The sequence below is a fragment of the Saccopteryx bilineata genome, chromosome X (assembly GCF_036850765.1).
Source record: "Saccopteryx bilineata isolate mSacBil1 chromosome X, mSacBil1_pri_phased_curated, whole genome shotgun sequence".
In the NCBI taxonomy this organism is placed as follows: domain Eukaryota; kingdom Metazoa; phylum Chordata; class Mammalia; order Chiroptera; family Emballonuridae; genus Saccopteryx; species Saccopteryx bilineata.
This window is the reverse complement of record NC_089502.1, coordinates 108,882,749-108,951,721: the sequence shown is the minus strand read 5'-3', so window position 1 is coordinate 108,951,721 and position 68,973 is coordinate 108,882,749. Positions and strand designations below refer to the sequence as shown.

The 68,973-nt window shown below is 52.9% G+C and overlaps 2 protein-coding genes and 1 pseudogene across 4 annotated transcripts; 1 reads left to right on the top strand and 2 right to left on the bottom strand.

Moving 5' to 3' along the window:
* Positions 1–102: 102 nt before the first annotated feature.
* On the top strand, positions 103–20,866 carry TKTL1 (transketolase like 1). Its single transcript, XM_066249080.1, has 11 exons — positions 103–162; positions 1,764–1,955; positions 2,036–2,163; positions 3,408–3,601; positions 7,871–8,035; positions 10,737–10,893; positions 12,669–12,799; positions 14,776–14,859; positions 18,400–18,496; positions 18,627–18,746; positions 20,055–20,866. The coding sequence occupies exons 1-11, from the start codon at positions 128–130 to the stop codon at positions 20,225–20,227; spliced, it is 1,476 nt and encodes a 491-aa protein (XP_066105177.1). The 5' UTR covers positions 103–127; the 3' UTR covers positions 20,228–20,866.
* Positions 4,952–5,107, bottom strand: LOC136317480 (guanine nucleotide-binding protein G(I)/G(S)/G(O) subunit gamma-5 pseudogene; annotated as a pseudogene).
* Positions 20,867–40,051: 19,185 nt separating the features above from the next.
* FLNA (filamin A) lies at positions 40,052–66,228 on the bottom strand. 3 transcript variants are annotated; one of them, XM_066250038.1, is made up of 48 exons: positions 66,099–66,228; positions 62,551–63,038; positions 59,373–59,621; positions 59,161–59,258; positions 58,894–59,041; positions 58,282–58,400; positions 58,112–58,189; positions 57,858–58,020; positions 57,557–57,757; positions 56,877–57,014; positions 56,668–56,791; positions 56,413–56,549; positions 56,111–56,304; positions 55,869–55,982; positions 55,641–55,784; positions 54,020–54,143; positions 53,772–53,932; positions 53,596–53,686; positions 53,340–53,509; positions 52,954–53,071; positions 52,593–52,855; positions 51,780–52,377; positions 51,515–51,688; positions 51,277–51,439; positions 51,038–51,198; positions 50,774–50,944; positions 50,251–50,374; positions 50,004–50,160; positions 49,150–49,339; positions 48,974–48,997; positions 46,415–46,662; positions 46,215–46,310; positions 45,933–46,035; positions 45,705–45,845; positions 45,464–45,592; positions 45,085–45,258; positions 44,827–44,988; positions 44,531–44,734; positions 44,303–44,455; positions 44,075–44,197; positions 43,702–43,968; positions 43,438–43,575; positions 43,134–43,249; positions 42,487–42,619; positions 41,558–41,734; positions 41,163–41,381; positions 40,875–41,078; positions 40,052–40,528 (listed from the first exon to the last, which is right to left on the bottom strand). In XM_066250038.1, exons 2-48 carry the CDS (start codon positions 62,921–62,923, stop codon positions 40,341–40,343), a joined length of 7,944 nt encoding a protein of 2,647 aa, XP_066106135.1. In that variant the 5' UTR covers positions 62,924–63,038; positions 66,099–66,228; the 3' UTR covers positions 40,052–40,340. The 3 variants fall into 3 exon arrangements, with proteins under 3 accessions (XP_066106135.1, XP_066106136.1, XP_066106137.1); XM_066250039.1 differs by having other exon boundaries at positions 62,551–62,959; positions 66,099–66,198; XM_066250040.1 differs by lacking the exon at positions 48,974–48,997.
* Between the last annotated feature and the right edge of the window lie 2,745 nt (positions 66,229–68,973).

The window sequence follows — 68,973 nt, the reverse complement described above, 5'->3', positions numbered from 1 at the left end:
TGAACTTCCCGATACCTGTGTTCTGCAGGCACACCTAGGTTCATTTGATCCCTTCTCTTAACAGCAACTGGCATTTGTTGATGCAGCAATTGGATGGTTCGGACAAGGACTGGGGGCTGCATGCGGGATGGCATATACTGGCAAGTACTTCGACAAGGCCAGGTAAGGTACTTACCTAGAAACCACTTAACTTAGTCCCCATCCCACACCAGGCACTTTGGCTTTATTTATGGCTTATTACTTTGGGAAGACTGATTATTTTGAAAATTCAGGTCACCAGTGTTCAAGCAGTATAGAAATTGTATTTCTGGCCCTAGCCTGTTGGCTCAGCAGTAGAGCATCAGCCCAGCATGTGGAAGTCCCAGGTTCAATTTCTGGTCAAGGCACACAGGAGAAGCGACCATCTGCTTTTCCACCCTTCCACTCCCCCTTTTTCTTCTCTCTCCTCCTCCTCCTCCTCCTCCTCCTCCAGTGGCATGGCTCAAATGGTCAATCCAGTTGGCCCCGGGTGCTGAGGATGGCTCCATGGCCTCCCCTCAGGCACTGAAATAGCTCAGTTGCTGAGCAATAGAGCAGCGGCCTCAGATGGGCAGAGCACCCCTAGTAGGCTTGCCAGGTGGATCCCAGTCAGGGTGCATGCAGGAGTCTGTCTCTCTGCCTCCCTGCCTCTCATTAATAAAAAAAAATTGTATTTCTGGAAACTGTTCTGGCATCTCTGGTTGGATTCTAAGTGCTGCCTGCAGTATAGAATCCAGTTTATTAGGACTCTAATTTTTCCTAAGAAAAACATCTTGTTTCCCATGTCTGTGAGCTTTCTTACTGGAGAGGGAACAGATGGCACATTTACCTTTGCATTGGGGACCCCTAAATATTAATATAATCAAAGGTTTCTTTTTCTGGAATGGATCTGCCTTTTTGAAGACAGGCAGATCAGTGCCCCGCTGCTGCTGAAATGGGAACAAGGTGGAGGCAGGTGGCTTGGGTGGGGGGCAGGGTTGGCGATGGTAGTGTACATGTTCTACTTCTGTGACCCCCCAGTGTGCCTGAGTCCAGAGCTACTTAGTCCCCAGTCCCAGCCCAGGTGGCCCCTCTAGAAGCACTTCATGCTTCCACGACTGCTCAGGCAGCTGCTCTGCTCCATTTCTGATAAGTCTGTTGACATTTTTCATCTCTCAGTAGTGTCTCTATTAGTCCCTATTCTGTAGATAATTGCTTTTTAAAATTTACAGCATTTTTGTGGGGTCTGGATTGTGTTTTATTAATATAAATGTTTCATATTTCTGCTGCACAGTTTACCATTTCCAACAAAAGGTATGTTCCTGAGGTAGAATGTCTTGATTGTTACGATTATTGTAAATAAATTTGTAACATTAGGAATAGAAGGTAGCAGTGCTCAAAATGGAAGTAACCAAGAAACTGTATATTGTATATAAATGTTTGGGTGTTTAAAGGAGCTGCTTTCTTCCCATCCCCGCTTGTTTGTTGAGTCCAGAGAATTGGCAGATAACCCAGAAATAGCTTTTATAACTAGAATGAGAAAATTAGCCAAAGGTGAAGCCCACCTCATAACGCCCAAGCTTTTAAAGCTGTTTCCTCGGATGTTGAGTTTGAACAGCGTGGACAAGGAAGATAGTCTTCAGAACTCGATGACCAGAAGCAGTTGCCTCAGTCTTGTTTCTTTGTTTCTCTCCATGAAATATATTTCTTTGAGTGGCCTTGAAGAGACCCGAGCAGGGTCCTAAACCTCTTTTGGCTTGCCCTAGCTACCGAGTGTTCTGCCTCGTGAAAGATGGCGAGTCTTGGGGAGGCTCTCTCTGGGAGGCATTGGCCTTCGGCTCCCGCTACAATCTGGATAATCTCATGGCCATCTTCGACGTCAACCGCCTGGGCCACAGTGGCGTCTTGCCCATTGAGAACTGCATAGAGATCTATCAGAAGCGCTGCGAAGCCTTTGGGTAACTGTCCTGTTTTTTATCACCTCTTTCTGCCCCATCTCCTCTTCACCTTGTAACTTGGGCTCCTCCTTGATTGACAGGTGGAATACTTACGTGGTGGATGGCCGTAACGTTGAGGCCCTCTGTGACGTGTTCTGGCAAGCAACTCAAGTGAAGAACAAGCCCACTGCCATAATTGCCAAGACCTTCAAGGGCCGGGGCATTCCAAGTAAACAAGTTTTTTTTGTTTGTTTGTTTTTTTCTGCTTGGAGTTATTAGAAACATTTGTATGCACAGAAGACAAGGCAAAAAATTCAGGCTGACCAGGCAGACAACTGACGTAATACACAGTGACTATATGTGTTGGAGGCTCTTGCTCTCCTTGGCTTTTATAGATAGCATGTCTAATTGGGGCGGGGGTGGGCAAGCCCAGACCCCCAACAAATGAGCAGTGATTTGGGGCCTATACACGGGAGTGGCTGTGATGATAATCTTCTTAGTTAGAGGACTGGCAGGGAACAATCTCCACAGGAGTGCAAAGTGAGAAGGTGCTGCTATGTGCATGAGCAGATATGTAAATAAGGGTGTGTACACACAAACATATGCATGCTTGCCTGCCTGTGTCCATCCTGTCAGGGAAAACACGGGCAACTAGTAAAGTGGTGCCTTCAGGAGAGAGAGCTCTGAAACTGAGGACCTGGGGAAGGAAGGGGTTTTCAAAGTCTTAAATGTGAATCCTTGCAGATTTCAAAGCTGACACCTGAAGTTACTTATCTTAAGTGTAAATAGTTGCAAAGGGTGTGATTCCTGGTGTGTTTAATATCAAATTTTTAGAATAAAGCTGTTATATGACTTCTCCCGAAAATATAGTCTTACTCTGGTATCCCCAGTTCAGGAAATGGCCATTTGACCAATTTGCTTCTTGCAGAAACCTGGGTATCATCCTTGCCTCTGCTTCTCCCTTACATGCTCCCTCCACACATACCAGTCCACCATCAATTCTGATTTCTGCCTGTGAAGTATATCTCAAAACTGTTCACTCCTTTCCATCTCTTCTGCCCAGGCCCCTGCCATCTTTCCCTAACTGCACACGCCAGTCCCCACAGGGCTCCTGTGGCGGTCTTTCTACAGTACAGTTCTGATCAGTCACCTTCCACACTCCAACACTTCAGTGGTTTCCCATCTTACTCTGGACAGAACTCAAAACTCCGTATACCCATGGTTTGTCTTGTCCATCTCTCCAGCCTCCTCTCCCTCAGTCACTCCTCCATTTACCAGCACAGGGGCCCCTCAGGAGCCTCTGGGCCTTTGTCCAGGCTGTCCTCTGGGAGTGTAGTATGATCTCAAGCAGTGCCAGGTTTTTAGTCTCATGGGTCCTTGGCTGACATCATCTCCATCAGATGTCTTTCAGATAACCTAACAGGTGCTCAGTAAATATTTATGGATGAATGTCTTTTATTCCTTTGGTTGCAGGCGTTGAGGATACAGAAAATTGGCATGTAAGGCCAATGCCAGCAGAAAGAGTAGATGCAATTATCAAACTAATTGAGAGCCAGATAGAGACCAACAGGCATCTTGAACCAAAACCCCCTGTTGAAGACGTGCCTCAAGTCAACATCACAGACATAGAGATGACCTCTCTACCTGTTTACGATATCAATAACAAGGTAAGCGAACTGCTTTTTTCTCTGCTTTTCTTCCTAAATCCACAGGGCTCTTCATTTACTCTGATCTCCATGGGTGAACCAATTACTAGAAAGTATGGCATTTAAAGGTTATAAGTAATAAAGATGGGTTTACCTTCTCTTTTACTATCTGATGTTTTATTTGCTGTCACATTTAACTTAAGTCTTAGTTTTCTTTTCAGTCACTTGATGCTAAGTAGCATCTAGTGCTGTGTAGCTGTCGCTTGCTTCCTAAATTCAGTCTGTGGTTTGGCAGTCTTCTGTGCATTAAACAATTCTATGTCTGCTCTAAGGATGGGGGCCTGGCTGAGAAAGCGAGCCAATTTATCAAAAACCAATTTCTCAAAAAGGAAACAAATTGTACATGAAACCCTGAACATAAAGCTTTTTCATAAAACTTTTTTTTTAATTTTTAGAGAGAGAGGAAAAAGGGATAGACAGGAAGGGAGAGATATGAGAAGCATCAACTCGTAGTTGTGGCACCCTAGTTGTTCATTGATTGCTTTCTCATACGTGTTTTGACCAGGGGGCTGCAGCCAAGCTAGTAACCATGGGATAGTGTTTATGATGCCACGCTCAAGCTGGTGGGCCCGTGTTCAAGCTGGTGAACTTGGGTTTTCGAACCTGGGTCCTCAGCATCCCAGGCTGACACTCTATCCACTGTGCCACTGCCTGGTGAGGCAACTTTTTCATTTTTTATCATTGTTTTTATTTTGCTTTCAATATATTGCAGCAGACCCAAAATAGATGGGGTCTTCAGGACCTAAGGAAACAATGTGTGAACCTGGAAGGAAGAAAATATTTTCTGACCTTTATTTCCCTTATTTATTTGGGGACATTCTGAGTGTTGCTTATGTTTTCTTGATATGGGTCAAAAATTAATTAACTAATCAAGAAATTAGAAAACATGAAAAAGGAAAAGTCAGTTAATAAGAAAAACATATATTAACGAAGGGTACTTTGGCAATGTGTTAACGTTTTAATTGTTCACACACTTGAAACTAGCAGTGCAACTCAGGAATTTGTCCTACAGAAATATCTGTACAAACGTGCAGATATGTCAAATCAGAATGAATGTTTTTTTAACTTTTTTAAGTATTTTATTTGCTACTGCCAGTGTATATAAAATAATTACCTTTCTGAAACAAATTCATGAAAATTCAGAGGTAGATGTTAAGGACTGACAGAGCAGAAGTGTTGTAGTATGGAACGTGTTACAGGAATTAGCTTTCTGTACAGGCTTCAAATTTCGGTCTCTGAATATCAGCAGCCATGAAAAGTTGTTTAGAACACCTTCAAAGATTTATTTTACTACAAAAAAGAACAGACTTTCTAGGGTCTGAAGGGATTTGTACTTGAAGATACTCCAGTCAGCAGGGGATCATGTTGTGCACTCTGCAGACAGAATTGTTTCAAATCTGCAGCTGCCCGGGAAACCACACAGTTGAGCCCGGCCTCCAGCCTAAGCTTTTGAACTCCTTTCTTCATAGCAATGACACTGGAGGAACAAAACAGTGCATGCGATAGTCGGGCGTATTTGTTGGTAGTGGGTCAGTTGGTAGCAAGTCTGCAAGGCTAGACTGCCAGTCAGAATGAATGTTGATTGCACCATTGGTTATGATGATAAAATTGGAAACGACCTAGCAAAAAGCTAAGGGCTCACTCAAATTAATATTATGGTTTTTTTTTTATTTTTTCAGCTTTATTGAGGTACAATTGATGAGTAAAACTGTAAGATTTCTAAGTGTAAAACATGATGATTTGATATACATAGACATTGTGAAAGAGTTCCCCCCATTGAGTTAATGAACACTTCCATTATCTCACTTAATTACCATTTTTGTGAGAACATTTAAGTTCTACTCTTAGCAAATTTCAATTATATAATAGTATTATCAACTACAGTCTCCATGTTCTACTTGTATTGAGCAATATACTTGTTACTTGTATGCTTTAGGTATGTATTTATACTTCAGTAAGTAGCTTACTTAAAAAATAATTTGCTGCTTCTTTTTTGTTATTTAATTTTAATGGGGTGACATTGATAAATCAGGGTACATATGTTCAGAGAAAACATCTCTAGGTTATTTTGACATCTGCTGCATTCTCATCACCCAAGTCCAATGTCTTCCGTCACCTTCTAACTGGTTTTCTTTATGCCCCTCCCTTCCCCTAACCCCCTCCCTCCCCTCCCCTTCCCTCCCCCCCCCCGTAACCCCCACACTCTTGTCCATGTCTCTGAGTCTCATTTTTATGTCCCACCTATGTATGGAATCATATAGTTCTTAGTTTTTTTCTGATTTACTTATTTCACTCAGTATAATGTTATCAAGGTCCATCCATGTTGTTGTAAATGATCCGATGTCATCATTTCTTATGGCTGAGTAGTATTCCATAGTATATATGTACCAAGATTTTTAATCCACTTGTCCACTGACAGATGCTTGGGCTGTTTCCAGATCTTCGCTATTATGAACAATGCTGCCATAAACATGGGGGTGCATTTCTTTTTTTCAAACATTGCTATGGTGTTCTTGGAGTATATTCCTAAAAGTGGTATAGCTGGGTCAAAAGGCAGTTTGATTTTTAATTTTTTGAGGAATCTCCATACTGTTTTCCACAGTGGCTGCACCAGTCTGCATTCCCACCAGCAGTGCAGGAGGGTTCCCTTCTCTCCACATCCTCGCCAGCACTTATTCCGTGTTGTTTTGTTGATGAACGCTATTCTGACTGGTGTGAGATGATAATCTCATTGTGGTTTTAATTTGCATTTCTCTAATGATTAGTGATGTTGAGCATTTTTTCATATGCCTATTGGCCATCTGTATATCCTCTTTGGAGAAGTGTCTATTCATTTCTTTTGCCCATTTTTTGATTGGATTGTTTGTCTTCCTGGTATTGAGTTTTACAAGTTCTTCAAATTAATATTGTAAGGTTTTTTTTGTTTGTTTTTGTTGTTGTTTTTTGTTTGTTTTTTTACAGAGACAGAGAGTCAGAGAGAGGGATAGATAGGGACAGACAGACAGGAACGGAGAGAGATGAGAAGCATCAATCATCAGTGTTTCATTGCGACACCTTAGTTGTTCATTGATTGCTTCCTCATATGTGCCCCAACTGTGGGCCTTCAGCAGACCAAGTAACCCCTTGCTCGAGCCAGCGACCTTGGGTCCAAGCTGGTGAGCTTTTTCCTCAAACCAGGTGAGCCTGCGCTCAAGCTGGCAACCTCAGGGTCTCAAACCTGGGTCTTCCGCATCCCAGTCCGATGCTCTATCCACTGCGCCACCACCTGGTCAGGCAATATTATAAGTGTTTAAAGTTGCCTAACCAGGCAGTGGTGCAGTGGATAGAGTGTCAGACTGGGACATGGAGGGCCCAGGTTCGAAACCCTGAGGTCACTGGCTTGAGTGCGACCTCATCCGGCTTGAGCACAGGCTCACCAGCTTGAATGGGGAGTCACCAACTTGAGTGCAGGATCATTGACATGATCTCAGTGTTGCTGGCTTGAGCCCAAAAGGCCACTGGCTTGGCCTGAGCCCCCTGGTCAAGGCATGTATGAGAAGCAATCAGTGAACAACTAAAGTGCTGCAACTTTGAGTTGATGCTTCTCATCTCTTCCTCCTTCTTGTCTATCGCTAAAAAAAAAAAAAAAAAAAAAAAAAAAAAAAAAAGTCCTCCCCTAAATTCATAAATTCAGTCTCAGTCCAGTCTCAAATGTATTCTAATGGAATTCCTTATTTTTGGTATCAGTGTTCTAAAGTTCTGCATTTTAATTTTTGCATTGAGTATTAACAGTTTTTTAGCTGAAAACTCACAGAGGCATTTACATTTAGGGAAATTTTAAATTTAACATTTTAAATCAGGGGTCTCAAACTCACGGCCCGCCAAATAATTTTGTGCGGCCCGCAGACTAATCCACGGGCTTACTTAATTTTATCCAAAATATTTTGAGCTTCGTGGATTAGTCTGTGGGCCGCACAAAATTGTTCGGCGGGCCGTGAGTTTGAGACCTCTGTTTTAAATCAACTATAGAAAGGGTACAGAAGAATAAGTTTATTTTTGAGAAATTGATACCCAGTGAGCCAAATATGAATTTAAGAAAAACCAGCAGCAGTCTGTTTTTATGACCCTAAAGAAGATTATTGGTAAATCACAGAATTTTTTTCTTCGTTTAGATAGATGACAATTTGTACTACACAATTTCACCTTCCTTTTACATACATTCTAAGACACTCAACTGTTTGACTCTTCTAGGTAGCCACTCGGAAAGCCTGTGGTTTGGCTCTGGCTAAGTTGGGCCATGCAAATGATAGAGTCATTGTGCTGGACAGCGACACCAAGAACTCCACCTTCTCTGAGATATTCAAGAAGGAGCATCCTGAGCGCTTCATTGAGTGTTTTATTGCCGAGCAAAACATGGTGCGTGTGCTGTCCCTCTTGGGTCTTCTCATTGATTAACATTGGCCCACTGGACACAGGAGACCCAGCCTACTTTACAGTTTTTCTTTGCATTTACAAAAGCTAAAGTACTGGGGAAGAATAAAAAAGTCTCCAGGGAAATGGGTAGAGAGTAGCTAGGCAGAGGCTGTCGGGAGGAGTGTGAGAGACTGCCCAGCTCCCTGTCGCAGTAGGCCATAGCCATCTGACCCCAGGGCTCCAGGCCCAAAGCATGCTGAGCTCCTTAATAGATCTAAGTGGCCCTGCTCTTTCTGCCCAGCTCACAATCAAGCAAGCCTACAACCACCCAGAAGCCAGTAGGTTGAGAGAACTTCAAGGGACTGTGATTTCTCTCTCTTCACTGTAGTGTAGAGACCTAATATGTCATAGATACTCAGATGTTGTGCTGATTACAGCCTCAAGAATGCAAGTAGGGCTGTGGGTTTGGGTAAAGCTGTTTTGCTTATCTGTGCTTCCTCTCTCCCTAGCGTGATATTAATGCAGGGAGGTTTTTTTACATGTGCATACACCCCCACAGCCTCTTCTCAAAGAGAGAAAGGAGTTAACGCTGGTAAACACCTTGACTTCTAACGCATGGTGCCAGTACGTAGGACAGTGCCCATCTATCTTTATATTGTAGAGGCAAAAAAACAGCACTGGCTGGAAAGCTATGGGGCCAGCAGGTTGCACATGACCACTAGAAATATTTTATTTGGAACAAGTAGTAATTAGAAATTTTTTTAATTAGTTGCCAGCTTTTAAACATCAGATGTTATATGGAATCTGAATTTCTGATTCTCTGAAGGGAAAATCTGGCAACACTAGGATGGCAACTCTTCTGCCACCAGTCAGCTAGAGCCATTTAGATGGCCGTGTCCCTGCCTCCCAGCAGCCTATTCATTCACTCGCAGTGCTTCCCTGGCTCTGTCAATGTTGGAATTTAAGGTCCCCTGTTCAGTAAAGTAGGTCATCACAATTGTAAGACTGTCTACATTTTTCTGTCCCATTAAGCTATTTTCATTTTGAATGGGAAAAAATACAATCCATAATTTTCTGAATTGAGCCTCCTATCAAAAAGCTTGCTCTCCAACTCACTGATGATTCCTTCAATCACCAGTTATATACTCTGCCTACTGACGTGTTCTTAGAGTTAGAAGAAAACTAGTAAAGCAGTAGCTAAACAGGTAGTATCCAGTGCCATGGTGAAACTGGAGGCTAGTGAGAGTGTGACTAGTGCCGGTCAGGGACAGCCTCTCATAAGAAGTGACATTTAAGCTGAGACTTAAGAGACAAGGAGTCAATGCCCTGACCAGATGGCTCAGTGGATAGAGCATAGTCCTAGCACAGTGAGGTCGCAGGTTTGATCGCTGGTCAGGGCACGTACAAGAAGCAACCAATGAATGCACAACTAAAATTGGAACAGCTAAGTGCAACAATGAATTGGTATTTCTCTCTCCCCCTTCCCCTTCTCTCTTACCTTCCCCCTCCTTTTCCCCTTCCCCTTCCCCTTCCCCTCCCTTTTCCTCTTCCCTTTCTCCTCCCTCTTCCTCTACCCCTTTCCCTTTTTCTCCCCCCCCTCAAATCCATGGAAAAAAATTAAAAAGAGACAAGGAGTCAGTCATACACAGAACTGGGAGATGGCATTTCCAGCAGACGGCACAGCTATCTCTGTGGCAGGCCCAAATTTGAAATGTTTGTGGAACAGAAAAAGGGGCAAAGTGGCAGAAGCATTGTGAATACAAAATGAAATTGGTTCAGAAAGGTCACCAAGGGCCAAATTATATGGGGCTTTTGCCGGCCACAACTTCATGTGAGTCCCGTGAAGGAAGGAAATGAGGAAGGGTGTGACCAAGCCCCAGGACTCATCCCAGCACAGTGGCCTAGGGGATGAGATGTGCACCATCAGGCAGGGGCAGGGGCGTCAGCAGCATCCAGTGGGGGAAGGGAGTTGTCCTGCGGAATGCTGCTGAGGGTCAAAGTCAAGGCAGAAAGAGGCCAGGCAGGCAGTGAGGACCATGTGAGTTGTGAAGGAGACATCGCTGAAGGGCTGTCTCTGAGGGGAGGCAGAACAAGGTGGAGATTGGAGGGGAAAGATGGAAGATGGCACAGATTCAAATGGTGAGCAAACCCAAGAGAAAGGGAGAAACTGATTGAATACAGGAGGGGAGGGCATAATTGTATAGTCAGAGGTGCCCTTGAAAAAGGAAGAGGATGAGATTCAGCATGGCGAGGGGGCCTGACGTAGGTGCAGGGCCGCCATGTCTCCTGGCAGCACAGTGGTCAGGAGGCAGAGGGGAGAGCCTCCATTGTTCAGCTCTCAGTCCCAGGAGGTGTGAGGTGAGACTTTCACATAGGGGGCAGGGAGAAAGCTGTACCAGTTTGGGAAGGGGACAACAGAAAGACCCCTGAGGAGTGGGGGTTGGCCATGAGTGTCCCAAGTTTTATTTTCTAGGATTTGAGAAGCCAGGTCAGCACCACAATTCCTCTGGTTTCTGGCAGTTTTCAGGGGACACTGGGTTTGCCAGGTTTGGGCTTTCCCTGGTTATGTGCCTGGGGTGGAGTAAGCCAGGAGGGGTCTTATCCTGGGAACCATGCACTCTAGGCTGTGCAAGGGGAAACGGGGCAGTGAGGGTAAGGGGGGGCATGTCCAGGAGTGTTCTGATCTACATTCTTGGTGTTACAGGTGAACGTGGCACTAGGATGTGCCTTCCGTGATCGGACCATCGCTTTTGTTAGCACTTTTGCTGCATTTCTTACCCGAGCATTTGATCAGATCCGGATGGGAGCCATCTCTCACACCAACATCAACCTTATTGGGTCCCACTGCGGGGTATCCATTGGTATGAGTTCTTAATGCTATCAACTTGATAGCCTTTCTACTTTACAGAGAAAGATCAGTATGTGAACTGTTAAACTGCCAAGATACATAGAGTTTCATAACATTTGACTATTTGTAACTACTTTTCAAAGAGGCTATATTGTACTTTTAAAGTTCCAGATACTCTGGGTAACTTTTCAGGGGATCTCTTGATATTACTGTAAAAATGCCCACTCTTGGAGACATTGAGAAGTAATCATCTGTCCTGAGTTCCTCTTAATGTGTCAAGCCACACACTGGGTGTGAAGAGACCACCCAGCATTACAGAATCCCTTTCTGCCCTTGGTGTGGTTCTGGGCACAGGGGAATGAGGAGCACAGCCTGCCAGGGCTTTTCCTGGGTGGAGCATCTGGTGTGATGGAACGGGAAGCTTTGACAATCCTGATGCTGGGGAGTAAGGCTGAGGGAGACATCACTGTCAGGGCATTAACCTGGTAGGACCAGCTAGATGGAAACGATAGGAAATAGAGAATTTGGGAAGAGGGTTGAATTACAGAGTGCATTAGCAGTGGACAGAAAATAAGGGTGAATCTGAAAAAATCTGAAGGAAGAAGTCACATTGCTGATAGATGGAGAAATCTAGAAATTGCATGGGAAATGTCAGGGAATAATGGTCATGGCTGACAGAAATGAGGACTTGAAAAGGATGGAGGCACTTGAAGTACCTGTGATGGGGCCGGACCCATAGGTAGATGTGACAGCTTATATTTGCTGCTAGAATGCGGGAGATGGGAGGGGAGGGGAGGGGAGGGTTAGAAGTACACATCTGGGAGTGATCTCTGGGACTCCCTGGGAGAACTAGACTGCTAAGAAGTCTTTGGATGAGCCATACACAGGGGAAGAGAGCAGAAAGAGAAGATAGGAGAGCCAACAGCATTTCAGTGCTGACCTGTACAGAGGACCTAGGTAGGTATTTGAGGGTCTTTCCCTAGGGCTGGGTACAGTGAAAGTTTCCAGATGAGTCAGCTAAGTGGACAAGTATCTCAAGGTCCAACGCAGAAGAACTGGGAGTTCTGAGGTTAGACAGTTATCCCAGCAAGGCATTGTGCACAGTCATGGCCCCCTTCCTAGCTAGAAGAGGAAGGTCATTCTCATATACATTGGGCTTTCCCTTTCCACAGAGTTTCTGGCCATAAACTGTTCCCAAACAAACCCTAAGGCCTCCTTAGTTACAATAGCACCCCAAGGGTGCCCCCAGGTATGTTATGCTCAGCTACCTTGAAAGCCTTAAGAAGTAAGACCACTTCAGTCTAAAAATCCTAGTCTCTTCACAGAAAAGAGCAGAGAAGGAAGGATAGGGCCCAAGAGGATCCTCATAAGGAGAAGGGGGCAGGGACAGAGACTTGATGGGGCCGACTTGGCTACCTGTGTTCAAGGAGAAGAGCATCGAGTCACCTCGGACAGTAGTAGCAGTGCCTAGTGATCGAGCGCCAGAGGTTGGTGAGGCTTGGGGCCAAGAAGAGACTGCTGGTTTGTTGATCTGGAATGGAAGGTCAATTAGCCAGATCTGGAGTGTCACAGTGATGTTATGAGGGAGATAGATGTGTGACAGACAGCTCATTATAATTATAAGACACTGTATTGATGTAAGAATTGGACAGTTTTGCAGGGCTCTGCTACGGTTGTGCTGCCCGCCACCAACTGGCAATAGGGGCTGTTGCTTATCCAGCAGAGGACAGGGTCCTAGCTTCTTGGTCTTGCTCATGTTTTTGTTGGGTTGTGGCTTTGTTTTCTCAGGTGAAGATGGCCCCTCCCAAATGGCCCTGGAGGATTTGGCCATGTTCCGAGCCATTCCAGACTGCACCATTTTCTATCCAAGTGACGCAGTCGCAACAGAGTATGCTGTGTTCCTGGCAGCCAGTACCAAGGTAGTTTTAGGGGACACTGGGTCAAATGGAAAAGGCTTCTGAGCTCTGCTACTAGTTTATTACTGATGATTGCATTTTTCCCATTTTTTTCTCAGTGTAAAGGTAATAGATGTTCATTATAGGAAATTTGCTTGTAGGACTCCTTTTAAAAATAGAACCATTACCCAATGAAGGAGATTAAGCACATAAAACATGAACACTTTCAAACACAGACAGTGCAGAGGGATGCTGAACACTACCTGATGGCCTAGACGAGGCAAGGCTCAGTGAGGAGGGGAGCCCGGGGCTGTTTGGCAGGGCGCTGTTGGCAGGGCAGGGCTGAAGGAGTGGGCTCCAGCAGGGAGTTATCAGGTGCTGTCCTTAGACACACTCCATGCCACCATTTTTGACATCAAGAAAGCTGGAGAGTGGCTGGTGGGACTCCACTGCAGACAAACCCCAGGGTCCTCAGCCTGGCTCCACCCTCAGAAATAGTGCAGAAGGGCAAGAGTATGGCTTCTGCCACATTTGTCCCAACTATGTGTCACCAGACTCTTCTCACCACCCAGCCCTGCGCCCACCCATACCCCTGCACAGGTGAATATGAACATGGAGTGGATTGTGAAAGTTCTGTTCTAAGCAATTGCAACATATTAGAGACATTTTTTTAACTTAAGTGTGCTCACATTGTATGTATTGTTCTATACTTGCTTTTTTACTTATATGTCCTGGAAATGGCTTTGTGCCTGTGCATACACAGAGTGATCTCATATGTGCTGGAGGATTCCATTTCTAGGAAGTTCAGAAGAGGCAAAACAAAGCTGTAGTGACAAAAACCAGAACAGAGATTGCTGCTTGGGTTGGCAGAGTGACAGGAAAGAGGCACAAGGGAACTTTCTGAGCAGATTAATGCAATCAGGACTCAGGTGATGGTTATGTGTATACCTTTGTCAAAATTTGTAGAGCGCTCCACTGAGGTACATTTTATCTCAATAAAAACTCTGAATAGAACTGATTTATAACACGGGAGTGAATGAACAAAAGCTGTGTTTTTTAATTAATATATTAGTTTTGTCTGACCAGTGAGGTCCCCAGTTCGAAATCCCGAGGTTCAAAACCCTGAGGTCACTGGCTTGAGTGTGGGCTCGTCAGTTTGAGTGCAGGGTGACTGGATTGAGCACGGGATCATTGACATGATTCCAAGGTCACTGGCTTGAACCCCAAGGTCACTGGCTTGAGCAAGGGTTCACTGGCTCAGCTGGAGCCCCCTAGTCAAGGCATATATGAGAAAGCAGTGAACAATTAAAGTAACTGTGTTGATGCCTCTCATCTCTCTTCTCCTCTCTCTCTTCCTTCCTGTCCTATTCCTCCCTCTCTATAATAAATAAATAAAGTTAAATTAATATATTAGCTTAAAATGTATGACCTAAATACACACATAAATTAAATACTTCAGGAATTTGGGTATAGTTCTGTTTATATGTTCAAGTTGATAAAAATGTATTTATATCTTCTCACTGGGAAAATATTGAACCATTTTATATTACAGTGTTTACGATATTTCTAAGATAGGAGTATTATAAGTTATTGTGGGAAAAATTAACTGTTTAACATTGTGTTCTGATCTTTATATTCAACATGAGCCAGTGCTCCTGCCGTAAATTTAAGTTCTGTGGGGACAGAACAGGTTGGTATATGTTTGAGAAAGCTTTTTTTTTAAGTCAGTGAAAAGTAACAGCATGGAAAGCTTGTCACTGAGGGCACCTACCAGGGTCCTGCATATGCTTTTGCCTGGCTTAGTAGTAACCTGACCAGGTGATACCTGACCTGTCTGCCAGTGGTTGTAGGTTTTCATACTTTGCTCCAAAGTATGTGCTTTGTTTTAGTAAAAGGAACTGTTCAGTCCTCCTACTCCCCCTCCCCACTTTTTTTAAAGGTTCATTAGTTGGAAATTAAGTTTAACTTTCTAGTAGTTCTAGTTTTCTCTTATACCCTAGGGGATGTGCTACATTCGGACCAACCGACCAGAAACTGACATTATTTACAACCCACTAGAAAGTTTTAAGATTGGACAGGCCAAGGTAAGACCTTAAGTTCTCCCGTGTCTTCTAGTATCATTTCACATGCTAGCACCAGGTATCCTCACAGTCAGGGTTTCATCCTTTCTTTGTTCTAGTTGTTTTAAAAAATCAAAAATCAATTATGACCTTTGCCAGCTTTTCCTCCAGAAGGAACATCCTACCAATGTCAGCCAGAACTGAATTTTCCTGCTTTTAGAATGGAGCCTCTGTTGAATTTTTAAAGATAAAGCAATGCGCCTGACCAAGCAGTGGCACAGTGAATAGAGTGTCGGACTCTGAACAGGTTCAAAACCCTGAGGTCACCAGCTTGAGAATGGGGTCACTGGCTGGAGTGTGGGATCATAGACATGACCCCATGGTCGCTGGCTTGAGCCCAAAGGTCGCTGGCTTGAAGCCCAAGGTTGCTGGCTTGAGCAAGGGGTCACTCACTCTGCTGTAGCCCCCCAGTCAAGGCACATGTGAGAAAGCAATCACTGAACAACTAAGGTACCGAATGAAGCATTGATGCTTCTCATCTCTCTTCCTTCCTGCCTCTCTGTCCCTCTCTCTCTCTCTCTGTCACATACACAAAAAAAGATAAAGGAATGCAACTTAAAGGCATTTCAGTTCAGCTATAACTTATCTCGCAGCCTCTAGCCAAACAAAATAATAGAACCCATTTCAAAGGAGTAACAAATCTGTGAGGTTCTGGGTTTGCATGTTCAAGGCCAGGAACAGAAGGGAACATGAACTGTCTTGATACTGGCCATTATTTGGCCCTGAGATGGTTTTTGCTCATTGGATGTGGCCTCACCTGCAGGCCTGTTGATAAAGGCCAGAGCATCCTGGGCACTTTCTATCTCCTGTGTTCTCACAAGAGCCCTAGAAGCACAAATTGTTAGCAGCCCTGTTTTGTAGATGAGGACCAGAGAAGTGAGCAGCTTGCTCAAGGTTCACAGTGAGCAGCAAGAGATCGTACTGCATAGGAAAATGTTATACCCTGTTCTTATCTTATAAGCCTTTTAGAAAGTCATTAATATTCTTAAATATGTGAAAGACCAAGTAGCCACTCTTGAAGGAGCAACAAGTGACATCTACTTGATTGCTAAGGGCTAGGCTGCTCCAGAATTTATAGTTGCTAGTGCTCAGAATGACTGTCTGAGCGCTGAGTGGCTTTAGTACTGTAATAAAACAGGTGTATTCATATACATTTAACCTAAAAAAAAAACCCACATACACATTTAACCTAAAAAAATACAAAGAAACAAACAAAAAAACCACATACACATTTAACCTAAAAAAAAACACACAAAAAAACCAGGTGTATTCAGAACAGTCCATGGCCTGCCACTAGGAAGCTGGCCAACAGTGAATGGAAAGGCTGCAGTTTCACCTTCAGTGTTAACTTACAGGTTCTCTTGTTCTTTCTACTCCCACATTTAACTCAAGGCCATATGTTTGCCTCTGGAGTATGTGTGTGTAGGGTTACAATGATAGTCATATTGTCTGCAGAACTTTCTCCCCTCTCTCCCACCTTTCCCTCCCCTGATAGTTTCCCTGCTCTGACAAAATAAGCTTCCTAATGGTAAAAGATGAGAGGTAAAATATGTATGATAATATGCAAGGAATGGCCTGACCAGACAGTAGCACAGTGGCCTGGGACCCTGAGGACCCAGGTTCAAAACCCCAAGGTCTCTGGCTTGAGCATGGGCTCATCTGGCTTGAGCACAGGATTATAGACATGACCCCATGGTTGTTGGCTTGAGCCCAAAGGTCGCTGGCTTGAGTAAGGAGTCACTGGCTCACCTGGAGCCCCTGTTAAAGGCACATTGAAGCAATCAGTGAACAACTAAGGTGCCACAACTATGAGTTGATGCTCCTCATCTCTCTCCCTTCCTGTCTGTCTCTCTCTCTCTCTTGCTTGTTTAAAAAAATAAAACACATGGTATGGATAACTCAAGGTCTGAGTTTGCAGAAGGGTTGTGTCTGTATAAAAAGGCTAGGACATTTTCAGAATGGGATGGGTTAGAAGCCCTGAATGTCTGTACTGTCAGCAGTGGTTCTAAGGCTATAGGGAAACATTACTGAAATGACTAATTCCAGAAGCCTTCGGTTGAGAAACTTTGAAGGAAACCATACTGTGGGAGAAAGGTCTGTCTTTGCTTGCAGAATAGCAAGTTGTTGAGAGCATGGGTTTGATGTCAGATGAGGCTGGTTGCTAGTCTCAGCCCTGGGAAAGTTCCTCTTGCTCTGAGGTTCACTTTCCTCAGCTGCAGAATGGACTCACTAAGACACAGACTTTACAGAGCACTCAGGGCCTGTGAGGTGCTTGGCACAGAGCATGTAGCAAATGCCCCAAACATCTCTGTTAACTAAGTTCATCGGTGAAGTTCAATCTCTGCTCACCCCAGCAAGCTGTCCGGGCAGTCCAGAGATGTTGCCTTTCCAGATCCATCAGTAGTTATGAGTCCCTGTTCTGGCCATACATGAGCCATAAAACTCACTTCTGGGCCTCTGTCTTTCAGATCCCAGTTTCATATCCCCCTTCTTTGTTAAAGGGTCGTTTTGTATGTTTATATATGAGAACTTGGTAATTTGGCACTGAAAATCATGACAAAAAGCAGGTGAATTTGTAAAACAAATATGAAAGGAGGGTTGTCAAAAAGAGTGTGTTGTTGGCCTGACCTGTGGTGGCGCAGTGGATCAAGTGTCAACCTGGAAATGCTGAGGTCGCCGGTTTGAAACCCTGGGCTTGCCTGGTCAAGGCACGTATGGGAGTTGATACTTCCGGCTCCTCCCCCTTCTCTCTCTCTGTCTCTCTCTCCTCTCTCTCCCTCTCTATCTCTCCTCTTTAAAAGTGAATAAATAAAAAAAAAAGAGTGTGTTGTTTGTCAGTGTGTTGATTTAGACTTTTATATAGTGAGTTATTAAGGGGTGAAATTGAAATTGGTAGGATCAGCCTGACCTGTGGTGGCGCAGTGGATAAAGCGTCGACCTGGAATGCTGAGGTTGCCAGCTCAAAACCCTGGGCTTGCCTGGTCAAGGCACATATGGGAATTGAAGCTTCCTGCTCCTCCCTTCTCTCTCTCTCTCTCTCCTCTCTAAAATGAATAAATAAAGTCTTTAAAAAAAAGAAATTGGGCCTGACCGGGTGGTGGCGCAGTGGATAGAGCGTCAGACTGGGATGCGGAAGGACCCAGGTTCAAGACCCTGAGGTCACCAGCTTGAGCGCGGGCTCATCTGGCTTGAGCAAGAAGCTCACCAGCTTGGACCCAAGGTCGCTGGCTCGAGCAAGGGGTTACTCGGTCTGCTGAAGGCCCGCGGTCAAGGCACATATGAGAAAGCAATCAATGAACAACTAAGAAGTCGCAACGCGCAACGGAAAAAAAAAACTAATGATTGATGCTTCTCATCTCTTTCGGTTCCTGTCTGTCTGTCCCTGTCTATCTCTGCCTCTATAAAAAAAAATAGCAGGATCAGGAAAGAGCAATGTAGCAGTGTCTTCCATTTTGAGATGCATTCTAGTAACCACAGCATTTTGTTTTGTGGGTGCAATATCAGGTCATTCGCCAAAGTAACAATGACAAGGTCACAGTTATTGGAGCTGGAGTTACTCTGCATGAAGTCTTAGCAGCTGCTGATGCTCTTGCCAGAGAAGGTCAGTTTGTTGCTAAATGTTGGAAGTTCCAGATGGGGAGAGGTAGGACTTGGGCTGCCTCATGTGCCCCAGTTGTTCTTTTTTTTCTGAGTCCACTTCATATTCCAAACTGGTTATTGCTGTTCTCCAGATATTTCTATCCGAGTCATTGACCTGTTTACCGTTAAGCCCCTGGATGCTGACACCATCATCTCCAGTGCGAAATGCACAGGTAACCGAATTATCACAGTGGAAGATCATCACCCAGAAGGTATGTCTTTTCAAAGTCTGCTTTGGCAGGATGTGTTTGTGTTTTTCTTTTGTTGTTGTTTGTTTTTTGTGTTTGTATTTTTCTTGCTTGGAAGTGCTGCAGGCATCACCTCCAGCCATCCACTTATCCAACAGCCGTTATTACTGCTCTTTGCAATGTATCAGCTTAGGGGTCACTTGCCCACCTACACTGGCTCTCTCAGGGTGAGGCCAGGCCCATACTCATTTGTGTATCGCCAGCACAAAGGAGTTTCTAACTCACATTGTGGGCAGGGAGGGTTCGTGAAGAGCTTCACAATTGCTCGAGGTTTGAATGAGTAATAGTTTGCCCCCCTGAATGGATTAGTGTCTTGTAAGCAGGGAACACACAGATGCAGAAAAAGTATGTCAGGAAAAGGGGGGTGGGAAGTGTTTGGCCTAGGAGCATTAGGTGGGGCAAATAAGAGAATGAAGAGCTTCATGTATTTGCATGTCAGGGGCCCCAAGAGCACATCCGCAATCCACAGGGAGTCTCTGGAAGCACTCCTAGTGCCCTGGAAGCTGAGATTTACTACAGGGAAAGGGCACACACCAGGACCTTCAAGGGCAGAGGCGACGGGTCAGGGTGGAGAACCCCATGCCTTAGGCTCCCTCCCTCCCAGGAGAGGCCTGCCAAGTATTTTCCCCTCTTCTGCAGCAAAAAGTGCATCACTGCAGACCCAAGGAACCCACTTGAGACCCAGCACTCTGAGTTTTATTGGAGGCTGGTCATGTGAGCCCCCTGTGCTGGGCACGGGCCAAATTTCCTGACTCCCAGAGGAAAGCGGGTGCTCCACATAAACCACGCTGTTGTGCAGACGGTCCGGGCACAGGGCCCACTGTTACCAGGAGGGAAAGTGTCCTGTCGGCCAGGGGACTTGCACCAGCCCACTGCCCAGGTGCCAGCCACCTCAGGGCCAACCTTGCCAGTGACTCTTCTGAAGCTGGCCGCCTCAGGCCTGCCTGTCACTCTTTTCTTTATAGTTCACTTGTTGGTTTTAATCATTTTGGGGTTCCTCACAGCTGAGTATCTGAGTTCCACAGTCCCCAGCATCCGGGGAACCCTGGTTGAGAGAGCCCCTACTGTAGGTGGGCCTGGGAGCAATTTGGAAACCTGCAGTTTAGAATGAGAACTTTTCTGGCCAGTCAGGGAATGACTTCTTCCATGAATCAATACTAGTGAAAAATCTTTCTCCCTGGGAACCAGCAAATTCAAAGGCCAGTATATCATGGGGCATTAAGGCTGACTAGCTGCTTCCAGAACAGAGTCTGACATTTCTTGCTTCCCCAGGTGGCATTGGGGAGGCGGTCTGTGCAGCTGTTTCCATGGAGCCTGATATCCTGGTCCGTTGTCTGGCAGTGCAAGGAGTGCCTCAGAGTGGGAATTCAAGTGAATTGCTGTGTATGTTTGGAATTAGTGCCAAACATATTATAGAGGCTGTGAAAAGTGTTGTAGCAAACTAAAATAGCTGTTTCAGTCTCTGCATTTATGTTTTCTGACAAACCATTATTTAAATCTATACTGTTTGTTCTTCTTAAAAGCAAAGCAAATTACCTTCCTGTTAAGCCATAAATACATACATAAGTGTAACCTTTAAGTAAAGTAGCTTATAAGATTTTAAGTGATGGAATAGCTAACAAAACAACCACCTAATGTCTAGTTTTATGATACTACAGCAGTCTGGGCTATGAGTCAATGTAGGATAAGTTTCTTAAGTGTGTGTATTTTCTTTTTAAGTAAAGAAAAGGTGAACTGTAGACTGCAGCCACCTGGGTTGTGCAGCACTATAGCAGCACACTGCAAACTGCTGTCCCAGGTCAAGAATTTATGTGTATGTGCTGCTGTCCTACCTGTAGCTTGCCGGGTGCTGTGTGACTGCAGATGTCCTGGAATTTCATCTCCCTCTGACAGTGTGTGGAGCAGTAGCGAAAGCTCTTAGAATGTCCTCTGCTGCTTAGTGATAGTCTGTGAAAAGATGACACAACTAGTTCCAGTCTCCACACTGCACTCTTTTGTGAGGTCTCAGAAATGTCTCATTAGCCTAGTGACTAGAGCAAACAGCTCAATTATATTCATCTACTCTACTAAGGTTACTAGTTAAAAGTTAATAAAGCATTTCAAAATCAGCTGCTTTATTCCATTTGTGCCTTGTATGTGTGATTTGGTTTCTGTTGGATAAAATCCTCAGTAAAGAAAGAGTTGAGGCCCTGGCCGGTTGGCTCAGTGGTCGAGCGTCGGCCTGGCGTGCAGAAGTCCCGGGTTCGATTCCCGGCCAGGGCACACAGGAGAAGCGCCCATCTGCTTCTCCACCCCTCCCCCTCTCCTTCCTCTCTGTCTCTCTCTTCCCCTCCCGCAGCCAAGGCTCCATTGGAGCAAAGATGGCCCAGGCGCTGGGGATGGCTCCTTGGCCTCTGCCCCAGGCGCTAGAGTGGCTCTGGTCGCAACAGAGCCACGCTCCAGAGGGGCAGAGCATCACCACCTGATGGGCAGAGTGTCGCCCCCTGGTGGGCGTGCTGGGTGGATCCCAGTCGGGCGCATGCAGGAGTCTGTCTGACTGTCTCTCCCCGTTTCTGGCTTCAGAAAAATACAGAAAAAAAAAAGAGTTGAGGCCCTGGTCGGTTGGCTCAGTGGTAGAGCGTCGGTCTGGCGTGCAGAAGTCCCGGGTTCGATTCCCGGCCAGGGCACACAGGAGAAGCGCCCATCTGCTTCTCCACCCCCCCTCCTTCCTCTGTTTCTCTCTTCCCGTCCCGCAACCAAGGCTCCACTGGAGCAAAGTTTGCCTGGGCACTGAGGATGACTCCATGGCCTCTGCCTCAGGCGCTAGAATGGCTCTGGTCACAACAGAGCCACGTTCCAGAGGGGCAGAGCATCGCCCCCTGGTGGGCGTGCCGGGTGCATCCCGGTCGGGCGCACGCAGGAGTCTGTCTGACTGCCTCCCTGTTTCCAGCTTTGGGAAAATACAAAAATACAAAAAAAAAAAAAGAAATAGAAAAGAGTTGATGTCTAAACTAGGAGAAAGAGCCATTTCCCCCAACAGTAAATCCAGGAAAGGGTACTGCTACTGGGCAGGAGATGCACCAACAGAGGACAGTGCATGGCCTGAAAAGTCAAACACACAAATATGTGGCTAGAATACAAGAAGAAAGTATCAGCCAGATAAAACTGGGTTCGAACTTCAAAATGGAATTTAAAGTTGACTGGATGTGTCTGGTATGCTATGGTCCCTCTTTTTATTGCCCTCATTAACCGGTTATCAGGGGTCTTTGTCCTAGAGGGTGGGGCAGAGACTGAAAGCACAACTAGCCTGGTATTTCACTCAGTCTTCCTCAGGGGCCTACTCATTCTGCTCCTGCGTTTTTAAACCACTGAGCTGGTTTCCTGGCCTATAAAATTAGCATATTGGCCCTGGTCGGTTTGCTCAGTGGTAGAGCGTCAGCCTGGCATACAGGAGTCCCGGGTTCGATTCCTGGCCAGGGCACACAGGAGAAGCGCCCATCTGCTTCTCCACCCCTCCTCCTTCCTCTCTGTCTCTCTCTTCCCCTCCTGCAGCCGAGGCTCCATTGGAGCAAAGATGGCCCGGGTGCTGAGGATGTCTCTGTGGCCTCTGGCTCAGGCGCTAGAATGGCTCTGGATGCAACAGAGCTACGCCCCAGAGGGGCAGAGCATCGCCCCCTGGTGGGCGTGCTGGGTGGATCTCGGTCGGGCGCATGTGGGAGTCTGTCTGACTGCCTCCCCGTTTCCAGCTTCGGAAAAGTGCAAAGAAAAAAAATTTTTTTTTAATATAAAAAATTTAAAATTAGCATATTTTATGATTTCAAAAAAGTTTTGTAAAATAAAGTTGATTAATTAATACAACAAATATCAAGCGAAAATACAAAGACCTGACATGTGGTGGCACAGTGGATAAAGTACCAACCTGAAATGCTAAGGGTGCCAGTTCGAACCCTGGGCTTGTTCACTCACGGCACATACGGGAATCAACGATGAATTGATGCTTCCCACTCCCCACCCCCACACTTTTTCACTCTCTCTCTCCTCTCTAAAAAATGGATAAATTTTTAAAAATTTAAAAATACAAAAATTAAAAATATTGCCTGGCCTGTGGTGGCACAGTGGATAAAGCATCAACCTAGAACACTGAGGTCTCCAGTTCGGAGCCCTGGGTTTCCCCAGTCAAGACATACACGAGAAGCAACAAGTTGATGCTTCCCACCCCTTTCTTCTCTCCTCTCCTCTCTATAAAATTATTAAATAAAATCTCTTAAAAAATTAAAAAGATCAAACCACTGATTTTAGTAAAAATCACAGTTGATAAAGGGTCATTGTAGAAAGTTTAGAAAATGGACGTAACCAAAAAAGATCTCACTTCATCTCATATTCTATAGTTTCACCCACTGAAAGTATGCAGTTCAGTGATTTTGGTGTATTCAGAGTTGTAGAACCATCACAATGAGTAATTTTACATTTCCATCACCTCAAAACAACCCTGCACCCCTTAGTAGTTACTCTCCATCTTCCCAGCCCCTGGCAACCACTCATGTATCTTCTGTCTCCATGGATTTGCCTATTCTGGACATTTATATGAATGTAACCTTAGTATAGGGACTTTTTGTGTGTGGCTCGTTTCACCTGCATAATGCATTTGAGGTTCATCTCCACTGTAGCAACTAAAAGAAGCTCACTTCTTTTTAAGGCCATGTAGCAGTCCATCCTCTGTATGGACCACATTTTATTCATTCATCACTTGGTGGACATTTGAGTTTTCACTTTTTGTCTATTGTGAATGTTAAGAACATTTGTATTCAGGTCTGTCTGTGGATGTATATTTTCACTTCTCGGGTGTATACAAATGTAGAATTACTGGGTCATATGGTAATTTTTTACCCTTTTTGAGCAGTGGTAGTCAACCTGGTCCCTACCACCCACTAGTAGGCATTCCAGCTTTCATGGTGGGTGGTAGTGGAGCAACCAAAGTGTAAATAAAAAGATAGATTTAACTATAGTAAGTTGTTTTATAAAGATTTATTCTGCCAAACTTAGCAAAAATCTGACATAAAGTACTTGGAAAGTAATTATTATTATATGCTTTAACTTGCTGTAACTCTACTTTATAAATCACCATTACTGTGGAATTGGTGGGCGGTTAGAAAATTTTACTACTAACAGAGATACAAAAGTGGGTGTTAGGTATAAAAAAAAGGTTGACTACCCCTGCTTTTGAGTGTGTGTGTGTGCGTGCACACATTTAAACAGTTTTTGTGAGGAGTGAATGAGACAATGCTGTGACTTCTATAAAGTACTGTATACTCTAGGTAAGCCACTATGAACACAAACCAGAATGTGTGGCCATGTACTAGCACCACATTTGATTGAATTCATATGTAAAATGCTCCCATCTGATGATACAGATGCAGTGTAGATATGACCCATGATTAAAGTACCCTTCCAGAAGCCTGATCAGACCTCCACAGGTGCTTGGAAATAAAAGTCGGACCTACTTTTAATAGGCACTGAGAGGAGCTATGATCACTCAAAAAGAGAGTAGCCCTGCGGCCAGCTTGGCCCAGGTGAAGCTCCTGAGTGCAGAGTAGGCAAGGGGGTGGCAGCACAAAGGAAACAGGCAGGTGCTGAACGTTCCTTAGCTGTTAAGGAGTTATGGACCTTGGTGCCCTTGTCTCGGAGTCTTCGGAATGCCTCCTTGCTGCTCTGATGCCTTCCCATGGAAGAGCGGCAAGCAGAGAGGGTGCCCCGCTGCTTAGCCTTCACCTGCAAGTTGGCTACTTGCTGGGGTGGTGACTAGGCAACCCATTTTGCCTACTTGTTTCATCTGTAAGGGAGGGTGCTGATGAAGGCTATGGACAAAATTTTAGAAGTGCCATTGAAATGTCCCCATTGAGAGCCGCCCTGCCTTCCTGGTCGGTTTCTCCTCCTCAGTCGCCGGCTAGGTCTTCCGCCCGCCCCAGACTCTTTTTGGCCTTATTGGGATTGTTCAGGAATCAGCAGAGAATCGGCCTTTTCCCTTCCTGACCAGCCCCCCACCTCTTCATCTGCAGCCTTGACTGCTCACACTCCCGCCAAACCGCCACTGCCCTACTGGAGCGCCCTCTACCCACCATTTGACACCGCCTCGCGCGGGCCTACGCCCGCCCGCCCCGGCAGCCGCGAGCCAGCCGCACTCGCCCCAGGCACGCCCATCAGCGTGCGGGCCGAAGCTCAGGCTACGTCATTGGGTTTTGTTCCGTCACTGTTTGGAAATCAGCCAATCAGCGACGCGGCATAAAGGGCAACTCCAAGGAGGTTACCACCTTCCTATGTGAGACTGGAGTCCCGCTGGTGGCGTGCTTCCCGGCACGCGTAAGGCAGCTTGACCCCCAGGAACGAGTCGGACAAGGGCATTGCTTCTAAACGCAGGCTGATTAGTGGTGGAGGGCAGAGGTGTGGCCAGAGACAAGCAGATGCTAGGGTGAAATGGGGTTGAGGTGTGATGGTGGTGTGGAGGAGTAGGGGTGCAAGGAACAGGAGGCTGGTGATGGGTGGGGGTGCAGGTAACAGTGGTGGTGGCGCAAGTGTGCATCCCAGCCCTCCTTGACCCCTAAGGGGGAAGGAAAGTGATGCAGAGATTCAGCACTCCCAATCAAATGGGGTCTGGCAGCTGAGTTCTCCAAGTAGAGTATGCCCACCCACAGACAAACTGCCCCATTTGTGGTCTTAGCAGCCACAAAAGAAGTAAGAAGGTATCTTCTATGTCCCCATTGTGATACCGAGCCCTGCCGTGCCATGCTTGAGAACCGAAAAGGAGGAGCCTGAAATTCAGGAATCCTGAAACGATTCCACGTGTGATTCCCTAGTTGGTGAGGAGGACAAATAGTTTCAGAACACTCAGTAGGAAAGCAGGAGGCACCAGGGGGTGTAGAGGCAAAGATGAAAAAAGCCCCTGCCCTAACTGTGCCCCTGGAGAATGCTGTGATTGGACCCTAGTTTTGAGTCTAATGGCAACAAACAGTGGTTTCACAGGATTTCACAGACAATAGATGTCCTCTTGCAAGGCGCCTGCTCAAGTGAGGTAATGACACAGTCCTCCAGCAATGGAACAACATTCCCCAGAAACAGGAAAGTAGTGTGCTTCCACCAGAGGGGTGGGCTTAGGCGGACTTGGGGATACCCCAATGGTCAGCTTCAACTGAGGCTGATACCCCAGTTCCAGGTTTCAGGATCCCACTCCTCCAACAGCTGCCCATTCTTTCACAGAGAAATATGGGAGAAGCTGGAAATTCAAATGACATAGAAATTCTGTAACCCATACAATTAAAAATTGTGTTAGATTTTTAGCACTGTCAGCCCTGCAGATTACAGGAAGGAGGGGAGTTTTTAGGGCTGCCATTGAAGTTTCTGCTCATCATATTGTGACTTGAGCAAAGAGGGGAAAAAATCGAACCTTGAGTATAAAGGATTGGTTACCCAGGTTGGAGAGCTGAACCTGTAAAAAGGGATAGCGAAGTAACAGAGATAATACAGGAAGATGCCGCCCCTAGAGCAAGGAGGTGAAGGACAGAAGCTGGTGTCATCGGAAGCCTAGAAGCCAGAATGAGGGGCATTGAAGAGACGAGCCCAATCTCTGAGGAGCGGCTGCTGCAATTTTCCAGGGGAAGAAACAGCAGCGAAGAGGGGGAACAAAGCAGGAGGTAATTTCCAGGGCACCTTGCATATCGCTAATTCTTTCTTTGCTGGTACCTCTTTGTGACTTAATCTGTTGAGATCTTTGAGATTTTTGTTTCAATGATAATGACATATTTTCACTTCTAAAGTATTTTTTCTCAAGCCTTCCTAGGCTTTTAACGTTGTTTCTATCTTTAGTGTCGACCTGGGACACTGAAGTCCCAGGTTTGAAACTGCGAGGTGGCCAGCTTGAGCGCACGCTCGCCAGCTTCAGCTCAGGGTCACCCACGTGAGTGCAGGATTATCCATTTGGTCCCCAGGTTGCTGGCTGGGGCCCACAGGTCACTGGCCTGAGCAAGGGGTCACTCGCTCAGCTGGAGCCTTTCCACCCCGTCAAGGCACACATGAGAAGCAATCAATGAACAGCTAAGTGACACAACTACAAGTTGATGCTTCTCATCTCTCTCTCTCTCCCTTCCTTTCTGTCTCTCTGCACCACCTCAAAAAATTATTTTGATTCCTTCTTTCATATCTTTATTTAGTTTTGTCACAGAGGCCACTGAAGGTTCTGGGAGTTGGAGTAGCTTTATATCACAATGATGTAAATAATTTGTAAATTTCCATAAGAACCTCTTTCTGATCTCATGAGAATTCAAAGATAATATGCCTGACCAGGAGGTGGCGCACTGAATGGAGAATTGGACTGAAATGGGGAGGACCCAGGTTCGAAACCCCGAGGTCGCTGTCTTGAACACGGGCTCACCAGAAGAATGCAGGAGAGGGGCCTGCAATGTCTGTGATGTTACTACACTCAAGCCAGTGACCTCGGGGTTTTGGGCTGAGGGAGGAAAGGCTAACTGAGAAAGTTTGAAAAGTAACAAAACAGCTGTAGCCCCTTTATCAGTTCCCTGAAATAAACTTGCAGCACTAGCAAGAAAAATGGGATATGTGAATAGTCAAGGACAAACAGGGAGATGTTGGGAGGGAGGCAAGGGAGATGTTGATAGGAATCCGGGGGAGGGGAGGATGCATTCGGAGCGACACTAGAATCTATGTAAACACAATAAATTAAATTAAAAAAAATAAAATTTAAAAAAAAGGACAAACGGTCCAAACCTCCCCACTTACTCCCTCCCATCCCAGAGACACAAAAGTCATGTAGGTCTGCAGACAAAGAAGTCGAAGAAATCAGGCACTTGGCACATGAAAATGAAAGCTGTAAAGGTATATAAGATTCAAAACAACTAATTTTGGGAGCTCAGGCTTTGGTGCTACTAAGTCCACGTGCATTGCCAGCTACTAATAAATTCTTCATCAAGTTGTCTGGACGTCTATTATCCTCCATTAGCAGACCATTTCCTGCTGTACTGGGTCCATGACTTGAAGGTGAGATCATAAACATGACCCTATAGTCACTGGCTTGAGCCCAAGGTCTCTGGCTTGAAGCCCAAGGTCGCTTGCTTGAAGCCCAAGGTTGCTGGTTTGAGCCCAAGGTGGCTGGCTTGAGCAAGGGGCCACTCGCTCTGCTGTAGCATCCCCCAACCCCATCAAGGCACATATGAGAAAGGAGTCAATGACCAATTAATCTGCTGCAGTGAAGAATTCATGCTTCTCATCTCTCTCCCTTCCTGTCTGTCCTTATCGGTCCCTCACTCTGTCAAAGAAAAAAAGAAAGAAAGAATTCAAAGGTAATAATATCAATCTGGGCTTCTAAATCCCCCTCAGTCACCAGCCTCGCTTCCTTCTGTGCTGGGGGATAGTCCCCACGGCTCTCCCCTGACACCTGGGGGCACGTACTGAGGTGCCACCTGCACCACCCGGGAACCTCTGAATGAGGGAGCAAGCTGGTCTGCAGAGCAGAGCCTGCAAAAAGGGCTCAGACTTGGAGCCCAACGTCCCTGATCCACACCCTGCCTGGGCCGCTTGCTAGCTAGTGATTCAGAACAAACTACGCAATCCTTCTTTGTCCTGTTTTCCTCATTTCCTCTTCTGGAGAATAGGGATGACACTGCTACCACCCTGCAGTGGTTGCCAAGAGGGTGGGATGGACAAGTCCAGGCACGCAGCAAACACGCACAGCCACTACCGAGAATTACATCATCTGGCCTCTGACAGTTACACTCTGGGGACACTGACAGGGCCAGTCCTCTCTTTGTCGGACCTGCTGATTCTCCACGAACGTAGGTGGTGTCTTCAATTTTAGATTGCTGACCCATCTTGAGCGGGGCCTCTGGGAGTCCTGGGTGGGGTGCTGGGTGAGGTGTCTCCTTCCAGGGAGTGTGGGTTTGCTCTGCCAGGAGCCCAGCAGTGCTACCGAAGGGGGGTTGTTCCTCTCAACCAGGGGTTCGCCAGAGGCTCTCTGCCTGCAGCCAGGTAGTCACCCCTGCACGTTGGTGCTGTGGGTGACAGTTACCTGACCTGCTTGCTCAGACGCAGGCTCGGATGGACCGACATCTTTTTCAATCCCTAGCCTTCCTTTTCTTTTTTTTTTTTTTTTTTTTTTTTTTTTTTTTTTTTTCATTTTTCTGAAGCTGGAAACAGGGAGAGACAGTCAGACAGACTCCCGCATGCGCCCGACCGGGATCCACCCGGCACGCCCCCCAGGGGCGGTGCTCTGCTCCCCAGGGGGCGATGCTCTGCCCATCCTGGGCGTCGCCATATTGCGACCAGAGCCACTCTAGCGCCTGAGGCAGAGGCCACAGAGCCATGCCCAGCGCCCGGGCCATCTTTGCTCCAATGGAGCCTTGGCTGCGGGAGGGGAAGAGAGAGACAGAGAGGAAAGCGCGGCGGAGGGGTGGAGAAGCAAATGGGCGCTTCTCTCCTATGTGCCCTGGCCGGGAATCGAACCCGGGTCCTCCGCACGCTAGGCCGACGCTCTACCGCTGAGCCAACCGGCCAGGGCCCAGCCTTCCTTTTCGTGGAGATGTTTTTCCACTGGTCTTAGGTGGTGTCTCAGTTACTTTTAATGTTTTTTAGTGATTTTAGCAAGAGAGAAAGGGGAAAGAGAGAGACAGGATCATCAATCTGTTCCTGTATGTGCCCTGACCAGGGATGGAACCAGCAACCTCTGCGCTTCGGGACGTTGCTCTAACCAACCGAGCTATCTGGCCAGGGCAGCATCTCAGTTTGACTCTCTCCCCTTCAGAGGTCCATTAAGCCTGAGTGCCTTGGAAACCCAGCTGGCAGCACCTCTCTGGGCCCCGGCCCCCACTCATCCCCTCTGTTTTCCTTTGCTGTCTCCTCAGGGATTTCCCTCCCTTACCTGCAAGTCACCACCTATGCATTTTGAACAATGTAACTAAACACTTCTCTTTGTGCATTTTCTTGTCTTTCTCCCAAAATGAACTGGTATTCCTGGAGGGCAGGGGCTGGTGTCCGAGAGTTTCAGCTACTAATCCAGGCCCAGGCAGCCCAGGTCCTATGACCAACACCCGCCTGGGTCATTGAGCTCAACAGGACTCAGAAATTCCGCTCGGAGTCTCCTTACTCTCGTCACATATAGGAGGAGGTCTCTATGCCCAAGAAATACAACCCAGAAATCATCAATTGAGAGTTTAATAAATTTTATCATATAAAATGGTACAACTTCTTTTTTAAAAGACATTGATTTTAGAGAAAGAGAAAGGTGAGGGAGCTGCAGGAAGCATCAACTCGTAGTGGTTGCTTCTGATATGTGCTTTGACTGGGCAAGCCTGGGGTTTCGAAGCAGCAAATTCAACAATCGTCCAGGTCAAAGCCTTCCACTGCGTCACCACAGGCCAGGCTGAAAAACTGGATAACGTCTTCACAGCCAAAACAATGAAGCCTAGTCTTTTAAGACAAAAGACAGACTGAGAGAAAATATTTGCAACATATGTAACGGAGGCCTAACAGCCCTAGTGGATGACAAGTAAGGTCATTTGGGGAGATACTTACATAGAGTCTATTAACATGTTAAATGCCCGTAGACCCGTAGATTGTTTTGTTTTGTTTTAATTTTTTATTTTAGAAAGGTAGAGGAGGGAAGAGAGGTAAAAAGAAACATCGACTTGTTGTTCCATTTATTTATGCATTGATTGGTTGATTCTTGTGTGAGCTCTGACCAGTGATTGAACCCACAACCTTGGCATATCGGGACAATGTTCTAACCACCTGAGATTCCTGGCCAGGGAAATAAACTATAGATTTAGACCTGGCAATTCAACTTATTTGAAATTATCCTAGAAGGAGATTGACCCTTGTTCTAAGCAGGTGGTTGCAGTATTGAAATGAATAGCAAAACAAGAAAGAAAATGTGACAGTCTATCAGGTGGGGATTCATTATGTAAACTATATACATGGTATATGTGTTCTATCAGATACCAAGCAGCCAGAGAAGAAATGAACTAGACATTGTGTACCGACATGGAAGGATCTCAAAGATATGTTATCAAGTAAAAGAAAATCACAATCAAAATGTATAAGGTGTATGTTTTTTATTATTATTATTTAGACAATTAAATTTAATAGGGTGAGCCTGACCAGGCGGTGGCGCAGTGGATGGAGCGTCGGACTGGGATGCAGAGGACCCAGGTTCGAGACCCCGAGGTTGCCAGCTTGAGCGCGGGCTCATCTGGTTTGAGTAAAGCTCACAACCTTGGACCCAAGGTTGCTGGCTCAAGCAAGGGGTTACTCGGTCTGCTGTAGCCCCACGGTCAAGGCACATATGAGAAAGCAATCGATGAACAACTAAGGTGTCACAACGTGCAACGAAAAACTAATGATTGATGCTTCTCATCTCTCCGTTCCTGTCTGTCCTCGTCTATCCCTCTCTCTGACTCTTTGTCTTTGTAAAAAAAATTAAAAAATAAAAATTTAAAAAAAAAAAAGAAAAAAATTTAATAGGGTGAGATTGTTCAACCAGAGAACATAGATTTAGAGAAAAAATCTCCACATCATTTGGACAATTATGCTGTATACCCATCACCCAAAGTCAAATCATTATCTGTTACCCTATATTTGGTTCTCTTTATGCCCCTCCCCATCCCCCACCCCAATCCTTCACCTCCCTTCTCCTCCCCCTGGTAACCACTGCACTCTTTTAAAATTGGGAATAACTATGTTGGTGATTGCATAGAAAATGTAGTTAGAAAAGAAACAAAATTGTTAACAATCTTTTTTTTTTTTTTTTTTACAGAGACAGAGAGATATATAGGGACAAACAGACAGGAACGGAGAGAGATGAGAAGCATCAATTATTAGTTTTTCATTGCGACACCTTAGTTGTTCATTGATTGCTTTTCTCAAATGTGCCTAGACCAAGGGCTACAGCAGACCAAGTAACCCCTTGCTCAAGCCAGCGACCTTGAGTCCAAGCTGGTGAGCTTTGCTCAAACCAGATGAACCCACACTCAAGCTGGTGACATCGGGGTCTTGAACCTGGGTCCTCCACATCCCAGTCCAACGCTCTATCCACTGCGCCACCGCCTGGTCAGGCAACAATCTTGCTTAAAAAATGTCTTGTAAAACTTTTCAATGATGTGCTTTTAAAGTAAGTAAGGTGGTAATGTAAAATGGAACAGCCACTTTGGAAGGCAACTCGGGTTTCTCTTAAAGCTAAACATCCGTCTCCATAGGACACCACCCTTGCACTCTTGGGCAATTCTGTTAAGAAATGAAAACTTATAATCACAAGAAATCCTGTGCATAAATGTTCATAGCGGGTTATTTGTAGAAGCCTAAGTAAGACTGAGAGCAAGCATCACATCCTTCAGTGGGTGAATTCTTGAACAAACACTGGTTGGCCCACACCAGTCATACAAAGAAAGAACGATGGATACATGAAACAGCTTAGATGGACCTCAAGGGCAACATCTGAGTGATTAAAAAACTTCACTTCTGGTTACATACTGCACAGTTCCATTTACGTAATAATCTTCATTAGACAAAATTGTAGGGATAAGAATAGAATACTGGTCACCATGGGTTGGCAGTAGGAGGGGAGAGGCGGTGGTTGTGAGAGGTCAACTGCAGGAACCCTTGTGAGGGGACAGGCTGGACATTGATGACAGTGTGATCACTTAAATCTACACGCGTGATTAAAGTGCACCAAGCTATGCATGTGCACGCGCGCACATACACACAATGAAACCCAGAGCAGTTTTCTGGGATGACGTCAATGCCATTCATTCCCTGCTGCGAGGTTGCATTAGGTGTGCAAGACGCTGTCGCTAAGGAACTGCGGGCGGGGCCCCGAGGTCGTGAGGTTTTTATGTAACTTCCTGTGAACTTAATTATTTAAAAATACAAACTCACACCACAAGTACGCAAGCAGGACTAAGCGTGTACAGACAGGACCACGATGCAGCTCTGCGTGAAAAGTTCCTGAACTCTCGCAGGTCCACAGTCGACCAGCCATAGGCCAAGATAGGAGCTCACCGAGGCGGAGCCTAAAATGGGGCTGCGCTTCTTCAGGCGGCACGGGGGCGGGGCTGCTCACGAGACCAGCTTGGCCATTGAAGAATCTGTCCGGAAGTGGGGCTCAGCGACCTATGGGGCGGAGTTTCCGGTGGGCGTGCTGACTTGACTTGAGAGGATCGCAGAGGCGATCGGGGCGGTGCCTTTCACGGCCGGGCCACGCCCCGGTCACCAGCCTCCGCCTTTCTTTCCTCCAGGTCCTGTGCTGGGTCCGAGCTCCGGTTCCCGAGACCCGAGGATCTATGACTTCCCTCAGGGAGGAGCCACCACCGAGTCCAGACCCCGGGAGATTGTGGGGGCTCCGCCGGGCGTCCCTCCCACTTCTCCTGGCAAGACTTCCCCCCACTATCCTGAGTGTGTCTGGAGCTCTAAATGGCCAGGAACAGTGTATCAGAGACCCCAGGGGCCTGGTGAGGGAAAGAGGAGGGCAGCGACCCCACCCGGATGGCAAAGGGCAGGGTCAGAAAGTCTCCGGCCCCGCCCAGTCCTGGCTATGAGAGTGGCCTTGCTCCGAGGTCAGGGGAGCTTGCATCTTCCCAAGGCCCAGAAGGTTACCCCACCCCCAACACACACCCACTCACGTACACACTGCTTTCTGAGCCCACTGTGTTTCAGCACAGTTTTATATAAAGCGTGCACTACACACAAAAACACGCACGCACAGAAGCGTAGTATCCAGGGAGAGGAGGACAGAGTTGAGAGCATTGTCCACAGAGGTGTGGGCGGAAGGAAGTTACAGTTTTCTCCGTGGCACTTGACAAGGGTGGTTCTCCTGAAAGAAATCCTGCGCAAGCAGGCCTGTTCTTCTCAAGGACAGCCTGTGCTTGCAGTAGTCAGATGTGCCTGCCTGCTTCTCACCTGGAGAGGTCAAGGTGAGCTCTGCAGAGAGAGCTGGTGGTGGGTTCTCTAGAACAGGGTGTGATCAGGAGACAGCCATCCTGGTAGTTCTCACGCTGCAGGGTGCAGAAGCAGGAGAGCACCTGGAGGGCTTGTTCAAACCCAGGTCACTGGGCCCTCCCCAGTCTCAGAAGTAGGAGATCTGAGGTGGGGCCTGGGAGTCTGTGACTCTCACAATCTCCCTGTGATGCTGATGCCGCCGGTCCAGGGGCCCCACTGGGAGAGGCACTTCTTTGAAGGCTTGGAGCTCCTATGTGTGTGTCCCCTGCCCTATTTGGGGCTGTCTCCTTTGCAGGGTCCCCGCAGATCTGGGAAATGCTAGGAGGGGGCTAGCGCTCGAGACATCAGGGGCTTCCTGTTTAGCAGCAGTCACTGTCCCCTGCCTGGGCACACTAAAGGGCACTGTCCACAGCCCAGGCTGGGAAAGGGGTCGGGTTTGAGCAGGTGCTCAGCAATTCCCAGCCTGTATCCGATAACATCTGGACGTGCAGCAGAGAGAGAGAGAGAGACAGAGATCAGATTTGTGCCTGGGAGTAGGGCTGGAAGGAACTCTCCGGTGAGGCAGAGGAAAGACCCAAAGCCCGAGCTCGGGGATAAGAAAGGAACATGGGCCCCAAGAGCAAGGACATGGATTTGGGGGCACACAGTTCAGAAAGTGGCTTTCTGCCTGGGAACTACCATGACAGTTGTCAGGTCTGCGGGTGTGGCCGGCCCTCGATCTGGTGGGAAGTCTCCACCTTCCCTGCTAGATGCTCCTCACCAAGAAGGTCTCCCAGCTCCCCGTTGTCACTGCCCACAAGCACCACCCTCTTTCTTTGGCCAATGTTTGCAGTGGTCAGTGTTCAGCATTTATTCAGCTTCCTGGTGGCCCATCATCTAGTTGGAGTGCATCTAGTTGGCAGGCGAAGTGCATTGGCAGTCACCAGCCACCGTTTGTCCCCGGAGCCTCTCAGCACCTGAGCATATTCTGGCTGTGGGAACAGCTTGTGGAAGAAACTTTGGCTTTTGTTTTCCACGTTTCCCCTCCTTGATCCCTTTTCCTTTGGGGTCGGCGGGCTGTTCCCTGTTCCAGCTCTCTCTATATACATTAATATTAATAAGAGCGCTGAGTCACATCTTGCCACCATTTCCCCCCACTTTGTCACTTGTCTCTTGACTTTGTGGTTTGGGGTTTGTTTGGTCAGGCAGACGAGTTTAGTTTCCATGTCCTCAGACTGTGCAGGCTTTTCCTACTTGCTTCTGGGGTTTCTTGTCAGTTTGTTTGCTCCAGACTTACTTAGAGGCCCCTTCTCCGTTTATAATTGTATATCGGTTCCCTGTTGCTGCATAGCAAATTGCCCCAAGTGTAGCGCCCTGATGCGACAAACACTTGTGATGTCCCTAAGTGTGTGAAGGACAGAATACTAGAGGGCTTGGCTGGGGAGTTGTGACTCAAGGTCTGTCACAGGCTGCAGTCAAGGCACCAGCTGGCTGCAGGCCTCTGGTCTACCTGGTGGCGGGGGCTCTGTCTTCAAGTCCACTCAGATGGCCGTGGCAGGGGTCTCAGTGCTTCCCCACAGGGCCTGTCTGTGGGGCTGTTCAGGGCAGGGCTTCCCCAGAGCCAGGAGAGAGGGGTGAGCGGCCCCAAAATGGAAGCCACAGTCCTTTTATCACTTCATCTCTAAGTGACATTCCCTTACCTCTGCCATACTTTTCCAAGTCACACAGGTCAACCCTGGAACAGTGCTGGAGGGGACGGTGACGACAGCCACTAGGGCGAAGGGTGCTCTGTTCACAGCAAGTGAGAAGGCTCTGAGGAGTGTCCTTGCTCCTAAACCTGGGTGTCCAGCAGCAAGGTCTCCCGGTTCCTCACAGAACAGCCCCTCAAGACCATTCCTTTGTCTAAAAGAAGGGTGGCGAGTTCTATCCTTGGATTAAGACAAGCAGGGCCTGTGTTTGTAAGGGCAGAGTGGCTCTTTGTCTTTAAAGGGTTGCAAACAAATTACACAAAAACAGAGAAAAAAGAACGTGTGTCAGAGTCCGAGCTGCCCCCAGTGTGTGATCTCTGCCCTCCGCAGGGGAGTTTGCAGCCCTGGTGGCAGTCCCGGCCACGTGAGCAGCGCTGGCACAGAGGCAGGAAGCTCTTTCTCATCACAGCAGCTGTTCCTGTCAGTCCCCACCCATGCAGGGCCACAGGATGTCCCTGCCCTCCAGTGTTCCCACCTGGTGGCTCAGTCTTGCCCCCACTCCTTCTCCTCTCTCTACACATAGGCAAGGTCCCTCTCCTACCCCCTGCCGTGCCCTGTCCCCTCCAGCCTTCCACCATGCAGCCTTGAAGTGGGTGGAGCGGGGAGTGGAGAGGTGCAGGCCGACAAGTCCCTTTTCTTCAGTGAGGGTGTCAGGTAGCCCAGGGCTGGGTTCAGGTTGTTGTTGGGGGGGGGTAGCCTGCAGCGTGGGCCTGCGGGGCTTCAATGTGTCCAGTTGTTCAGGAAGGAAGGAGCTCCCACTGTGGCTGAAGGAGGCCCGATGCATCTCGTTCCCCTGGAGATGTACCCGCACCATGGTTCTTGGCTGTGCTCGGAGGTGACTTCCCGATGACAGCCTTGGTGTCTCTGAATTTGTCAAGGAGGTTCTGTGGGCAGTGAGTGCTTTCCTTGTTGGCTCTCACTGCTGGCAACACTGAGGCCCTTGGTGACAGCTCCTGGCACCATCCTGGGCTGCCGTGCCTTTCCTGAACCCGAGGACTGCAGGCTTCAGGGGAGCCAGGCTCTCTGTTTCCCAGGAGCGGAAGTGGAGACCAAGGTGAGGCTTGCTGGCCTTGCCTCGGGGATCCTGGTCATGACTCCCGGGGACAGTCAGCCAGGGTATCACAACACATGGTCCCGGGGCTCCCCTGGAGATGCTCCCCAGTGCAGCCCCATGCTCCTGGGTCATCTGACCACTGACCTTACCGTTCCCCGGCCGCTGCCTGGCTGAGCCACTTTCCCGTCCTTCAGCCGTGGGCAGGAGGACCGGTGAGGAGGGCCTGCTTGCCCTGCAGTCTTTCCCCTTGGGGGCAGCCTGCCCACGAAGGTCAGGCCATGCAGGGCTGGCGGGGCACTGGATCCTCCCTCACCCAGCTGCGTGACACCCTTTCCTGCGGGAGCGCCTCCTAGTGGTGTGCTCTGAGGATGGGCACAGTCACAGCACCAGCCAGACCCTGTCTCCGCCAGCCTCCGGTGGCCTTCACCCTCTCTGCCTGAGCACTTGGGTCCTTTCCCAGTGAGCATGGGGTGTCTGTGCCCGGCCTGTCTCCAGCAGCTGTGCTGCCCCAAGGGCAACCTCTACCGCGCCCACGAATCGGTGATTTCTTCAGCCCTGCTCCCCTGGCTGCGGTCTCGCTGGGCTCAAGGGGACCTGCTGTGACACCCGTTTTGGGTCACAGGGTGGCTGAAACCAGCCTGACCTCCAACCAGCGCAGTGTCCTCCTGCCAGGGAAAGCCCTCCCTGGAGACACTCTGGGCCTGGGAGGAGTCTGTCCCTGCCCTCTCAGAGACCTGTGGCAGCTGGCATGGGGTGGGGGCCTGTAGCGGGAAGAGACGGGCCTGAGCCATGGTCGCCGTGTGCACACGAGGGCCCTGAGGCCAGCATCGGCACCCTGCACCCCGCACGCTTGCTGACCCTGACTTGGTGGCTGCCGCTCCTCTGCCCGCTGGCTCCATGGGGTTCAGAGGGGGCTGCCCTGGAGCCCCCTAACCCCATGTCTTGGAGTGGGGTGAGGCTGGCCGTGCTGGGAGGCCCTGCAGGGACCCCAAGGGTTCTCCAGACTAGTGTTCCCCGTTCCCCTTGTTACGTGCTGGGACTCCCTCAGTGTTGAGGGAAGCGGTGGTGGCAGCCCTACCCTGAGGGTCCAGCGCCCCTCTTTTGCCACCTGGATCCCTCCCAACATCCTGGGGTGGGGGTGATAGGCAGCAGGGAGGGTCAGGTGCAAACGTGTGGCTGGGGCAGGGGTGGAGGCTGGCCGTGGGGTGGGGGTCGTCACCTCGGCCCTCCCCTGCCCTGCCCTGTCTGCACTCAGGGCAGACAGGACCTGCATTGAGGGCGTGGGTCCCAATAGAATGCTCTGTTGTCTCCTCCTCCGACTTAGTAGATGAAATGGGTGCGACCAGGGCGGGGGGGGGGGCATGTGGCCGGGACCTCTCCTCTGTTCCTGGCGCCCATTGGCGAGCAGCAGCTAGGGCATGGGGACTGGGTGACAGCCCGCTGTCTCTGGGCAGGTGGCCAGGCCTCAACACCCAGTGTGCGGGCCTTGCCGATGGCCTGGGGTTGCACCTCCCTGTGTCCTCCAGCATCCAGGGTGTCCTCTGGGTGCCAGGGGCTCAGGCAGGTCCCAGGCTGTTTGCCCCCAGCAGCCTGGGGTCCCGGCAGATGCTCTCTTTGCTGGTGCTGGCTACTGGTCCTCCACTGGAGCCCCTCACATGACAGTGCTCCCGTCTCACTCCCTCCTGCCCCGTGCCTGTACCAGTCTCAGGCTCGAGCCTGCTGTCCTGTCGCCTCTGTCCAGAATGGTCCCGAGGGACCGGTTTCCCCTGGATTGACATCTTCTGTTGTTGCTGCCCCACATGTCATAGCTGCCTGAGCGTGATGTGGCTTCCAGGGACGGAACAGAGTCCTGCTTAGCTCAGCTCAGCTCTGGGGCTGTCCTTGTGGGGGTCGGGGGCCCACCAGGCAGGTATCCTCTTGTAGGGGCAGCTCTGGGTGACTCAGGGAAGGAAGGTCTGCCCCGTATATGCACTGTTGGGTGCCCAGTGTGCCGAGGGGGGTAGGGGGTGCATTGGGCGACCTCTATTCCACCCCTGGTGCTGGACCTCTCTGTACCCAGCTCTGCCTCCTCCTGTCCTTCTCCAGCTGGGCAGCTCATAGAAGCCTCCGGAGTGCACCTACATTCATCCACTCCCAGCCTTCAGTGACTGTGGGAGAAGTGGTGGGCCGGGGGTGGGGCCTGACTTTATTCAGCTGTGTCCCGTGGAGACTGGCCACCCAGAACCTAGGGCTGTAGTCCAGCCCAAGGTAATGAGGATCCAGTGCCACTCTGCTCCTGTGTCTGTGTCCACCCCATGCTATGGAGGGGCAGGATTGTGGGGGAGGAGCCCTGCCAGGGGCTTGGGGAGCCCACGTGCTCCTGGAAGGGGCACGGCCTGCACTCCTGGGACTGCCCAGTTAGGGAAGAGACTGAAAGCTGATTCTTGTCTAGTTTTAGGGCCCTTCCCCTCAAGTGGGGGAGGAGTCTACCTGCAGCCCATGGCAGAGGGCTTGGGGTGGGGCTTTGGGCAATTTGGTTTAGCTTTTCAAGTGGGAGGTGATGGATGCGGAGGCAGAGGAGGGGACAGTGAAGTGAGGGGTACTGATGGCAAGAGGGAGCCATGGCAAAGCATGCTCAGGAGGGGAGGGCAGGACAGGCAAGAACATCGGGGGTCAGGTGGGAATTGAGGCAAATTCTGCAGTAAGCTTGCAGTTCCTTGAATGCTGCCACCTAACTGCTGAGGGGCTTGTGACAGTCCCATATCTGGGGGATGGTGGCACATTCAAGATGCCTAGAAGGGCCCTGGCCGGTTGGCTCAGTGGTAGAGCGTTGGCCTGGTGTGCAGAAGTCCCGGGTTCGTTTCCCGGCCAGGGCACACAAGAGAGGCGCCCATCTGCTTCTCCACCCCTCCCCCTCTCCTTCCTCTCTGTCTCTCTCTTCCCCTCCCGCAGCCGAGGCTCCATTGGAGCAAAGATGGCCCAGGCACTGGGGATGGCTCCTTGGCCTCTGCCCCAGGCGCTAGAGTGGCTCTGGTCACAACAGAGCGATGCCCCGGAGGGGCAGAGCATCGCCCCCTGGTGGGCATGCCGGGTGGATCCCGGTCGTGCGCATGCGGGAGTCTGTCTGTCTCTCCCTGTTTCCAGCTTCAGAAAGATATAAAAAAAAAAATGCCTAGAAGGCCAGAGCCTGCTGTGGTTTCAAGTCCGGTTATCTGGCCCGCCCAGCACTCTGCATCCTGCATCCTGGCCGTGGCTTGCTCTTTCCCGAGGACAACGTCTACCCTGGTGTGGACTGGGACAAGTTCCCCAGGCCCCGTTCTGGGTGTGCTACACACCCCGTGCGCTCCTTGATCTGAAGCCAGGGAGGCAGAGGAGGCAAGTGCAGATGGGGCCTCCTGGAGTCAGGGGGTTGAGGGCTACAGCAGGAGCCCCTCGGTGCCAGGGCAGTGGGAGGGATACAGGATGGAGATTCAGTGGCCCCTGCCCTGAGCCCATGCTTTGATCTCCCATCTGCGCTCTTGCAAGAAAGCTAGAACCACTCTCAGGAGAATGGAAGCTGAACTTTATTCCTCTCGGCTGGGGAAGAGAACTAGCAGGTGGCCATGCACAGGCCCCCACCCATCACCCTTCCCAGAACCAGAGAAGACAGGCGGAGCCGCTCATGGCTCCCTCTGCTCGCCTCTCTCCTTTGCCCAAGTGGAGGCAGGTGAGCGCAGGGCAGGGGTGGCTGCAGTGACGGGATTCCGGGGCTGAGGGGGGGCTGGGAGGGGCGGGTGGGCATGGGGGCTCTTCTGGTCGTGGGAGTCGCCACCGGCACAGGTCTAGCGCTCAGGGCACCAGGACACGGTAGGGGCTGCCTGGGATGTGCTCATCGCCCCACTTGACAACCAGTGTGTACTCCCCCTTGTCCTTGAGCAGGTAGGAGACGCTGTAAAGCCGGCTGCCCACGTGCTTCACCAGGATCTCCTCACAGGGGGTCCGGGGGCCGTGCACGCCCACTAGCAGCATGTTGTTGCCTGGTAGGACAGCGGGAAAAGAGGGGAAGGGGCCTTAGTCTCAGGCTCCGAGTCCACTATTTTCAACTGTAATTACACTGACCCCCCTTCTTCTGGCCTGTGTCCAACCCCGCCCCCCTCATCTGTTCCAGGGCAACAGGCCTTTCTAAAGAACTGCCAGCACCACCCTGCCCCCTGCCCCCACCTCCCACCAGCATAGGAAACTCCAGCTCCTTCAGGGACTTTCCAGAAGGGTAGGGGAGAGGGCAAGGGAGGCCCAGATGGGAAGCGGCTCCAGAAGTGACAGCCACACCCCCAAAGGCATTCCCATCCCTTCAACCCCCATTCCTGTGTTCCAGGAACCCACCCGCTTTGCTGCAATCCACCGTGAAGCTGCTCTTCTGGCCCACGTAGGCCTTGCTCAGCCCCAGGCCCTTGGCCAGCACCTTGCTGGCGTCAGTGGGACCTGGGCCTGGGGCGCCGTGCTGCGGAACACTGGCAGTCTTGGTCAGGGAGTCCACAAAGACTGACGAGGTCTCATGGAGGCTGTGGTTGCTGACAAGACGGGGACCTGTGAGGCAGAACGAGTGGGGCTCAAGAGGCAGCAGAGTGCCAGGCATTGGGTTGGGCACTAGCAGGCGGGTGCAAGGCTCACCTGTGACTTTGGCCTTGAAGGGGCTTCCCCCAATGTGGTAGGGACCACCATATTTGATGGAGATGAGGTAGCTGCCAGGTACCATGGGGGTGTAGGTGACACGGTAGCCCTCAGGGCACTCCTGACAATCCATCTTTACCTTGGAGGGCCCATCGATGGTTACCGACAGGGCGCCAGCTCCCGCATTGCTTGTGTTCACGATAAACTCAGCTGGGCTCCCTGGGGGCACAGGTCAGGCAGAGCTGTTCTGGCCCGTTTCCTCAGCCCAGCTCCCCACTCCCCACCCGACAGCGTAAGCTTTGTCATTCCTGTATGCCTCTTGTTGTCACTGAGACCTTAGAGGAGGGGCCCTGGCAGCTGTGTCCACGCACTGGAAGCCGCACCCACTGACCTACCCGTAACGCCACCTTCCAGGCCAGCTCCATAAGCAGACACCAGGCCTGGGTCCCCTCCGTGCCCAGGCTCCCCAACTCGGATCTTGAAGGGGCTTCCCGGGATGTGGGTGCCATTGAACTTGACGTCAATCAGATAGACGCCATTCTCCCGCGGGATGAAACGCACGGCGTACTTATCTGAGGAGCAGAGGGGCACGCTGTGAACCTGGGGCGCCTCCCCCAAGCCTGAGCCAGCGGCATCTGTAAGGACCTCCCCTTGCCTTCCAGCGTGAGTCTAGCAGGTGCGCAGAGCTCACTCGGTTTCTTCCACGGACCAGGCCGGCACCCACGCCCCATAGCACAGACCTCCTAAAACCCGAGGGGTGAAGCTTTAGATGTCCAAACAGCCTATCGGGGCTAATTTGGACTGAAATCTTTTACAAGCAATACACGCACCTCACTGCTGCTCGGTTACCATGGACTCCATACGCCCTGCATGTTAACTGGGGCTCAGAGGCAGGCACGAACTTGCTCAAGGTCCCACAGCCAAGGGGGGGCAGGACTAGGCTGCGAGCCTGGTGAAATTCTGCCCAGCAGTCACTCTCACCCTCTCCCATCCTTGGGCCCCCCCAGGCCTGTCTGTCACTGCCACGCCCTGGCTAAAGGGCCGGGCAGACCCTCGTCTGGACTTGAGGCCTCTCATTCAGAAGACCGTGTCATACTGCCTGCTGAAGGCTTCTTCTTTCTAGCAGTCGTGAGTGGTGAGCCAGATTCCCAAGGGCATGGGTCAAGGGTAGTGGCAGGGTTGCCCGGCTGAGGGAGCCCAGGCGAGTGGGTCCTGTCTCAGCTGCTTACAGAATATGCACCTTCCTTTCGTACTCTCAGCCTGCTGCTCCCAGCGAGGCCAGGGCCACAGGTGGCTGGGTGGCCGGGCAGGGACAGGGCCTCACCTTGGTCGATCTCTGTGACATAGCACTCCTCCAGGGCTCCTGAGGGGCTGTGCACCTTGGCATCGATCGCCCCCTTGGCCCCATTCAGGCTGACTGCAAAAGAGGCTGGCTGGTTGACCTTTAGCCCTGACTCCTGGAAGCACAGACATGGTTAGACAGGGTGGCTGGGGGGAGGGCGGGCAGGGCCCTGGAAGCAGGAGGCCCACAGGGTTGCACTTACCCGTCTGGTATCCAACTTGGTTTAAAGAGGGAGAGCCATTGATTCTCGAGGGGCAGCAAGCCACAGGCACACGCCCCAGCCCCCAGCCCCACGCACTCTGCACACACACACCTGGGCGGCCCCACCCTGTGGGCAGCACTCAGCTCCTGCAGGCTGTCCCTCTTTAAACCTCAGCCCTGGTGCTCAAGGGGCACGGGCTTCTGTTCAAAGCCTTTAGACCTGAGACACGAGAAAAACTCCACACGGTGGGCAGGAGTGCTTCCTGCCAACCCTCAAGTGTGGGCTGCGCCCGGCCAGAGCAGACACTCGACGCCCTGAGCTGGGCTGGGCGGGACACTTGACACAGGGCCGAGGCCTGCTTTGCGCAGTGGCTCTGGTCTGGCCGGGCCCAGGAGCCCCAGGTGGGCGGTTTCTCTCAGTGCCTCACCTGAAGACTAGAAACAGTGAGGCGGCGGGCATCGCCAGATGGAGAAGCCACAGGTACCACGAAGGGGCTGTCAGGGATGTGCTCGTCGTTAAACTTGACCGAAACCTCATAGTCGCCTGGGGAGGGAGAGAGCACAGAAGGAATGACGGGAGGCCCGCCTGGCGGCATGCAGGCCTCCCCCTAAGGGCTTGGGTGGCCCCGGGCCAAGGTGGAGGGTGGGAGCTGAGCAGGACTGTACTCACAGACCCAGACCGACACCCGCACTGAGCCGCTGCCTCCCCTCACCCATCTCGGCCCTGCGTACCTGGCTCCTGGACCACATAGGCCACACCGCAGGAGCCATCTTTGCGGTCCTCAAAGGAGATCTCAGCCTTGCTGGGGCCCTCGACAGCAATGGCCAGGCCCCCAGCTCCAGCTTCCCTGGTCCAGATGCTGAATTCAGCTGTGGGAAAGCAGTGTCTTCAAGGAGGGCTGCAAGCCCTGGCCTCAGCCCCATCCAAGCTCGGCCGGTCTTCTTCCACCCCCACCCCGCCCAGCAGAGTAAGAACCTGGCGGGTCGCAGGCCTACCTGGCACTCCAGCTTCAGCCCTCTCCAGGCCAGGGCCCCCAGCACGAACCTTGTGGGCTCCCCCTTCCCCTAGGGGCCCCACAGTGAACTGGAAGGGGCTCCCAGGCACATGCTGGCCCTTGTACTTGACGCTGACCGTGTGCATGCCCATCTCGGCAGGCACAAAGCGAATGCAGTACGTGTGGTTCTCCCCTTCCACTATTTCAGCTTCATGGCTCTTGCCCGATGGGCTGGTCACCTGGGCTGTCATGTCTTGGATGCTAATTTCTGTAGGTGGGGGACAGCCTGATGAGCAGGAGCGCCAGGCCCCACCTTTCTGCTTGGGGCTACCAGGACGCCCCGGGACCCCTCCCTGGCTCCCTGTAGCACCTACCAGGGATCTTTAGGCTGAGGTCACAATGACTGCCAACATTGGCCACTGAAGGGGCCCGTCGCCTGCGTGTGATGCTCTCTTTCACCCGGCCCTCGCCTGTCACCTTCACGGAGAAGGGGCTGCCTGCAGGAGGAAAGCATAGCCCACACCCCCACAGGTTACATTCTGGCCCTGGGTGCGATAGATAAAGGTCACCTGGCCACGGGAGGAGGGGCATGCCACACTCACCAGGCACATGCTGGTCTGCAAACTTAATGTTGATGATGTAGTTTCCAGGCTCCGTGGGGCAGTAGGTGACCCTGCATGTGCCATCTTCCAGGTCCTCTGTGTTTATGTCCACCTTGCTGGGGCCCTCAATGGATAGGCTGAGCCCACCGTAGCCTGCAGGAGGGACATTCCCTGAGCCAGGGAGCCACACCGTGGTCTCATCCTGGCTGGCAGTCCACCACCACTTACCAGCATCACGGGTGTCGATGATGAACTCGGCGGGCTCAAAGGTGCGCCCTTCGTGGAGGCCCTGGCCTGAGACCCGCACGCGGCTGGCATCCCCAATCTCCGACTGACTGATCATCACTGGGATGGGGCTGCTGGCCACGTGCTGGCCGCCCTTCTTCACGTGTACTATGTGCTCCCCTGTCTCCTTGGGCACGAAGGAGATCCCTGGGCACAGAGCGGAGCTGTCAGCCAGGGAAAGGCGGGCCCCCACCCCAGCCTTCCTCCTCTCCAGAAGGCCCTGCCCCTCAGCCTCTTACCCACATGGCCATTGCGCAGCCGCTTCAGCAGACAGGGCTCCTCCCGGCCCGAGGGCGGCACCACAGTGGCCGTCAGCAGGCTGAGGTCCGTCTCCGAGATATTGATGGGGATGTCAGCAGCAGAGCCCACCTTCAGGTGGGACATGCGCATAGAGTCATCACCTGGCAGGGGATAGTCACTGAGTATCCAGGAGCAGAGAGAGACTACACCCATCCTGTCACCTGCCTTCCTCCGTCACTGTTCCCGGTGGCACCCACCTGTCACCCTGGCGGTAAAGGGGCTGCCTGGGATGTGCTGCTCATTGTACTTGACTAGGATGCTGTAGTCACCGGGCAGCACAGGCAGATAGGAGACACTACACGTCCCATCCTGATTGTCAGTGCAGCTGATTTCTGCTTTGGATGGGCCCTCGATGGCCAGGGACAAGCCCCCTGGAGAGAGTCATGGATGAGGGCGAGAACTACACCCAGGGATGCTGTACCGATGAGGAAGACGCCTCCCCCCCCCCTCCAAATAACCAGGCAAACAGGGTAGCAGGGCAGGAAGTCCTATTTGGGAGTGTCTCGCCTGTGTCCAGCTCTCCACAGGATGAGGGCATCCCCTGGCACACACGTCAAAACGAGAGCTGCCACTCACCCTCTCCTGCATCCTTGGTGTTGACGGTGAAGACAGCAGGCTTGTTCACTACTCCATGGGTGAGGCCAGGCCCGTAGGCTGTGACATGGCCACAGTTGACGTAATCTACATAGAACTGCAGGGGGCTTCCTGAGGCAGGAAGAGGGGTCATGTGGAATGGGAGCCTGTGTTGCCCCCAAGTCTGTCCTCCCCCTAGCCCCAGGCCTGTATGAGGTGATGGCAGCGTACTGTGGGGGCTCACCTGGGATGTGCATGTTGTCGTAGCGAATGTCCATCTCATGAAGGCCAGCTTCACTGGGTGCGTAGCGCACAGTCACAGTGCCATCCTTGTTGTCGGTGATAGCCGGCTGTGCCACCTTACCAGAGGGCATCCGCACCTCCCCTGAAGAGCAATGCGGCCTGGGTCAGGGCAGCCCACGGGCCCACCCTGGCCTCTGTGGCTTTCAAGCACCTTCCTGTTCCCACTCACCAGTGATCTCGCCCTTCTTGATGGTGAAGGGGATGACAAGGTCGAAGGGCCTCAGGCTGGTCACATCTAGCCCATTGACGCCCACCATGGGTCTCTCTGGGGCCTGCAGAGGAGGCAGAGAGCCCAAGCGAAGGGCTGTAGAAGCCGAGGGAGTCTTAAGCAGGAGGATTTGGGGTCCCTCCTCACATGTGCCAGAACGGTGCCTTGTGGGACACCCAGCTGAGCAGCCCCCAAACGTTCCCTCGAGCTAGCCGAGCTGGGAGGAGGCGAACCAGGCCTTACCCAGGTCTGCTGGCCACCTTGCGCGTAGGTGTATGATGGGGCCAGCTGCTGAGGTCGCAACGGAGGCTGTGCTGTGGGCTGGTCCCCAGCCAGAGCCTGCAGAGCAACATACAAGAGCTGGAGACTCTGTCATCACAGAGGAACCCCGGGGACAAAACCCCTGGTCCCGCCCAGCCCCTTCACCCCCAGCCCCTTCTGACCGTCACTTGGAAGGGGCTGTTGGGTACGTGCTCGCCGCCAAAGCGCACACAGATGACGTATTTGCCCGGCTGTGGGGCCGTGTAGAAGATGTCAAAGGTGCCATCCTCATTCTCTACCACGTCCACATCCACCTCAGAGCCATCGGGTGTGCACACAGTGCAGGTAACCTTGCCTTTGCCCGCAGCCTTGGTGTCCACGGTAATCACCGTTTCCTCCCCGATCTGGATGGTGGGGCCGATGCCAGCACCTAGTAGGGCAGGGCGGGTCCCCAAAGGGGAGCCAGTGCGTGAGCTCGATGCTTGGGCCGCTCCCATCCGCCTACTGCCTGCCCAGGCCTCTCACTGCCACCACCAAGCACAGCCAGGCCTCCCGCCCCTGCCCCCCAAGCTGGGATGGCGAGTAGTTTCTCAGAAGGCAGGAAAGGTTCCCTCGAGCCACCTCAAGCCAGGGAGTCCTGTCATGGGGGTCGCCCCCATGTGGGAAGGCCTGACAGGTGACAGCCAGGTAGGTATTTGAGAGGAAGGGCACGCCTGCAGGCCCATGAGGCTGCTGCTACTGTCAGGGCACGAGTGTTTGCTGCCACCTCCCTGCCAACTCAGCCTCAGCTGGTGCTGTGGACCACGCTGACCAATGCCAGTGCTGACTGGGCCCACAGCTGCCTTTGCCCCGTGGCCTGGCCCTGGCCCCCAGTGCCGTGTGCGGACGCAGTGAGGCGGAGTCCTGCTGCAGTGTGGGAGAATGTGATTCTTGCCTCCCACCACCCCCCAGGCCTGAAGGGGAAACCGGAGTTTCCTGACAACTGAGAATGCTTGCTCGACCGAAGGCTTAGGGTGAGGGTGGCTGGGCACAGCCCAAGCAGGCAGGGAGTTGGGAGCAGGGAAGCAGGGAGGCAGCGGGGTTAGCACCCTAGCAGCACAGCACACAGGCAGTGGCGGCACCCAGAGGGAACGGGGACAGGAGGACCAAGCCACGGCCACCGCCTCTAGGTTGCAAGGGCAGAGCAGCTGAGCAGCCTCCAGGGCCCCAGAGTGCCTGAGAAAGGGGAGGGACAGTGACGTTATGATCTGGACTTCACAGTGGAGCCTCAGGGGGCTGTGGACGGGGAGGCCTCAAAGGAAGAGGCAAGCTGGCCCCTGCCAGGGAAGCCACCGGGAGCATGGAACCCGCCCCAGGGCTACATTCAAGGGCTTCTCCAGCCATCCTGCCACTGAGCTCCCCTATGGCCAAGGGCTCCTGCTGCCCGAGGCTCCATACTGGCCTCCCACAGCTCCCCTGAGCTCTAAACCTGGCCACCTGTTGCCCACTCTGTCCTGGGAGGCCTCACCCATCCATACCTGGTCTCCCAGCTGGGAACCGGAGCCCACCATCTAGCTAGTGGTTTGGGCCCCGACCTCACAGGTACCCTCGAACCCCCACTTTCCCCCCATCCAGCTCATCAGCAGATCTTCGCTGCTCCGTCCTTCAGTACACCCCTCTTCCTGGTGTTCCCCTCAAGTCCCATTACCACAAGCCTGGTGCAAGCCACTTTTCTGGCTGGTCTAAAAGTGATTTTAGCTCCCCAACTGGGCTCTGCCTGTTTTGCACACAGTGGCCAGGCAAACGGAGACCACTCCTTCAATCAAGGCTTGACCCTGCCACCTCTAGTCCCCAAGGACCTGTCCCCCTCCCCTAAGCACACAGGCCTATTATCTCAGATCACAGGGCTTGCTCTGTACAGCAGAGGAGCCCCTGCTGCAAAACCCCAGCCATCCACCCTCTGGCACTGGCTGGTCCGCCCAAGCTCTGGGCTGGCAGCCTTCAGAAGTTCCTAAGTAGTCGTCGCCTCTTATTGGTGTCCCTGCCTGTGGCTGGCTCTCCCCTGCCACGCCAGAGTAGGAGACCCTCCATGCCTGGTTGGGGACCCTCTGAATAACGTCACTGCTGGGGGAGTAGGGGGAGGGAAGGAGGCAGGGAGGGTGGGTAGGCCACTGAGTGCACTTTGGGGCTCTGAGGCTGGGCCGGGCCCCGCCATGCTGGCCGCCCAAGCAGTTAATGCTGGTACTACTGCACTACCAGCTAGCCCCACCCACTCATGCAGGCTGCACCTCCCCCGACCCGGGACACAGAGGCCCCTGGGAGGTGGGGATGAGGGTCTGTGGATCTGGCCAGGGCTGTGGACTCCCGCCTGTCGGGGGAGACCCCTTGTCCCCTTATCCAATGCAGGAGCCCTTGACGTGGAAGGAAGGAGAAAGGCGGGCCTGCTGCCCTCCTCCAGGGCTTTCCTGGGGTGCCGAGATCCTCAGACCTCAGAGCCCCAGTGGGGTGCCTCTCAGGATGCACCTCTCCCCAAAGCTCTCAGCTGCAACCCAACTTCTTAGATGGGGAAACAGAGGCCCAGAGAGGGGAAGGGCCGGAGCGCTCATGCTCGGCTCCAGAGGCCTCCCTGGACCCTAACGCTCCAGCCCCCACCTCTATCCCTGCCAAGAGCTGCAGCTGGAACTGTCCTGGGAATCAGCATGGAAGAGGAAAGGAAGCTGCCCTCAGGGCAGAAGGGACATTGGGAGTGGCAAGCAGCTTACCTAGCCCGTGACCTCCGATTGACACTGAGGTGAGAGGGCAGAGAGCAAGGAGAAAGGTCAGGTGAGTCACTCAGGGGGCGGCCCCACTCCCACACGCTGCCCCAAGCAGCGAGCCCTTGCACACAGGCACACCCAAGCCCCGTGCTGAGCGCCGTGGCCGATGGCGGCTGGCTCACCTGTGACCGTGCACTTGCTGGCATCCCCGGTGGGCACGGCACGAACACGGTACGGGGAGAAGGGGATCTCATCACCGCCGTACTTGATGAGGATAGTGTAGCGGCCGGTCACATCCGGCACGTAGGCCACCGTGTATGTGCCGTCATGGTTGTCTTGGATATGTGTCTTCTTGGGCTTACCCTCAGGGTCCTGTGGGACAGAGCACAGGGGAGAAAGGTGGTTCGCCAAAGCCCACCTAGGCCCAGAATGACCTCAAGTTCTCTCAAAGCAGCAAGCGTCAAGCATGGCTGCTGCAGGGAAAGCCTTCAAGTCATTCACCCTCCACGACCCAAAGTAGCTGCCTGCATCCAGCTTTGTCCTTTACTTCCCCACTGGCAAGCTCCAGAACATAAGTCCCAAGATGCCCAATGCTCCCTGCCCCCACGTGCCAACAGGAAGGGCCAGGGATCTTGGTATCCGTTCGGTTTTATCCCCATGAGTACCTCTCAGCTCCCATCCTCCGCCAGGGCCAGCCCTATCACTAGGACTACCCTGGACGATCTCAAGGTCCTTGTACTTTACTTGCCCTATGAGAATGTTACAAGTAGGCAAGCAGAGGAACTAAAGGCTTTTGTAATGCGCTCCAAATCAGGAGGGAGCTAGTGCGTGGGTGGGAAGCCAGTGCCTGTCACCACCAAGATACCGGCGAGAGAACTGCCTTGGCCAGCAGGACTGCCAAGGGAGACCCGTACTGCCCCGGCTGCACGCCATATAGGGCGCACTGCTCTGGCCTCTGCTGCTCCCTTCCTTTGCCTTCCTTGTGCCCGGAGTGGCGCTCAGGCAGGGCCAGGAAGCCGTCTAGAAAACAGCTCACCGTGATCTGGACAGCCAGCAGGCCTTCCCCAGCATCCTTTGCATCAATGGTGAACTCCACAGGGAGGCTGGCGGGCACGCCGGTGGTGTTGAGCCCAGGGCCACTAGCCTTCACTTTGCTGGCGTCGTGTGTAGGCAGCACCTTGACCTTGAAGGGGCTGTTTGTTGGGCCAGGGCATTGTGAGTGGTTAGGAAGGCTCTTGATGCTCCACCTGCCACCCCCACCCTGGCAATGGACGCCCTCTTACCTGCGGGGCACCTCCTCATCCCCATAGAGCACGGAGATGCTGTAGGGCCCTTCACGGCTGGGCACGTAGTTGACCGTCTGGGTGCCATCGGCGTTGTCCACCACTTCTACTGGCTCCGCCAGGCCTGGGAGCAGTCCCAAAGACACAGCCTCAGCCAGGTCCCTGAGCCCTCGGTCCCACCACACTGAACGGACAGGGCTCAGCCATGCACCCAGCCCACACTCCAGGCTGCCACCACACTTGGCCCTCATCTACCCAGCCCAGGAATGGCCACAAGCCCTCGTGACACCAGAAACTCATCCGGGGGCCATCCTGGACCCTGGTCCTCTCTCCCTCCTGCCACATCGCTCGGTGTCCAAGCATGTCCGGTCTACCTCCTTCTGGTCCTGTCACCCGAGGCTCCTCTATCAACTGCCTGCACGCCTGCTCCAGCCTCTGCATGCCGGGCCTCTGCTCTCCTTCCCCGGCCCCTCAAAGAGCCCCGTGCCCTCCCAGCCCTGTTCCTACGCATATGGACACTCGCCTTTGGGTCCCTGCACTTTGACCTGAAGTGGTGCCACACCGGCCTTGCTCGTGTCCACCTGGAAGGACTGAGGGAGGTTGGCGCGGACCATGCCCGGGCTCAGGCCAGGCCCAGAACACTTGACCTTGGTTGCGTCTGTCACATCATGCACAGGGACCTTGAAAGGACTGCCTGGGTGGGGGGCACAGGGACGGATTCTGTGTGAGACAGAGTGCAGGGCGAGTGGGTGGTCCCAGTCCGGGCCCAGCCAGCCTGCCTCCTCACCTGGCACCTGGTGGCCGCCGTAGGTGACATTGAGGCTGTAGGTGCCAGCCTCATAGGGGATGTACTCAACCGAGCAGCTGCCGTCCTTGTTATCCATGCAGGACATCTTGGCCTCAGAGGGCCCCTCTACAGCCAGGCCGAGGCCCCCCGTGCCAGCTCCCCTGGGCCAGACAGACAGCCGGTTAGTCCCGGGCTTTCAAGGTCCCTTGCAGCCCCTGCCTCCCCAGGCGCTTGCGCACCTGGTCTCCACAGTGAACTTGTTGGGCTTGTTGGTGGTACCGCTCTGGATGCCTGGCCCATGGACACGCACTCGGGAGGGATCGCAGCCCTCGGTCACAGGCACCTGGAAGGGGCTGCTGGGCACGGGGCTGCCATCGTAGGTCACGTCCACAGAGTGGAGTCCTGCAGGACGGCAGGCCGGTAAGGAGGCCAGGCCAGCCTGCCTGCGCCCCACCTCTCTCGGGAGCCCACACGTACCCTCCTCGTAAGGCGTGTACTCCACTTTGTAGGTGCCGTCCCCGCAGTCCTGCACGTAGGTCTCGGTCAGGTTGCCCGAGGGATTAGCCACACGAGCCTTGACATGTGGCCCTCCGGTTTTCGTCAGAGCCCGGGCATCCACGCTGAACTCGGTGGTGGCCTCCCGGAAGACGCCTACAGGGGGCAACGAGGGGGAGGCATGGGCGCCAGGGGTCCGGGGGCCCTGGGCACCCTCAGTTCCCTTATTTCACAATGGGGGGCTCACCTTGGCCCTCAATGCCAGGCCCATAGCACTGGACACCTGAGGTGTCTACTGCGGGCTCCACCTGCAGCTTGCTGGGGAAGTTGGGCACAGGCTGGCCACCATATTTGATGGTGACAGTGTAGGCCCCAGGGCAAAGGGGGATGTAGGTGATGGTATGTGTGCCATCGCCGTGGTCCTGTATGTGCACCTCGGCGGGCAGCCCCGCCTCGGAGCGGATCTCAATGGTCAGCTCGGCACTGCCCGCACTGGAGCAATCCACATGGAACTGGCCGGCCTCACCAGCGGTTGCCCGCTCCAGCCCGGGGCCCGAGCACTTGACCTTGGATGCATCAAAGCAAGGAACCACATGGGCCTTGAATGGGGAGCCCGGGATGTGGGTGTCAGCGAAGAGGATATTAATGTTGTAGTCCCCTGGCTCCGTGGGCACATAGGACACAGAGCACGTGCCGTCCCCATTGTCCAGACACTCCAGCTGGGCCTCACAGGGGCCTTCCACCGTCAGGCCCAAGCCGCCTGTGCCGGCACCCTTGGTGTCGATGGTGAAGCGGGCAGGGGAGCCTGCACTGCCCCCCTGGAGCCCTGGCCCAAACGCCTTCACCTGTGGGAAGAGGGACAGGTCAGGAGCTGAAGCCGCACCACCTCCCCGATCTCTGACCCAGACCCCACTTCCACCTGCCCCTTCTTGTTCTGCCTTTCCTCCCCCGTGGACAGGGACACAAGTAGGCCAGGGAGAGCCACAGGCCATAAGGACAACAGTGATGAAGGGTGAAGGCGTGTCTGGAAAAGATGGGCCGGCCCCCGTACCTCAATTACCTTACTGGGCTTGGTAGGGGGCACCGCTTCTAGAGGAAAGGGGCTGCCAGGCACAGGCACGCCATCGTAGGTCACCTCAACCTCGTAGGACCCCTCCTCGCGGGGCACAAAGCGCACGACACTGTTGTCAGCCCCCAGGCCAGGCTCCACCTTGCAGGGCACGGACGCACCCGAGGGGCCCACGATCTTAGATGCCACTTTGCCTTGGCCACCAGCACCCTTTGACTTGACTGTGAATTCTTGGTCTTTGCCAACGTCCACCTCTGTGGGGTTGACGGAAGAAGGGAAAGACCTGTGACACTTCGCCCAGGCAGCCCCTGAGGCATCCTCAGTGACCACGACAAGGGCCCCAACTACTTACTTTCTCCTAGGCCAGACACTTTGATCTTGCTGAGGTCCAAGCTTGGAGACACCCCCAATGAGAAGGGGCTCTTAGGAATAGGGTCCCCTCCATAAGTCACACTGATGCCCACCGGGCCCTGGGAGCGGTGAGAAGGGCAGAGTCACAGGTCACGACCCCGGTCTACTTGGACTGCAGCTTCCCCACTGAGGCACGCGGGGTGGACCGAAAGGCACCGGCCCTCCCCTTTCAACCCTGGCCCTCCGTGCCCACCATCTCCCAGGTGCGAAACGAGAGGGGCTGGAAGCCTCCTGCAGCAGCCCACCCAGCCCGCTGCTCAAGGGCAGCCAGGGCTTGGTGCTGTAGTGAGCGGGTGCAGCTGTGCGGGGAGGGGCTAGGGCAGCTACCTGCTGTACAGGAGTGTACTTGACCGTGTAGGTGTTATCATGGTGGTCGATGATGTCCACGTCATGCACTGCATCCCCCTTGGCCAGCCCTGAGAACTGGACGTCCAGTTTGCCTTTGCCGGCGGCTTTGGCATTGACCGTGAAGTGGGTGGGTTTGCCAAGCTCAACGCCTGAAGAAACAAAGAGACCACGTCGGGTCACTTGGCCCCAATCCTCCTTGAGGTCCCTGACCTCCCCAGAGGGCGCTCCTCCTCACCAGTGCGGCTGAGGCCAGGGCCCTCGGCCTTCACCTTGCTGGCGTCATGGGAGGGCTCCACCTTGACGCGGATGGGGCTGGTCGGTGTGGCCTGCAGCGGGCGAGAGCAGAGGCCTGAGAGGAGAGCGGCGCCCCAACACCCAGCAGTGTGAGGGGTGGGAAGCAGCAACACCCACCTGGTCAGCAAAGAGAACCATGATGGTGTAGCTGCCAGCCCCACGGGGCGTGTACTTGACCGTAAAGGTGTCATTGTCATTGCGAATGATGTCAAAGTCGATGTCGGCCTCGGCAGGGCCAACCACGCCAGGGGCACACTTGATGCCGATGCTGACATCGCCTGTAGCAGGAAAGGGAGTGGAGTGGAGGCTGGGGCCTCACGTCGACGCCTCGCCCGCTGGTCCACCCCCCGGAGGCAGGGCCTTACCCTGGCCGGCTTCCGTGCAGTCCACAGTGAAGTAGGTGGGCTCATGAGCCTTCAGTCCTGTCTTGGCCACGCCTGGGCCGTACACCTTGACCTTGTTTGGGTGGCTGCCAGCTCCCACGTTCACCTGCACAGGACAAAGGTAAGTGCAAGGGCGTGGCCAGCCTACAGAGGCAGGGGGTTCCTTCCTCCACTGCTGGCTGACACGCAAAATGTGCAACCACTTTGGGAAGGGCTCTAGTGGCTCCTCAAATGATTAACCATAAAATGACCATATGAGATCATTGTCTGCACACTTGTACCCAAATAATCATAGTGGTACTACTCACAACAGCCAAAAGGTAAAACACACCAAAGGCCCATCAAAGAATAACTGAATAAAATGTGGTCTAATCTATACAATGGAATATCATTCAGCCATGAAAAGGTGGTAAGCGCCTGGCCTGCGGCAGTGCGGTGGATGGGCCGTCGACCTGGAATGCTGAGGTCGCTGGTTCAAATCCCCGGGCTTTCCCAGTCAAGGCACATATGCGAAGCAACTATAAGCTGATGCTTCCTGTCCCCCTCCACTTCTCTCCCTCTTTCTCTCTCTCTCTCTCTCTCTCTCTCTCTCTCTCTCTCTCTCTCTCCCTCTTTCCTCTAAAATCAGTAAATAAAATCTTAAAAGCAAAAACAAAATGGCCCTGGTTGGACAGCTCAATTAGTTAAGCAGGGGTCCCCAAACTTTTTACACAGGGGGCCAGTTCACTGTCCCTCAGACCATTGGAGGGCCGGACTATAAAAAAAACTATGAACAAATCCTTATGCACACTGCACATATCTTAAAGTAAAAAAAACAAAACAGGTACAAATACAATACTTAAAGAACAAGTAAATTTAAATCAACAAACTGACCAGTATTTCAATGGCAACTATGGGCCTGTTTTTGGCTAATGAGATGGTCAATGGGCTCCTCTCCCTGACCCAATGAAAGAGGTGCCCCTTCTGGAAGTGCGGCAGGGGTCAGATAAATGGCCTCAGGGGGCCGCATGCGGCCAGTGTGCTGTAGTTTGGGGACCCCTGGGTTAGAGCATCATCCTAAAGCACAGAGGTTGGCGGTTCGATCCTTGCTCAGGGCACATACAGGAACAGATTGATGTTCCTGTCTTTCACTCTCTCTCTTCCTCTCTTAAAAAAAAAGTCCATAAAAATTAAAAAAAAAAAACAGAAAGAAAAGGCAGGAAGTACGGATTCATGCTAATGTGTAGAAAAACCACAATGAAAACATAACGTTGAGTGAAAGCAACCGGATACAAGAGGCCAGATATTGCATGATTCGATCTCTAGCAAATGTCCAGAACAGACAAGCCCACAGTCAGGAAGCAGGTTAGTGGTTTCTCAGGGCAGGGGGAGGAAGACTTCGGGGGCAGAGGAGTGTCTGTTTGGGATGATGGAAACGATATAGCCTTCAATTGTGGTGAGGACTGCATAGCTCTGAATGGCCTCAGAACTACTGAGCTGTGTGCTTGACATGGGTGAGTTGTAGGGGACTCAGTTTATAGCGAACAGATCTAGATGAAAACCAAGCAGGGACCCTAGGGAGATGTGCTAAGGACTGTTCGAGTCCTGCGGAGAGCTGGCTCACCCGGAAGGGGCTGTTGGGGATGCTGACGCCTCCCCAGGACACCATGGCTGTGTGCTTCACGGGCTTCCTGGGCACGTAGGAGCAGCTATAGGTGCCGTTGCCATTGTCCTTGACTGATGCCTCCACGGGGCAGCCCTCGTTGTCCTGGAACGTAGGCGGTGAACTGGTCAGTGCCCAGATCTGGGGACCTGCCCGCCCCTCACTCCACGCCATGGTTGGGGGCCCCACCTGCACTTGAACCCGGAGAGGGGCCTTCCCGCCGTGCTTAGCATCCACGGTGAACTCTGCTGGTTTGTTGACAGCCACGCCTGTCTTCTCCAACCCAGGGCCACGTGCCTTTACCTGTTGGGAGGCCACCCAGATCTCAGGGGACCACATGCACAGAGTGGCAGGAACACAATGCTAGTGATAGCAGCCCAGGGTCCGGACCCAGTCAGCCCCGACCCAGGCCAGCAGTATGTGCCCGTTACCCGGTCTGGATGGAAGTCCTGCGGTGCCTCTCGGATGTCAGCCATGAAGGGACTGAGGCGGATATCCTCACTGTTGCACAGCACGTGCACAGCATACTCGCCAGCCTCCTGGGGCCAGTAGCGCACGTCACAGGAGCCATCTCCCTTGTCATCACATTCAATCTTGGCCTGTGATGGGCCTTCCACCGAGAATCCTGACAACAGCCAACAACTCTATTTGCTCCCTGGAGCCTGGCAGGAGCGGCATGCGCACCCTTGGTACTCTCAATCCCCAGGTGCCCACACTGGAGCTTTCAACTTACCGAGGGTGCCTACATCGTCCCCAATGGCCTCCACCACGAAGTCTGCTGACTTGCCAACGATACCACCCTCCAGCCCGGGACCCCAGGCCCGCACCTTCTGATTGCCACACTCAGTGCCCACCTTCACCTCGAAAGGACTGTAGAAAAGAGACACACAGGGAGGTGTGAGGGACAGCGCCCCGGAGGGGCACTACCCTGAGAGGGGTGGGCGGTGTTTGCACCACAGTGGTTTTGAGCACTCTGCTGGGGCCTTACCTGCGCCCGATGTTCTGGCCACCCCATGTGATTGTGACAGTGTATGTGCCGGGGACTGTGGGGTAATACTCGAAGCCAAAAACACCATCCCCCAGGTCCTTCTGTTTCACACGCTCCTCACCCTCTGCCAGAGACAAAGGAGGGCTTCAGTCCTGCCCGGCAGCAACCCTGCTGCTGCCATCGCCCGCCTCAGCCGCAGGCCAACTTACTTGGACCCTTCACAATGACCTTCAGCTCCCCGCTGCCTGCGCCCTTCGTGTACACCTTGAAGTCGGCAGTCTCCTTCACCCGCACACCCTTGGGCTGGAGGCCCCGGCCGACAGCACGGCAGGCACCTGGGTTACATGCTGTGGGCAAAGGGCCCACTAAGCCACTGGGAGTTGGCACTGGGCAACCCACCCCTTGCTTCCCACAGGGCTGGGCCATCAGGATGGGGGTGGGGACTTTGAGAACTTGGCCCTAGGAGATAATGAGGGACATGCAAGTAACAGCTGAAAGGGACCGTGACCCCAGGACCTGTGGCCCAGACCAGGATGCAGCAGGCCTCCTCCCACCTGCTCCACAACAGCCCCCCCCTGCCCAACCCTCCCCTCCCAGAAGAAGACAAATCCAAGTACCGTTGACCCTGTGGGCAGAGCAGAGAGCAGCAGGTTTCTAGACAGCTGGAGCAAGTTCTTCCGAAGGTGAAAGCGTGAAGTGAGAGACGGAGAGGGCAAGAGGAGCAGGAAGAAGGGCCCCAGCAGGGGACGAAAGAGAGCTCACCCAGACAGTTTGAGCACAGAGACCTAGCATGCCAGGGTGGGGAAGGCTGGGGTGGGACTCTCCAACTGACCCTCTCATGGGAGGCCCCAGCAAGGGGTGGGGAGTAGGGCAGCCAGGACCAGCCTACCTTGGCCAACAGTAACAGTGTAGGGGCTTCGAGGGATGGGCACGCCAGCGAAAGTGACATGCACCGTATGGACACCCTCCATGGTGGGCTGGTAGCTGCAGCGATATGTGCTATCGCCCCTGGCCTCCAGCTGAGTCTCCACAGTCCCCTTTTGTCCTGCTGGGTCCTGGATCGTGACCTCTACCTCACCTGAGCCAGCTCCTGCCACAAAGTACCAGGTTAGCTCCTGGAGCCCCGAGGCTGTTCCTGGGCCCCATCGACTCTCCTCCCCAGACGGCCTGCCGCAGCAGCCTCCCTTCACCTGCTGTAAAGATCTCAAAGTACGTGGTCTTGTTGGCGATGTTGCCACTGGGCTCCAGGCCGGGGCCCTGGGCCGTCACTTTGCTGGCATCACCCTGGGACTTGTCCACATACACCTCAAAGGGGCTCTTGGCGATATGTTGGCCAGCAAAGAGCACAGTGACCTGTTTCCAGGAGGGGCAGGCTGTGAGAGTGGGGTCGGGGCCCTGTAGCCACTGTCACTGCTGCAAGCCTCCCCATGGGCTGAGGGCTCACCTTGTGAGTCCCCGTCACCTCGGGGACATACCAGACAGAGAAGGTACGGTTCTTGTCGTTATTGGCAGTCACTTTTGCCTATGGTAGGAAGAAGCCCATGAGACTTTGCTAAGAGCGTCCCCTTCAAATGGAGGCACCACTATGGCCTGCCTGCCTGCAGGTGGCCTTACCTCCTCCTGGTGTCCAGCTGGGTCCTCCACATACACTAGCACCTCTCCCTGGCCAGCACTTCTGGTCTCCACAGTGAACTCTGCCCGCTTCTTCACCATATTGCCTGTGGGCTCGATGCCTGCCAAGGGAGAATGAGGCCTGGATTAGCTGTTAGAGCCACTGTCTTCCCTCCATCCGGTCACCCTCAGTAGCATCTCCTTCCACAGGTTCACACCCCCTCCCTACCATACCGGTCAGAACTGCTCAGAACTGGGTGAATCAGTTCAGCGTGAACTCCTGTGCATGGAGCCTGGCCTTGGGCCCCAGCTGTACTTTTGCTGTGACAGGCCTGGGCCTGTTTTCTGGAATGCTCGCTTGGGTTTGCCTGGGCCCTTGCTCCTACGTGATACCCTAGCTGGGTTTTGCCTCCATCTACAGTAAAGTGGCTGGGTCCTCCCTCCCCCCAAACATGCTCTACCTTGGGCTGATGGCTAATCACAAGTGGCTATTTGTGACTCTCAGGAGGCATTTGATAACATAGGTGCCATGTGCCTGAGGAGTCCCGGGGACTTTCAAATTGAGAAAGGACACTGTCCCACACGGAGGGCAGTGCACAGGCCTGGCTCCCTCACCTGGCCCATAGGCTCGGGCTTTCTTTGGGTTCAGTTTGGGCCTCAGGGGAGCCCCTGGCTTCAGCTTAGCCTTAGGAAACTGGGATAGGTAGGTCATGACGGAGTGTTCATCCACATTGGGGTCCACAATCTCCTCGGGGGTGATCACCTGTCACAGGCAGAAGACAGGAACCATTTGGCCTCCAGGCCTCAGGTTCCTGGAATGTGAACCCTCCCCCTGCTGGAGCTGTGTCCCCTGGACAGCCCTAGCCAAGCGGGCAGGTGTACCTGAGGGATGCCCAGCCAGTCATCGGCCTGCTGCATGGCTTCCCGCGCATTGTTCACAGGCTTGCTGGCATCCCAGGAGTCCCAGTCAGGACACAGGCCTGCGGTACAAAGTAGACTGAGTCTAGAAACCACTGGACCCCCTTGTAGGCCATACCCACTGTCCTACTCATAGACAGCTCCATCCCCTTGCTCCCTATTCCCACACTCCTCACCTGGGGCACAGCTATCAACAAGGGCGCCCAGGGCTCTGCCACTCTGCCAGTCCCGACTAAAGTTGGTGATGGGCAGCTGTGGCAGCTTATTCTGGATCCAGCCCAGGAGCCTCTGCTTAGGTGTTTGTTTCTTGGCTTCTTCATCCTCCTCCTCATCCCACATGGGCATGGAGATGGAGTAGTGCAGAATCAGGGTCCAGATGAGGCCCAAGATCAGCTTCAGGTTCCCATCCACAATGGCCTTGCTGTCTGGGAGGAAAATGTGTGGCGGTGTTAGGCAGCAGGCCAATCTGAGTGTCCCTGTGCATGTACCATGTGCATACATGGGCTTCTGTGTGTCTGTGGGGTGTACACACAGGGTATCAGGTGGCTCCCAAGCAGTGGGGAGTGTGGCAGCACAGGGAACCCCAGGGAGGAAGAGGCCCCCTGTGGGACAGGGTGAGCCTTTTCTGCCCAGGACCCCTAAGGGGGTACAGGTGGTTTCAGAGGTGAAGGGGACTTCTGAGAAGAGACGAGACACCTATAGACATAAGATAACAATACAACACAATGAGACAGTGTTGCCGGAAGCCCTGAGAGACCAGGGGAAGGACTGATGACAGCCACAGACTGTAGATGGGGCCAGGGGAGCCTCTGCAGTAAGCAGGGTAAGTGCTTTGCAGCAACCCAAGCAGGAGCCTATCACCCATTTCCAAGGGTGTCTAGGGAACTGGCAGGAAGAACAGCTCAGCCCCCGTGGGCCTGGATGCCAGGATCCCTGACCTGCTGCTGGCAGGGGAGGGAGAACTGAGGCCGAGGAAGAGGAAGTCTGGTGGTTTGGGTGGTTGGGAAATACAACTGCTGCCCCAGGGTGGGTAACATGAGGCAAGGGAAGTGGAGGTATTGGGCAAGGAACCTTTGGGTGGAGGGTACAAGCCCCACCTACCGCAGAGCCAAGCTGGGAGTCAGGCAGCAGTCAGAAGCACCAGTTGGGTTGCACAGCACTGATTCGCTAGGGCTCAGCAGGGATGATGGGCAGGACACATTCTAGGGGGCCTTGCTTTCCCACCCCAAGAAGGTGGGCAGAGCCACTGAGGCTGGGTTGGGCGCCCAGGGCCCAGCTTGGGAACTAGGGTGGCAGAGGCCATGGGTGGGGTCCTTGAGTCCTGCTGCCTCAGCAGAGCCCAACCAGCTGCTGCCTGCCCTCCTTGCCACCTAACGGGCTGCTGGGCTGTGGGCGGGCAGCCACCAAACTAACCACAAGGGAAGTGGTTAGGGCGGGCACCCTATACCCTGTCACCATGGAAACCCCTTTGGGCTCTGGGCCCCACCCAAGGCTCTTCTGGGTCTTAGTCTCAAGGGGTGGGGGTATGGGAATAGGGCTCAGAGAAGGGTCAAACTTTCTAAGAGCTCATCTTTGAAATCCTCGCTGTGTCCTCACCCCACTCCCAACCCCCAATCAAGAGAAAAATACTTTTCTAGTGCGTCAACCTGAGGCTGGGGAGAAGGGAATGGACACCTCCACAAGGGCAATCAATGGCAGGTGTCCTCTGAATCCAGTGGGCAGCACCTTGGGGATCAGCTGAGCCACTCAAAGTAGAGTATTCCCGGACTGGGGTTGGCCAGAGTCCCGCACCACTGCCTCATACTGTCCGCAAATGGTGGGAAGGTGAAGAAAGAACTTTAAGCTAGGGGTGACAAGAAGTTTCAAAGACCATGGACACAGGACCATCCAGGGCTTCCTACCAGACCCCCAGCCCCAAAGTTCTGAGGCTTTCTGCGACCCACTATGGGACACATAGGCCAAGTTCATCAGCCCCATTAGGTCAGGTTGGGCCAGCCCCCTTATCCATAGGATGCAGGCCTAGGTCCTCCCTAACCCCTTAACAAAAGAGAGAGGGAAGGGCCAGGCTGGGTTGGGAGACTGCCTGGTTGGATGGCCCCGCCCCATCCCACCCCCTTTCCCCAGCCCCTGGGCCAGCCTCCCCCCTCCTTCCCCTAATCACTGCGGCTTTCCAACATTTTTTTGCCTTATATGGCAAAGCTCTGGGAACTAGGCCTGCTCCAGCCAGCTCAAAAGAGAAGGGAGGAGGAGACCCCCCCCACACACAGAGACAGCTGGGGTGTGGCCCGCCTCCCCACATCCGGTTGCCCCCCCACTCAAAGATCCGAGATGACTCAGCTTGGCTAGGCTGGGGCTGGGGGGTGGGCCTCAGCCTCCACAGGCATTCCCAAGAAAGAGGTGAGGCCTCGAGACTTGGAGGCACCTGAATTTTGGTCTCTCACTTTCTCAGGCTCCACATGGACCATGCCAGGCCAGGGGGACAACTCAAAGGCCCCTTTCAATTCTAGAGAAAGCTCATGCCTCTTCTCTCTCTGCTGTACGCCCCCCCCCCCAAGCCACCAGTTCTTGTGCTTGTCCCTGAATGGGTTCCATATTGAGAAGAGTCAGGGATGCTGCAGTAGCAGGCAATGCCAACATCACCAACCCAGTGACATGGGACACTGGGCTGGCAGTGAGCCCAGCACATGCTAGAGTACCTCCCAACCAACTCTGGCATTCTAGATGCAGAAAAGCGAGTCCTACATGGAAGCAAGAGTTTGGACCAAATTCACCCGTAACTTAAGTGTCTCAGTAGACTACAAACTAGCTCCCTTCACTGGCTGACACCAAGACTCATCTCAGGTGCTGGGGGCTGGAGCGATCTCTAGTGGGGAGACATCTTCAAGGGCCAGAAAAAGCTCAGAGCCTTTAAACAATGGAAACCACAAGCTCCAATTCCCTTGTTTAGGAACCACAGAGGTAACTGAAAGCCAGAAGGCCTTCTCCAAACTGATGTAGGGAGTGGAGAACCCCGGCCTCCCCCTGCACAGGGATGGGGCGCTGGGCGCAAAGCCAGAGCCTGGACAGTGCCCACCCTCCAGGCCTTCTCCCACAGCAAGAGAAGCGGCAGGGGCGCGGCCTGCAGAGGATGTGAGCTCAGCCTGGGCGCGGCGGGCGGGGGCGCATAGCGGTCTGCAAAGCAGCCCGGCCCGCCTGCCAGCGCGCCTTTGTTCTCGAGACCCGCGTGGAGCTGGGCGGCCGGGGGCCCCGGGAAAGCATCGCTACTCAGGGGGGTGGCTGGAAAGGGTCTACCCGGGGGAGATGGGAGCCCCTGCCCTCGCCCTCCCGGCACCACGGGGCGGCACGCGCCCTCACCGATGGACACGAGTTTGATGCTCTCGCGGTCCAGGAACTCGAGCGCCACCGACACGTTCTCGAGCTGCATCTGGCGGAAAGTGGGCCTCTGGTTGTGCTTGCGATGCATCTTCTTCTGGCTGAGCACCTCGAGCAGCGCGATAAGCCGCAGCCCGTCACTCAGGTCCGTCTGCAGGTTGGCGATGCGCTTGCTCACGCATTTGAGATGCTCATTGCACCAACGCGTGAACGTATTCTGCTGGATCTTTTTCCACGGTGCGTCCTCTGCCAGGTCTTTCTCGGTGGCCGGCATCTCGGCGTCTCGCGTGTCGGTACCGCCACCAGGAGCCGCGCCCGCCGCGCTCTGGCCCGCTCGGGAGTGGGAGCTACTCATTTTGAGGCGCGAGGAGCCGAGGGGCGGTGCTGCAGCCTAGGCGAGGGGACGGCCCTTTAATTAAAGTCGCAGGCACTCCGGAACGCAAGGGACGATGCGGGCAGCGGAGGTTGCGCTGTGGAGACAGCGAGCCCTTTAAATGCAGCCTGGGGGCGGGGTCACGACTGGGCGTGATCGAGGGTGGGGCTTCTGGACCCGCCCGCCCCTCCTCGCCTTTTGGAATGTTCTCCCAAACCGCCCCCCCCGCCCGGCAGTTTTGAGCCGACCCCCCAGACTCGGAGGAGGTTTCCACGGACCCCATATGGGCAAGGATGTACTCAAGCTCCACGGCCTCACGCCAGCGCTGCAGGAAACGCTGCAGCGAGGAAAGGCTGAGCAGCGTCTATCCTGGACCACTTAGTAATCTCCAGCGAGCGTGCCATACAAGGGACTTTCCTTCCCCGTGGGCCCTGCAGGGGGTAGCTGGGGCTAGCTCTTCCTGAGTCACGTGAACTCCGCCGCGTCCCCGAAGCCCGGCCCTGACCCCACCCCCCGGGGCTCCAGCATCTGGGGTTTCCCCAGCCACACCCTGTCCGGTGCCCGGCAGCAGCGGGAAGGGGCCGTGTCCTAAGGGTGAGAGGTTGGAGAGCTTGGGTCCCGGGCCAGGCGCTGCACCAAGCGCTTTGAGCGCGTGCGCCAAACCAGGGAAGTGGCCTCCGGCGGAGCCCGGACTTCAGATTGCGTCCCAGGCTGCCCCCCAAAACCCTCTGCCCCAAGCCAGCCATTCCGCTCTGCATAGCTCTGGTCTGTGCACCTGCGCCCCCAGATCCTCACTGCTTCCCTCCCCCCTGCTCCACCCGGGAGGAAACAGGGCACTGGGCCAGGAGGCTGCCAACACTCCAGGAGCAAGCAGTCTTGGAAGGGACCCATCATGCCAATGGGCACTGGCAGAGGGTACCGTGTGATATGTGCACAGGCAGCGAGTGTGTGCCTGGGGTTGCTGTCCATCTGGGGCACTGGGGGTTTCCTCTCCTGTCTGAATGGGTCCTGAACCCAGTGTGACCCAGGAGGCCACCAGGAAGAGGGCCACAGGGACCCTTCCATACCCAGAGTGGCCTGCTCAGGGCTTCCAATAAGGCGTGGCAGGCTCTGAGCACCTGGGTCTGGATGTACTGTGGCAGTGCACAGGGCCCCCCTCCAAGAACAGGGGGGGCCCCAGAGAACTGAGGGGGGCAAACCACAGAAGGCTGCCGAGGAGCCTGCTGAGGAGCTGTACTGTGTCCCTAGGACAATGGGGAATTATTTACTCAAAATTGATTTTCTAGTAGATAACTCTGGAGACAGTGAGGAGGCTGCTGCGGGGAGAGGCAGACCAGCAAGAGGCCTGTCAGAGACACTCACTGCCACCCTCTTCAGTCAAGAGAAGCCACCCTAGTCATAGCTTCATCCCAGAGTGGGCTTATTCTTCCCAGTCCCATGTACCCCCCCCCCTCTCCAGGAAGTTCCCTTCTTTAGGTCTCTGTCCCTCCTGCTCAGTTCTTAGGTTGAGCTGCAGACTAGTCATAATAAAGTTATCTGCTAAAGACCAGTGAGTGGGACAGGAGTTCCTGGGTCAGCCAGCATGTCATGTCCAAATATGGTTAACTCTTGCATGACTAAGTGTCTGGGACTATGGTCCCAGCCAGCATCTTCCCTGCCCTTTAGCATGCTCACTTCGGGGCTACCTGTCACCCCACTGGTTTTCCTCACAAATGGTGGTGGTAGGGACTTCAAATGGCATTTTACAATCTAGGACCCACCACTTATGCACTCTCCCCTCTCTTGACCACTTTCAACCACACTTGCACAAAACTCCATACCAGTGTCTTGGTAACTGGAGTGGAAGTGGGAAGAATTGTGAAGGGGAAACCCAGATGGACCCCTCCCTGCCAGAACCCGTTCAAGACAAGCTAAGTTGTCCTTCTGCGCCCCCTGCCCCACCAGAAATCAAGTTCCCAAGGACAGGATTACTTCAGAATTGATTTTCTTTTCACTAAATATCATTCACTGGGTCATCTGTGTTCATTCCTTAATCTTCAGAGAGTAGGGAAATTGTGTCAGAGTAACTGACCAGTAATCAATTCCAACAGAAGGGTGGACAGAAGCTAAGTGTCCTGGCTTCCAGCCCTAGGCTTTCCCTATGGGGGGGGCAGGAATGGGGGTGTAGAGGGTTCTTGTCCCTAGGGGACATACTATTACCACCAGATGGCGCCCCATCCCAAAACCCCCAGATCAGGCAGTCTTTGGAAGCCTAAATCCAGTTCTTTCATATTTTCCCTTATTTGGAGTAGATTCTTGGATGTTAGACATACTCTGCCCCCACCCCACCACCCGCCCTCAGACCCCAGGCCAGGACCTTCCACAGGGGCACTTCAGCTGGTGAAGAAAGCCTCAGAATGGCACGGTGAGCAGAGACCTGGTGCTGCAAGTGAGGGCACTCGTTTACTGAGCTCCTACCTTGACCATGCAGCCTGGAACATGTGCACGTGTGGGCCTGCCAGTGGACTGCACCTACCTTCCCTGGCCCTGGGAATCTGAGCACACTGCTGCTCACATCCTGGCTAGCAGTGAACATCCAGCTCAGAGCCAACCTGGGACAGGGCCCAGGGCCCAGGGCCCAGGGCCCAGGGCCCTGCCCAGGAACCTGGCCTGTCTGAGGAGATCCTGCTTCTCATACCTGGCTGAAGCCCTGCCTTGGCCCCCATGGGCTACCCACTGTTGCCCTCCCAGGGGCACATTGGCTGCAAAGTGTCCTTCCAGGTAGCCACTCCTCTTCACCCCACGCTATTTCCTGCTTTTGGGACTGTCCTTCCCAGTTATGCAGTGGCCAGTTCATGGACACCCACACCAGCCCATATCCTGCCAGATGCTCAGATACCCTCTCTCTCAGGGACCCCATGGCCTTGGGCTCCCACACTCCTGGGTACAGACACAGCTTCTCGGGTACACTAAGGAAGGCAGCCTCTGGGCACCGCTCTCCCAGGAGCAGAGGGCGCCTCCACAGTGCTCACGCACCCCAGCTGCACTTGGCTTGGTTTTGAGTGCACGCCAGCGCCTGCATTCTCAGGGCTTATCTGTTAGCCTTCGCCACCCCCGCCCCGAGTCCGCGAGCAGCGCGGTGACCATCCCGCACGGAGCCCCGCCGCGGAGGCCTCACCTGCTGTCCCTGAGGACGGCCCACAACCGCAGGGTGGCGCCCGGCTCGCCTTCGGGCCTGCGCCCGGCGCCTTGGGGCTCCGCTGGCGTTCTCTGAGCGCCGCGCGCCTCTACGCGAATGGGTCGCTGCCGCACGCCTTCTTGTTGGCCGCACCCCCGCCCGCGCCCGCCCCGCGCCCGGCCCGGCCAGGCCTGGCGAAAAAGCCTTAATTGGTAAAATCGCCCAGAAGCGGGGGAGGGGGACTGGCGGGGCCGCACTGCGAGCTCAAGCACCCGGGCCTCCTGGAGACGTTGCCCCCCCACCCCGTTCGATGAGCTCAGAGTCCGTCGAGGGCCGCCGGGGTGATGGGGAGGAGGTTTGTCTCAAGAGCCGGCGGGGTCTACAGGGCCCACGTCTCAACACACCGGAAAGGCCACCTCCTCCAGGGAGCCACCCACAGTCAAGGACCCCTGCCTTTACCCCAAGCCTGGGCTGGCCAGGCAAGTCGGATTCTGCCTCCTGGGGTGGAGGGGAACAACAGGCTTTTGCATGTATCCACTGGACGCTTACCACCCACAAGGCCCCAGTGAGGAGCAAGCAGCCCATCTGCCACTGATTTGACCCCTGCTGGGTGCCAGGCCTACCCACAGCAGCAGAACCGTACTGAATTCTGAGGAGCACAATCAGATGTAGCCCCGAAGCCTGGGAGTGTACAGTGAGGTGCAGCCAAAGAGCCAAGTGTCTGTGAGCTGGGTGGGCACAGCCATGCCCTGGCACTGCCAGGCTCTTTCTCTTCTATGCATCCATTTTCTGGTAGCTTCAGATTCAGTTCAAATGTCATTTCTGAGGAAAGCTACATACAGCAGTGTCGTTTTAACATTTTGCCCACAATAAGGACTTTCTATATCCTGAGCCAGTATGTGTGTGCACACAAACAGGCTGACACAAATAACTGAAATGAACATTTCAGAAAACTACCTTCCCTTTGTACCTGCAAAGCACTTTGATGTTTTCTATTCTACTCTACTTCATTAAAAGATAGGAACAAAGGAAGTAAGGGAGAGGAAGAAACTTCATCACGCAAGCTAAATACATCTGGTGATCTACAGTTTAACATGAACAGAAAGGCTCTGATCACCCTCCAAACTTCCCTTGCATCCACTGCTGCCTTTGCTAGCTCTGCTGGCAATGACCTTTCCACCTTGACCTATGGTGGTACCCCGTAGCAGCTGCCGGGTTTCCATCTCTCACAGCTCCTTCTGGCGGACACCACCACTACCAATGGGGAGAGTGGTGGATTATCATCACTTGATAGATGAATGGCCTGACTTCAGGCCCATTAGGTGGCTGTACCAAAGCTCATGGCCACGGCTGTCCTTCAAGGAGGAAAACTTACCTACCACAGGCATTGCCAGGGCACAATAGGTGAAGGAACGTGAAGGAGGCAGTGGCCATGTGTCTGGGTCTTGGGTGCCCCCCCTCCATCTGAATCCTCTCTACACTTCTGCCTCCCTCCTCCTCCACACAAACCCCCTCCACACATGTAGCTCTTGGTCTCTACTTCTTCCTGGTCTAGGGGGAACAAAGGTTTGTACAGCACCAACTCTTCCCTCGTAAAAAGAATGTCTTAAATGAAAGGCCATTTTCCTTGTGTTGAAGGTTTTGGAAAACCACTAGAATCAGTTCCATTACTGCCGTCAAGGCAGGCTGACTCCTCCACTGGCTGTGCCAATGGCTCCCAGATGAACCAATGGTTCTAGGTTTGGAACATAGGGCGTTCTTGAAGAGGTTTTTGGTCAGCTAACCATTCACTTTTTACATTGCTTGTGATGATCTTCCACACATACATTTTCACAATAATCATCTTATGACTTTTGTTACGACATGAACTCTTTCAAGCATTCAAATACTGCATAAAACCCAAAGAATCTTTAACATCCTTGAAGAGGAAAGTTAAGTTTTGTCCAGTATTAAGATTCTGATCTTACAGAGAACACTAATAACTTAGGGAACAATCATGTCCTTGGATATGGATGCTAAGAAATATATTCGTGTTGATATTACTTTTCCTTACAATTTTCAATCTGGCTGGAATTGCAAATTATACACTATATTGCTTAGAAGCCATTCTCCGTCCTTAAAGGAGAAACTCTCTTCTTACTCTTGACTTGGACTTGATGTCTTCCTAGCCCTTTCACCCTGGCTGCAGTTCCATAGAAACTCCTCTCCTTTAACCCTGCCCACTCTTCCCAGGAAGACTTCCTTGGAGGCCTCAGATTTCCTGCAACAGCCCTTCTGAGGACTTGGAACCCCTACGGGGCCAGGTCATTGACACAAGGACTACATATTGGCTGGGGGAACAGTCCATGAATGAATCGCTGCACTTGGGGCCGTTGGCCAATTCTCCTTCCTCTCTGGTCCCTCAATTCTTCCTCTGTGTGATGGGGGTGATGCAAACGGCCTCTCAGTTCTGATTGTCAAGGGCTCTCCCTGGTTTCTAGTGGTCTGGGGCTGTACTTGGGCGCAGGGAACCATCACAGTTCAGCTTCCTGGTGCCATTTGTGGTGGAACCTCATAGTGGGACAACAGTGGGGGACATAAAAGGCAGAGTGCCGAGGCAGGTGCCAGGGGAGGGGATGTTCCTTAGGGAGAAGGCAAACCTAGAATTCCTTGACCTCATAAGGAAACAGCTTGGATGCATACAGGGAGGGGTGGCACGGTGGAGGACTGGGCCTCTGGGACATGGGCCAACATTGCAGAAGTCTTGGAGAGGTGCTGGGGAATCTAATCTTGCCAAAATTCAAAATTCCTTAAGGCAGCCTTTGAGCGGCCCAGAGCCCAAATGCCATCTCTCTCCCTGCTCCGAAGCTATGCATGTGGCTGGGACCCACACACC

Excerpts from the sequence above, each read along its gene's own strand:
- TKTL1 (XM_066249080.1), top strand. The coding sequence starts at position 128 with ATGGCATATACTGGCAAGTACTTCGACAAGGCCAG. Across the intron at positions 163-1,763 it reads AAGTACTTCGACAAGGCCAG|CTACCGAGTGTTCTGCCTCG; the intron begins GTAAGGTACTTA and ends GGCTTGCCCTAG. Across the intron at positions 1,956-2,035 it reads AAGCGCTGCGAAGCCTTTGG|GTGGAATACTTACGTGGTGG; the intron begins GTAACTGTCCTG and ends CTTGATTGACAG.
- FLNA (XM_066250038.1), bottom strand. The coding sequence starts at position 62,923 with ATGAGTAGCTCCCACTCCCGAGCGGGCCAGAGCGCGGCGGGCGCGGCT. Across the intron at positions 59,622-62,550 it reads CATCAAACTCGTGTCCATCG|ACAGCAAGGCCATTGTGGAT; the intron begins GTGAGGGCGCGT and ends TTTTCCTCCCAG. Across the intron at positions 58,021-58,111 it reads AGGTGACGGGGACTCACAAG|GTCACTGTGCTCTTTGCTGG; the intron begins GTGAGCCCTCAG and ends TCCTGGAAACAG.